This window comes from Rutidosis leptorrhynchoides, chromosome 4 (assembly GCF_046630445.1).
Source record: "Rutidosis leptorrhynchoides isolate AG116_Rl617_1_P2 chromosome 4, CSIRO_AGI_Rlap_v1, whole genome shotgun sequence".
Taxonomy (NCBI): domain Eukaryota; kingdom Viridiplantae; phylum Streptophyta; class Magnoliopsida; order Asterales; family Asteraceae; genus Rutidosis; species Rutidosis leptorrhynchoides.
Genome location: NC_092336.1, coordinates 57,548,770 through 57,620,858, shown reverse-complemented (window position 1 = coordinate 57,620,858; position 72,089 = coordinate 57,548,770). Strand labels below are relative to the sequence as shown.

Sequence of the window (72,089 nt, the reverse complement as noted above, 5' to 3'; positions counted from 1 at the left end):
AATATAAAATTAACAATACCTGAAGGAGGAAGTTGCTCTGAGTTGTGAGGTGAAGATTTCTCCGGAGCAGCTCCATCATTCGACGACGCGTAACCAGAATCAGGTGATACCATAGCGTTTGATTGCGTGTTTTACAGTTCTGGATGTAATAGATCAACAAACTGAGGATGATAATTATGTAGGAGTTTCAAATGAGCTCACTAATACAAACAAAGATAGATATATAGAGATATATAGATAGTGGAAGTAGTATTGTTGTTACCTGGCCTGAGGTCAGGCGCCGATGGAGTTTGGTGAACACAAGTTATAAAACCGTGAGAACCGCCTCTAGCACACGCTGGTAAAGATACATATATCTCCAACTACAAATATCATATATATACATCCAATCCAATTAACTTTAGAAGGTTAAAAAAAAAAATCCTTTCTAACTACGGGGATTGTAAATGGTCTTGTGGTCGGGTAAGGTTATGGGTCGGGTAAGGATGCTTGCTAGAAAAAGAGGGTCTTTTTTATGAGTTTAGAAAAGACGATTTGAATACCTTTTCGTCAGGCACTTTCATAGGTTACGAGTGCGTCCTTTTTGTTCAAGGCTAGTGCCGGAGATGGCGTCGACACCAACATCAGCAAGGAGGTCCATTTTTCATGTCCAAAGAGTGTGTTAAGGATGATGTTGTCGGTTAGTAGGGTTAGGTTTTGTTGGTGTGTATTGTGTCTTCTTTTATCATCTTTTTTGTGCTTGTTAGTCGTGCTAGCTAGTTGTTAGTATTGAGCGTGACTTGGGTTTGGTTAGTTTTTATTCCGGTTACGTCGTTAGGTTTAGTTATATGTTTTCGAGCCCTACTCGTAGTCTCTTTTTGTATCTTGCTTTTCTTTATCTCTTCCTGAGATAAAGCCTTTGTAATAAAGTTATCGTTTTTATCAGAAAAAAAAAAAAAACTATAACATAAAATAATGGAGCATAATACGGAGTATTATTTATTACAGTATTAACTAGTTATCGAACCCTCGGTTCGCGCCGGGGGTTCGATTTTCAATGTATTTTATTGTGTTTAGTTTGTAAAATTATTTCGTAGCTAACGATCATGTCATTGAAGCGCAACTCGAGTCGAACTAAAAGGTATAACCCGTCAAAGATTTAAATGTTATTTTACATCTCCGCGTTTCGATATGGAATTGTCGACTTTTAAAAATTTAACGCAAAATCAACGTGTATGAAAAGTACCTCAAATATTTATCTTTTTTAAAAAACGTCCGTTTTGCCTATAGTTAGTGACATTGTGTTCTTAAAATTATTTCGAGTTTAACGATGTTGTCGGAAAAATTTAACTCGTTGCGAGCGAGAAGATATGACCTGTTGAATATTTGGGCGGAGTTTAGTTAAGGTTTTCTATGAAAATAGTTATTTGACACTTTACCCCCTGTTTGGGGGGTCGGTTTTATTTTTTGAACAAAGTTGGGGGGCTTTATTTGGGAAAAGGAAGGAAAAAGGTTAAAAAATTTTGTGTAAGGACAAAAATGTCCCTGGTTACTGTTAACCTTTTTTGCCTAATAGTTAGTATACTAATAATACTAATTTTACATACATGATCGTTGTTATTATATTTATGATATGAAAAGAAATTTAAACAATCATTAACTTGTGCCTTTATGATATGGATGAACGAGGATATTCAAATCGGACCATAACCACACCGATATCATACCGAATTAGTACTGACTGAAAATGGTTTTTAACTATTTGTGAATTCAGTATTTTTTAATACGGTACCGGTATTTACCCAGTTTAGTACAGGAACCAAAAGCTTAAGAGTTTTTTTTCTTTAGGCCTTGTTTAATGCTAGTTATTTTTCAATTAAATTTAAGATATAATAATGACTAACAATTAAATTATTAATAATCAATATCCTTAAACTGACTCTTATTTATTTTTTAAAGAAATGAATCTTATACTAACAAATCCTATATAAGAATAAATCTTATGAACCGATGTGCAAAGAAAAACCTTGCAGTAGTTTTTCGAATGCAACAAATCCACTTTTTACTTGTAAAATACTGTGGTCGATTATATTTTCTGATTCATGAGATCCTCATTATCATATCATCTGAACATATCTCCCACGTATATAGAGCAACAGGTCTCGCATCTTCAAATCCATGCAAGCAATTAAAAACCCCATCTTGGCCACGAAGATTCACCCGCGATGACTCCGGGCTGCCCGCAAAGCGGGTAGTAGCCCTGGGATATAGTCGACTCGCATAGCGAGGAGAAAACCCAGGCTAATCAAAAAAAAAAAAAAAAAACAGGTCTCGCATCTTGTAAGTTGCAAGTGATCCCTCATCAAGAGTTCAGTCAACAAAAGTAAAAAGATACATGATACCTAATTACGGAGTAGTCAAATAACAACGCCTATAACACGACCAATATAAATATACACAAACTCAAGTTTGTTAGTCTATATACTTGATAGCTAGGACTCGGTTTAATACGGAGTAGTTGTCAATACAACATCTCAAGTCTAGAATAACAAGCCATTCTTTTTCAAAAACCTACTGAAAATCTAGGTAAATAAGCTTACACTGGTCAAGAACACTTTTTAGTTTTGTTGCTATAGTCAGATTTGATCATTCAGCTCATGAATGACCTAGAGCATACCAGACTCCCAATCTTGAAGCTCAAAGAAAGAACCAGAATCGACACAAACACACAGTAAAACCAACTTCGAGACCCCATTGGATTGGGCTTCACAACTTGATGTGAGGTAGCATAACTGACCTCCTGTTGACCCAATCCAAACGACAGAACTATATTGAGTTGAGTGTGCTTGCGCAGCGACAAGTCGACGGCACCACCATTGAAAGAGACATTCCCGGTACGGATCATACTAGACGTGACATTCAACAAATTTGAAGCTTGAAAAGCAGAATCAATGTATTTTGTAGGGAACTCGGATGCAAATGCGGGTGGGGCAGAAATGTTACCCAGCATGTAACTTGCCTTTTTGAGATACGAGTGTGCAGTATCTGTACACACAAGCAGAGAAAAAGGTTGAGTTTGACTTTGAGATGTACTTGAGCAAAAACCAATTCTGAAGAAAAATGACATTTTACCTGTTTTTTGATCTTGATTTCCTCGATTTGCAGCAGCCAAATTGTCGTTCTGTCTTTCAAATGGCTGGCTTGTATTGGTCAATTGATGGGTTCCACCATTCACGTTCTATCAGTAACAAAAAGAGCATATTGTTAGCGAGTCTGATATCTTAGAGGTGGCAATACGGGTGGGTTGGTCAACAGTTCATTACCAGGCAAAGACAGGTTAAGTTGACCACAAATTGTCTCCATTTTTTATATAAGCTAAATCAGGATTACAAGTAGAACTAAAACATTAATCTAAATCTTTGCATAAAAGACATGAATGGTAGTACACAGTAGTATGATCAGTTGCCCTACTAGCAAAAAATTTTAAACTTAACCCATTTGAATAAAAACACAACCCAAATAGTCCGACTCAGAATTATATGAGTCAAAATTGTGCCTTCTATTATCAAAGCAAGATATGGAAAGTATATTTCAAACAAGTTATCACCTCACGAGGTACGGATGAATCAGGGAGAGTGTTCTCGGTTCCGACCGGATCAAAATAGTTGTCAAAATCTGGATTCAAGAGCGAGGTATACTCATCAAGTATATCAAGGCCAGAATCTGTCTCCACAACATTTTTAAGGTTACCAGCTTGAAAACTTAAGCTTTCATCAAGTGAGAAGTCACCAGTAGCATCATAATATGGTTCATCAAACAAACAATCAACGTCAAAATTCATGTTATTGCTAGGTTCTTCCATAAATACACAGTTCACAGACTCGGTATCCAACCCAGTCTGCACAGGCAAATCAAGTGAGGTTGATCCATCATTTTGGTTAACCTGAGGTTCACATTCACTTGGACCCACCAAATAATTTAGAGGGTCACTAGTCACGATTGTTGATATATCAGCAGGGTTCATGTTAATACTGCAAACGATACTTGGAGGAAGAGGACCATCTTCTACTGCTGAGTAAAAATTCTGACAAAAAAAGAGGCAAAATAAAGACAAGAGAGCACCCTTATATTAAAATATATCACCATCAATAATAACATGTTAAACAAAAGAAATCATTTATAACATGACATTAGATAATTTCATCAAATCCAAAAAAATAAAAACATAAAATTAGGGAGACATCAAACAGTTGGGAAAAGCATAGATAGTAAATGGGTTGGTTTGAAAAAAAAAAGAAAGAAAAAAAAAAAAGAGAGAGAAGAATAATGGCTTGACTTGTGTAGCAAAAACAAGACAAACGTCGATAGGGGCATTACTAGTAAGTAAAAGGTAAAAGCTGAATGTATATCAGAAGTATAGTGGATCTATACCAATTTACAAAGATGTAAGTATAGAGATATAGTTTGTGTATGATAAATCATGTATAAATGTTGACCAAATTAGAAATTTCTCCCTAAAGCTTGATAGTCAACTAGGCAGTGATTATCGATACTAAAGCACAGAAAAAGTACAAACCTGCTCAACATCAAAAGGATCTGAACAAAAATCCATATCAATAGGTAATTCCTTAGCACAAACTTCGTGCTCGGGAACAAATACAGTCTCATCATCTTCCCACTCCTCATCGATAAATGGTGCCCCGTACTTTTCACCATTCATAGGTCCAGAACCACATTTTTGACAGATTCGACACAGGACAAATGTGTTCTGCCAACCCTAAGTCCAGTGTAAAAATTATAAACACCAAATCAAGATCATACAAAGTAAATCTAAACCAGATAAAAATCATAATATAACAACCAACTTGAAAGATGAAAGTATATACAAAACAATTAGATGACAAATCACATCCAGGAGTTCATGGCATCACATTCCACATCGATTGTAAGTCAGAATTGACTTTATATCATACGGGATTACGTTAATTTTCACTTGGGCCATGATCTCTACACTAGTAATTTTTATGCCGATGTGACATCCTCAAATACCTATGAGTCTTGAACATACATCGACACAAACAAATTTTTTATTTTTGATCTTACGACTTAGATACATATGAATTTCCACTAAATATATATTATTATATATTATATATACATATAATAATATCCTCCTCACCTGCACAACTCCAGAATTTTGGAGCTCATGATCAATGAGCCGATATTCATGCATAACCCAGTTTGTTTTCTCGCCTTTTGGGGCCCGGCCACTATGATAAACCAAAATTTTCTTCATCCCAATCTGTTGAGACCTATAGCATACAACTCGGACCTTTCCGGTAGTCTTCCAGTAACCCTTCTCAGTAGCCCGATTTGGCCGGGAACCATGCTTACTTTTCTTACCAAGCACACTAAAAAAGTACCATTCCAAGTCTCTACTTCTCAACCTTGACAAACCTATAGCAATGCAACAACTAATTTGTATACTTCGTTCACTATATAACCCTAAATAAGAACAACAAATATAATAAATTGAAAAACTAACAAAATGAAAACTAACCTGGAAGATCCCAGGGCTCAAATTTATATACATCAACATCAGCAATGGCATCGAATCGAAACGGTTTACCACAAACCTTACGCCTGAGATAGTACTGTACAAGCTCTTCATCGGTCGGATGAAACCTGAATCCAGGAGCAAGTGATGTAGGTGCTGGTGTCGGATCAATCAATGATGCCATAAAAGTATAATGAAGCTAGGTTTTTTGGTTGTAATTAAGAAAAAGTTGAAAATTTAGGTGACAAAAGGAGGGGAATTACGAATTAGGGTTGAGGTTTCAGTTAGGGTTTCGACATTGAGGTTGGAGTGCCATTAGGGGGAACTCTAGAATTTACAAATTTACAGAAAAAAATAAAGAAATGATCACTGGATTTTTTTTTTTTTTTTTTTTTGTTGTTGTTGTTGTTGTTGTTGTTGTTGTACTTGTAGACTGTAGATGTGTTTGGAAATATTTTGGGCTGGGTTAATTAAGTACTCGTAAATGCCATTTACACAGTTTGAGAAGGGAATGTGATATTTTCATTTTTCTTTTTCATTAATTCACCATCATTTTATGTTTGGGATTCTCTAATTTATGCTCTAAAGACATAAAATAAGAAACATTTATTGAATAAAACTTGTTATAAATATATTCATATAACAAGAACATTCATTGAATAAAACTTGTTATAAATATAAATAATATAATATGAATTATAAATTGATAAGTTTATTATATATATATATATATATATATATATATATATATATATATATATATATATATATATATATAGGGGCAGGATTAATGGGTAAGTAACCAATCGGGGGGAAGCGGGGGGAAGCAAATTTTTTTTTTTCGGCATCAAGATCACACGAAAATATGAACATTTAGAAGAGACACTTCGTGATGAATGTTATTATTTAGGCGGGAAAACGATCGACAAAAATAACATTCAAGATAATATTGTTCGTGAAGAATATGAACGTTTTTTTTTTTCCATGTTTTGTGAAGTAAAATTTAGCCCGATTTAGAGTTTAGCGTTTAGGGTTTAGAGTTTGGTGTTTTGGATTTATTCCATAAACCCAAAACACCAAACCCTAAACCCTAAACTCTAAACCGTTCTTGTTAAAAACTCAATCTAAATCCTAAATCTAAACCCTAAATCTAAACCCTAAACCCTAAACCCTAAATTTCTAAACCCTAATATCTAAACCCTATAAACCCTAATATCTAAACCCTAATATCTAAAACCTCAAAATACGCTCGAAAAACACGATAATTGTTATATATTACTTCTTCGAGCGTTTTTCCGCCAAAATAAAAAAATTTATCACAAAGTGTCTCTACTAAATGTTCATATTTTCATCTCATCTATAATGTTCGTGAACAAAGTTTTTTCAAAAAACGAAAAAAAAAAGTTTTTGCTTCCCCTCGTTTCCCCCCGAATGGTTACTTCCCTCTTGATCCTAACAATATATATATATATATATATATATATATATATATATATATATATATATATATATATATATATATATATATATATATATATATATATATATATATATATATATATATATATTTGAAAATTGATAAGTTTATTAATTGAATTTGTATATATATTAACTTTGAAAATTTTCAATATATTAACTACGCCTTATCTTATACCCTAAAGGCATAAGTTAGTCAATCCATTTATGTTTTTTTCAAAAACACCTTTCAAACAAATTCTAATAACAAAATTTGGGTAATACATCATATAAAGGTAATTTCGAAATTTTAAATAAATCTATTAAATTGAATATTAGAAATATCAATTTTCGTTTGACATCTGATTAAAACAACTTATGTGTGAAATCTAGTCATTATTGTTATAACAAAACTGACCACTAAATACTATCACACATTACAGGTAACTGGTCCTCATCAGAGTAATAATAGTAATTGGTAAGTGAAGTTCATTCCACATGGAGCAGGTAATTAAATAAATTAGCTATTAATAGTTAAACTAATATTTTTGAGGGTTTTAAGAAAGATTTTGAATTAATAAAATTATGAACTAAAAATAGAAAGATAAAGGAGTATTCAGTTGACTTCATTTATCCTAATCTGGATTGCGTTTTGAGACCCCTTTAATTACTGAGTTATAAGTGACCTAAGATAGTATATCGATTCTCTAAGTTCTTAATTAGATTACTAGGGTTGTCACAAACCTAGACACTAATTAATTCACTTGAATTAATAACCTAGGATTGTGTCCTTAACCAAAGTAACAAGATATTGATTCAGTTCTACTGTCGTAAAACCTAGGCAACATTGGTGTCCCAAACGTGCCACACAATGGTCAAGTTCTATAACTAATTTAAATCACCAATTATATCCTAGACGAGTGTCCCACATCTAAATAACAATTGTCTAAATTATTTACTATCATAACCAATTAAGCATAAAATATCTAACAACTGTCGTTAACCGCTCGCTAAATCATGTGAATCAAACTAACTATAAACCCTAACAATGGTGGATCTTTAATCAAGCATACAAGAATTAATTAAAACCTAACATACCACAATTGGGGTTAATCATCCAAGTGATACATAACAAATTAGCTACTCACAATTAAAACTAAACTAAAAATTAAACAAATGAAATATAAGTAATGAATCATGACGTTGAACAATAGATTAAATAGATTTATTGGAATAGTAATAATTGACATAGAGCAATAAGGTAAAGAATAGTCGGTGGTTGTTTCTTCCTTTCTGGAAATTCTGACGAGCTCTGATGAACAACAAGGCCGACGGCTAGTGAGACAGCCGGCGGCTAACTGGCCGGATCATGAGTTTGTCTTGACTTTTCTCATGCGTCATTTAACTTTCAATTTTTGACCGTTTTAGCTTCAAAAACAGAGTCCCATGAATATGTAGAATTTGTAGTTTATGTGATTTAAGAAAATGCTTACTGATATAAAGCAATAAACTTTGCATACATATGGTTCTGGTTTTAGTTCCTAGGTCATGTTACATTTATGTGAAGAACATGTTTTTTTTTTTTTTTTTTTTTTTTTTTTTTTTTTTTTTTCAATATAGCAATCTGAACTCATATACTTTGCATATTAGGGTAAACTTAGATAATGTGGAACCTCCTTTTCATATTTTATTATCTGCTATAATAGTTTTGATATATAATACTAATCATTAACATTAATCATTTAATATTTTTATTGATCTTAACAAAAACCCAAAGTATGTGATGAATTGTTCAAGATATTGATGAACTCTATTTTTGTTTCATTCAATAAAAAGACTGGATGCACATGTATTTTGGTAATGTATTTGAGTCATTTAATATGGTGAAACTTTAAACAAGAATTTTATTATTGAACATTTGTACTTAGGTTATACTCCATAATAAACCTTAATTTAGGCTTATTAATAAGAAATAATTTTGTATTTTGTATGTCATAATAGTTGTGCTACTATATTTTTTTATCAAACCCGCGTGTTCACATCATTAAAAGTACATCCACACTAATTTTTGAACCAGCTGATGATGCATCACGCTCGACAAAACTTCAGCCCACAAAACCGCCACAAAGGCCATTTTAGGCGTTGTAAACGACTCAATAACCGCAACAACATTCACTACTCAGAAACCATCTTTAATCTTCAAAGTTCTAAACATTGATATTGATATATTATTAGAAAGACAAAAAAAAAAAAAAAAACCAACTGAAATACAAGTCTGAACACAAGTTTATTTAACTAGACTCAGACACAAGCCATTATCAACAGCCAGGTCAACAGTTTCTCAACATTACAAGTTAACATGTTACAGACACAAAAAGAGCACCCCACATACCTACATTATTATCAGCCACCAGTCCTGAACTTATTGTTCTCTTTGGTCAAATCCTCAATCTGCGTCTGCAAAATATCGATCATGGCTTGGGCCCGCATCACTTCAATCTTCAACGTCTCTTTTTCCATTGATACATTAAGAAGCTCGTTTTCTAAGTTACTTATGAACTTCAAGTATCCAGGTGGAACAGACTTTTCGAGAGTTGCGGCATCGAAAGACGGCAAGATGATTTGCGGGTGACTTTCTTTGGCTTCGATTGACTCGAGTAGAGGGAATTCTAAAATTGCTCTGGGTGGATCTTGACTTGTGGTGGTTGACTCTTCTGAACCGTTTGCGTTGCTGGAGTTTGGATCAGTTACTTTTATTCTTTTGTTGTGAAAAAGTGAAAACGTTTCGAGTTCAGGTTCACAATTTAATGTACAATTTAATGTATCATCTTCTGTTCTTTCTCTCTTGCAAACAAATGGAATGGTTTGTGGTGGATCATCGGTTCGATCAAGGATCTGCTTGGCAGAAGTTTCCTGCAAAAATGAGTTGTTTGTCAACAATTAGGTGTGCACAATTTGTGACTTTAGGTGATACGAACCTAACCTTAGGAGGGTGAGCTTACATAGGAATTAGTAATTGAACCGCCCACAATGAACAAAAAAAACCTAGAAACTTTTTCAAAAACGCTCTTAGCATTTGTACTTATCCATTGTCGCGTATGATCATCTCCTTCATTGTCTTTACAAACCGTCAACAAATGATCCATTTCCAAAGGGCTTCAAGAGGTTGTGGGTTCAAGCCTCATTGGAGACACTTATATACATTTTTTTTTTCTTTTGAAAGGAAGGGTCTCAAAGTGTAGGTAGTGGGCATGTTTACTTATAGCTTAATTGGCTGGAGAGATTATTCGGTCAGCAATAGTGTATGTTTACATAGGACTTAATCAATAAGTTGAACTTAGCTAATGACATTTAGAGTCACCCACAAAAGCTATGACTTAATCAATAAGTTGAACTTAGCTAATGACATTTAGAGTCACCCACAAAAGCTACGTTGTCCCCATTAAGTCACTCCATATTCCAAGACTACCGTGTTGACTTTTTTTATTCACTCCCCTGTTTATACTAATAAATCTTGATGCTACTCAAATCACAAAATCAACATCTGAAAGTGTTGCTCCGATCTCATAATCAACCAAAATAAATTCGCTATTCAGATCTTGAACATTAAACACCACCATATGCTTCTCCGATCACGAAATCAATAACCATAACCAGATGTTTCAATCTCAAAATCAACCACGACAGATCTCGAAATCAACCACTACTACACGCCTCATCAACCCTCATTTGAAAAACAATAAATGGGAGGTATAGAATTAACCATTACAACCCCATGTTGTCAACCCCTATTCTTATCTATTTTATTACAGAGACGGAGTTACAAAATGAAGTTAATTTGCTAATTTGAAAAACAGAAATGAGAGGTATAAAATCAAGGTGTCAATGGAAGTGAAATCAAGACTTAAAAATTTATGGAACTGAAAACGAAGATGCGATAAAAAATTTTGGTAAAAAATGAAGAGTAATAGAGCTCGTTTCACCAATAACACACAACATGAAAGAATTTGATTGAATCCTTATATCTTTGAGTATTTATGAATTCTGAATTGTTCAAATCCTGCTTTTAAATCTGGTGTTGTTAAACTCAGTCGATTATTATTTTAATACTATTATTAATTAATTGTTTTAAATTTTATGTTTATTTTGGTAATGTTATTTCATCAAGGTTAAAGTAGTAATTAATTAAAATTAAGATATCTATTCACCATATATCACAAGTTGATCATTTATAACTAGCTGCATATAGCCTTCTATATCCCTATAGCCTTCTATATCCATATAAGACTTAAACAAAAATAAAAGCAAACAGACCCTATGTTAGGTTAGGTTAGATTGTAGGATCTCCTTTTTAAACAAAAGGACGCACAGAACTCATGATGCTTGTTCTAAAAGCGCATACTTTTTTCATAACACCGCATAATCACGTATAGCTTGTTTGTAATCCGAACTCACAGATGGTTTTTGTTACATCGAAAACCTATACTCGATAGTCAATAGACTAATTAAGTTGTACTTACAATAAAAAATATTCAGTTATTTAGCAAAAGCCCCTTTATATCAAACCATAGTCCACCAGCTAGGCTCAGTTCAGTTCTTAATTCATAAACCATTTGTATAAGTTAGTAGCAACAAATCAGATTAGCGTTCTAATTAAAACCAAACCCGCTCGAGTGCGTAAACTTTTAGGAAGCCATAATAAAACACATCTGAAAACAACTAAAATTAATAAAATATATCCTAAATAATACCTGCACAGTGTCGTTTCCTTCTGCACGCGTATCATCACCGTTGGTCAAATCATCATCTGCTTCCCCACCAGGCACCACCATTAAGGCTGCATCATCGGACCATTCTTCCTCAAGAAATGGTGCATAACGGTCCCCGTTTGGTGGCCCTAACCCACTCTTTTGAAATATCCTGCATAACACAAATGAATCCTTTTCCCCACCACCACACAACAACAACAACAATAATAAGCCAATTAGTTCAACATCCTGAAAATGGGCACGTTTTTAAATGACCAAGAATTCTTCAAACCTGTGATACTCCAACACGTAGAAGTTCATGATCCAAAAGGCGATACTCATGCATAACCCAATTAGTCCGTTTTCCATCAGGGGCTCGACCACTATGGAACACAAGTGTTTTCTTCATCCCTATGGTCTCCGATTTATGCCGTACAAATCGGTCCTTTCCAGTTGCCTTCCAATAGCCTTGGCCTGTAGCACGATTTAATCGGGAACCATTGCCATACTTCCTATCTACTGGGCTGAAAAAGTACCATTCTTGATCTCTCGTCTTCAATGATGAAAAGTCTACATTACCCCCATTAAAGGATCAATAACCTTTATCACTTCTCTTTTGATCATACAATATGTAAAATGTATAAACTTTTGCACCAGATGATAAGTTAAACAACTAATATACCCAAATTGACAATAAACCTACCACAAACTTTCATAAACAAATATAATCAAAAATCAGGAGAACCTAAAATCAAATGCATATAGGTATTTAATTTGCATTTTTAGTTCCTTCAAAATTTTTAATTGCTTTTAATTATATGTATTGTCACTGAAAAAAAAAAAATGAAGATTTGGGAACACCCAAAAATAAGTGTAATTAACAACTTTCTACAATTTTACGCTAATTTTTCTAAGCAAGTATGCATTTTTAGAAGACCCCTAATTCATCAAAAAATCAGAACTTTATCCTTCAAACAATTAAACATACAAAAGAACATACATAAAATCTCAATAAAACAAGTAATTTCAACAAAAATTGAAAATTAACCAAACCCCAATACGTATAATAAAGAAAAATTAAAACTTTATCATACCGGCAAGTTCCCATGGCTCAGATTTATAAACATCAATTTCAGTAACGGCTTGAAACCTAAAAGGCTTCCCACATGCTTTCCTTCTCAAATAATACATCACAAGTTCTTCATCGGTGGGATGAAATCGGAATCCAGGTGCAAGTGACGTCGGCGGCGGTGATGGTGCCGGAATAGCAGCCGTCGGAATAGCTGCCGCCGGAGATGTTACGGCCATAAGTTCATGACCCATCTTTCAATTTTTGCCGATCTAGAACAAAGAAAATCCAATTGAATTGAATTAAATTAAGATAAAGATTGTAGATGAAGCAAGTAACCTATCAGTGGATGCTTGGTGTACACGAAAATCGAAAACACAGCTAAAAAATGATAGATATTGTTACGATAATTAAAATAATAATGTATATATGGATAGTCAAATTTGTACAAACTTTTAATCAATTTTGTACCACTTGTATAGTATTTCTTAGTAGTATAAATACATTATGATGGTATGCTTATAAACTTGCACCATTTCATAGAATTATATGAAACACATACTTATTCTCTCTTTACTAATATTTCATAAACAAATATAATTGTATTTGGTAGTTATAAGTTCAGAATTATAACACGTTATCAGCACGAAGTGCTCCGTATAATCAAGGTTTATCTAAGCAAGCGCAAGTCACTAATCAAGGTAATAATAATAATAAAAAAAATTCTTTAACGATATCTTCTATTATTTATTAGTAAGGTAAATATTATTATCATCATAACTAGCATTTATATTTATGTTATATATGGTCAGTTATACCGCCTGAATCATATTTCTGTAATCTAACTCTTATTAACTTCACTAACATTTATATTTATGTTATATATGGTCGGTTATACCGCCTGAATTATATTTCTGTAATCTAACTTTTATTAACTTCACTAACATTTATATTTATGTTATATATGGTCGGTTATACCGCCTGAATCATATTTCTGTAATCTAACTCTTATTAACTTCACTAACATTTATATTTATGTTATCTAATATTTATGATTACTTATGCAATTAATTATTATTTATTTCATGCATACTAATGTTTATTCTTAAATTTATTATTTATGCATAATATGTTTATTCTATTAATCTTCATATTTATACTAAACGTATTTATACTAAATATATTTTATAGTAATCATATTTATACTAATAAAATTCTTTTATTAAAATTATTATTAATATAACGAGTATATAACAGTCGTTAACGTCAACTAACGACATTACAACGGTCATATATACATAACGGTTGTTAACGTCAACTGACGACGTTACAACGACTATATTTTTTCAAATATAAAATAAACATCCCCGTTTTCACATTTTCACAAATCAATCTTCATTTTCTCAGATTACCACTCTCAAAAAGTTTTTGTAAAGATGATTCACACAAGGATGATTTTTCCTATTGTATTGGTCATATTAACTATCATCATTATTGCTAATATATCACCGGGTGAACCTACATTCTATCCTGCCCTTGTGGTTTTATTATTTGTAATCATACTATTATTATGTTGTTTGCTACTTATGAATTTAAAATGATTCTAATTTCATGTTGTTAGAAATTGATTATGATTATAATTTATGTTGTTCATCTTTCTGAAAATAGAAAATGTCAAACTTATCAAAGCTTGAGTTTGATGCCCTAGACGTATTGGGAACAAACTACACATCATGGGTCATGGATGTAGAAATAAATCTTGGATCATTGGGTATTCTAGAAACTTTAAAAGAAAACAATACTTGTTCTGATCAAGATAAATTAAAATCAATTGCTTTTATTCGCAAACATATTGATATCACCTTAAAACATATGTATCTCACTATCAAAGATCCACATGTTTTATGGGAAAGTATCAAGAGTAGATTCGATAATCAAAAGGAAATATTACTCCCAGCTGCGAGGGAAGAATGGAGAAATCTAAGGTTCCAAGACTTTAAAAAGGTAAGCGAATACAGCTCGGCCATGTTCAAGATCCGTTCAAAGCTTCAATTATGTGGTCAAGAAATAAGTGATGCTGATATGATGGAGAAAACTTTCTCCACAATGCATTCTGCAAGCATTACTATACAAGAAAATTTAAGATTGCAGAATTACAAAACTTTTTTCAAACTTCAAACTTATCTCTTAGTTGCAGAAGTGAATAAAGAATTACTGATGAAGAATCAAGAGTCTCGTCCTACGGGTGCACTAGCATTCCCTGAAGCTAATGCTATTGATAATAACAATAATAAAAAAAGAAATGCACCTGGACGAGGACGTGGGCGAGATCGTGGTCATATTGGCCAAAACCATCATCATGGAAATTACCATAACAATAATAAAAATCATAACTATGTTCGAAATCACCCTTATGGTAATGGTTGTGGTGGTGGTCGTGGTCGTAATGGTTACGGTGGTCGTGGTCGTAGACAAAGAAATAATAATCCACAAAATTATAAATTTCAACCACCATACAATCCCACAAATCATAATGTTGAAGGAAGCTCTTCAAAGAATATTGAAGATTCTTGTTATCGATGTGGTAAAATTGGTCATTGGTCTAAAAACTGTCGAACAAATCAATATTCTGTTAATCAATATCAGGAATCCCTAAAAGGAAAAGGAAAAGGAAAAGAGGCAAACCTTGTGGATGACCTTGATACAAAAATCACTGAGCCAACAAGTGACTACTTTAATGAACAAATTTCCTATTATATGTCCATATCAAATAAATGGATGTAGATTTACGATCTATACCATATCTACTTTACTATATGTTTCCTTATTATGTACTTTCGTTTATAACATATTTCTGGATGTAATATATTGATGAATTATGTACTCATTATTTAATTCTCATATTTTGAAGTTCATGATGTACACTACTGGAGTGCAAAATCAGTCAAATGGTGGGGATCTTTATATTGCAGACAGTGGTACCACACACACTATACTCAAATCTAAAAAAAAAATTTTACTGATTTTAAAGCAACAGAAGGAACGGTACATACTATATCAGGTCCTGCGGATTTAATAAAAGGAATGGGAAAAGCAAAATTCATGTTACTAAATGGTACAAATTTTTTGATAAAAAATGCCTTATTTTCTCCCATGTCAAAGAGAAATTTGTTAAGCTTCTCTGACATATACTAAAATGGATATGATTATCAGTCGGTGACTACAGAAAATGATAAATATTTAAGTATCACTGACAAGAAGCATGTGATTGAAAAACTACCAAGACTTAGTTCTGGTTTACATTATACATATATAAATGTACCAGAAACACACATGGTAGTTAATGAAAAGGCATGTGATCCTGTAATGATCAATCTGTGGCATGGAAGATTAGGCCATACAGGATCAACAATGATGAAAAGAATAATTCAAAATACACATGGACATCCATTGACGGGTCAAAAGATCCCTCATGATGCAATTATTCCATGTACATCATGCTCACTTGGAAAATTGATAATAAGACCATCACCTCTTAAGGTTGAAAAAGAATCACCAATGTTTCTTGAAAGAATTCAAGGTGATATATGTGGATCAATTCATCCACCATGTGGACCATTTAGATATTTCATGGTCCTACTAGACGCATCTAGTAGATGGTCTCATGTTTGTCTATTATCAAGTCGAAACATGGCATTTGCAAAATTTCTTGCTCAAATTATTAAATTGAGAGCACATTTCCCTGATTATACTATTAAAAGGGTGAGATTGAATAATGCTGGTGAGTTTACATCTCAAGCATTTAATGATTTTTGCATGTCTATTGGGATTGTTGTTGAACATCCTGTTGCTCATGTGCATACACAAAATAGTTTAGCCGAATCACTAATTAAACGATTGCAGTTAATAGCTAGACTATTGATAATGAGAACAAAACTCCCAGTATCCGTATGGGGTCATGCAATTTTACATGCTGCATCATTAATTCGTATTAGACCAAGTGCAAGTCATACATATTCTCCCTTGCAACTTGCTTTTGGCCATCAGCCAAATATTTCCCACCTTAGAACATTTGGTTGTGCGGTTTATGTTCCTATCGCACCACCACAATGCACTAAAATGGGTCCTCAAAGAAGGATGGGAATATATGTTGGATATGAAACATCTTCAATCATAAGATATATTGAACCCATGACAGGTGATGTTTTTACAGCACGTTTTGCTGATTGTCACTTTAATGAAACATTGTTCCCTAGATTAGGGGGAGAAATAAAAAATAAAGAAAATGATGTTTCATGGTGTGAACCTCAATTAATGTATCTTGATCCTCGCACAAAAGAATGCGAGACCGAAGTTCAAAAAATAAAGCATATGCAAGAACTTGAGAATAAATTGCCTGATGCATTTACAGATACGAAAAGAGTGACTAAATCATATATACCAGCAGCAAATGCTCCAGCTCGAATTGAAATTCTAAAAGCTGGCAATAATGTCACTCTTGAGTCTTTACCACGCCAGAAACGTGGGAGACCAATTGGTTCCAAAGATAAAAATCCTCGAAAAAGAAAATTAGCTGATAATGAGGTAAAAGAAAGTGTTCAAGAAGAACGACAAATCAATACTCCTTCTGCAGAGGATATTGATGATGTCAATACGGAATTTTCAATCAATTATGCACATTCAAAAATATTATGGAACCGAAATGAAATGAAAAATCTTGATGAGATATTTTCATATAATGTTGCATATGACATCATGAATGATGATGATGATCCAGAACCAAAATCTGTCATGGAATGTCAAAATAGACATGATTGGGATCATTGGAAAGGAGCAATACGAGCCGAGTTTGAATCACTCAATAAAAGAAAAGTTTTCGGATCTATCATTCTCACACCTAAAGATGTGAAATATGTGGGATATAGATAGGTTTTTGTGCGAAAAAGAAATGAGAAAAATGAAGTTACGAGGTATAAAGCTAGACTTGTAGCTCAAGGTTTTTCTCAAAGACTAGGAATTGATTATGAGGAAACTTATTCACCTATCATGGATGCAATTACTTTTAGATACTTAATCAGTCTGGCAGTTTCTAAAAATTTAGAAATGCATCTCATGGATGTTGTGACTGCTTATCTATATGGATCACTTGATAGTGATATATATATGAAGATACCTGAAGGATTTAAGGTATCAGAAGCAACCAATGCAAAACCCAAAGAAATGTACTCAATCAAGTTACAAAGGTCTTTATATGGGTTGAAACAATCAGGTCGCATGTGGTATAAATGATTAAGTGATTACTTGATAAGCAAAGGGTATACCAATAATCTTATTTGCCCATGTGTATTCATTAAGAAAACAACATCTGAATATGTGATCATAGCCATTTATGTCGATGATCTTAACATCATAGGTACAAATAAAGAGATCCATGAAGCCATTCAACTTCTAAAGAAAGAATTTGAAATGAAAGATCTCGAAAAAACCAATTATTGCCTTGGTTTGCAGATTGAGCATATGCCTAATGGTTTACTTGTACATCAAACAACTTATACGGAAAAGATTTTAAAACAATTCAATATGGACAAGGCAAAACCATTAAGTATTCCTATGGTTGTTAGATCACTTAATGTTGACACTGATCCATTTCGTCCCTGTGAAGATCATGAAGATATCCTGGGACCAGAAGTACCATATCTTAGTGCAATTGGAGCTCTTATGTATCTTACAAATTGTACAAGACCTGACATTTCTTTTGCAGTTAATTTCTTGGCAAGGTTCAGCTCAGCTCCTACCAAAAGACACTGAAATGGGATCAAACACATATTTCGATACCTTCGAGGAACTACTGATTTAGGATTATTTTATTCTAACGAATCAAAACAAGATTTAGTTGGTTATGCAGATGCAGGTTATTTATCTGATCCACATAAAGCTAAATCTCAAAATGGATATGTATTCCTAAATGGAGGTACCGCAATATTATGGCGTTCTCAAAAACAAACACTTGTTGCAACATCATCAAATCATGCCGAAGTGATTGCATTACATGAAGCTACTCGGGAATGTTTTTGGTTGAGATCAATGACACAACTCATTACTGATTCTTGTGGACTAGAACGCGATAAAAGTCCAACAACTATCTATGAAGATAATGCAGTTTGCATAGCACAGATGAAAGAAGGGTATATCAAAAGTGACCGAACAAAATACATACTTCCTAGATTCTTCTCATACACTCAAGATCTCATTAAGAACAACCAGATTGAAATGAGATATGTTCAATCCAGCAAAAACTCTGCTGATCTTTTCACCAAAGTACTCTCAACTGCTATTTTCAGAACACACGTTCACAATATTGGAATGAGACATATTCAAAAGATGTAAAAGATCAACGATGTCTACTTGAGGGGGAGACAACTCTATACTGCACTCTTTTTCCCTTAGCTAAAGTTTTTTCCCACTGGGTTTTCTTTAGCAAAGGTTTTTAGCGAGACAGTAACTTATAGTTGATCTCCAAAACAAAATTTCTATCCAAGGGGGAGTGTTATGATAATTAAAATAATAATGTATATATGGATAGTCAAATTTGTACAAACTTTTAGTCAATTTTGTACCACTTGTATAGTATTTCTTAGTAGTATAAATACACCATGATGGTATGCTTGTAAACTTGCACCATTTCATAGAATTATATGAAACACATACTTATTCTCTCTTTACTAATATTTCATAAACAAATATAATTGTATTTGGTAGTTATAAGTTCAGAATTATAACAGATATAGATATATATAGTAATAATAATATTTTTATAAAATTAATTAATTAATAATAAGTACAAATAAAAAGTAAAGATATAGATATACATGTGTGTTTGGTTAGTTTGTGTTTTTATTGAGGTTTTGTAGTTTGGTTGGCCCCGATGCCTTTGTTTGTAATCTTGGTCCGAGGCTTCATTTTTTGATGAAGCTTCGTGGTTATATAAAAGTTACAGTTTTTTGCCAAAAAAAAAAAAAAAGATATACATGTGTGTGTGGTTATACATGTGTGTGTCATTTGGCTTTTACTTCTTTAGACTGATTTTAACGCGGCGTCAGAAAAGTACGCGTCAGACCAGCTGGAGCCATCTAACGCCCCTGACGCCATTAACGCGGCGTCAAAAACTGACGCTGGGGGGGGGGGGGGGGGGCGTCAGTTGGGAAATTGACTGAAAAAACGGGGCTTCAAGGTACGCGTGTCAGCCTCTGATTGGTTGGGGAATTATATCCGATACTCAACGAATATATACCCGTTTTTTCTATTTATTTTTTTATATCATTTTTTTACTCTTTTTACTCCTATTTAAACACCAAAAAATCATATACTTTTACACCTTTCATTCTTACTCTTTTTCTTTTCATATTTTTTTTATAAAACTTTACTATTTTATAAATGGGTTCGAGGTTACGGGGGTCTAATTCCGACTCCGAAGATTTACGGATTGTTCAATTAATTCAAGAAATAGAAGATGATGATTCCGAAGTCGAATTGGCACCGTCTATTCCGAGAGTTAGAGGTTACATTCTCAGGGAACGTGAGGTTGCTGCACAATGTTTGTGGGATGATTATTTTTGTGAGACGCTAAAATATCCACACACAAAAATTAAAAGGCGTTTTCGTATGCGAATACAATTATTTCTCCGGATAGTGCAAGGTATAATTACTTTCCAAAGTGATAATATGCCATAATATTTTAGTTACTTTTCTCAACGATTTGATGCTATAGGTGGGCCTACATTTACTACTTTACAAAAATGTATGTCGGCTATACGCCAAATGGCGTATGGTACCGCTCCCGATATGTGGGATGAATATTTGCAAATGAGTGAGCAAACATCAATACTATGTCTAGATTACTTTGTACAAAAGTGAATACATGCGATCTCCGAATGCACATGATGTTGCTAGATTATATAGTGCACACGAGGAGAGACATGGTTTTAGGGGTATGCTCGGGAGTATAGATTGTATGCACTGGGAGTGGAGGAATTGTCCTGTTGATTTAAAAGGACAATACACTCGGGGTGATCACAAGAAACTGACCCTTATGCTTGAAGCAGTTGCTTCATATGACTTGTGGATTTGACATGCTTTTTTTGGGATGGCGGGTTCCAACAATAATATTAACGTTTTGAAGCAATCACCCATATTTGATAAACTTAAGAATAGAACATTTCCATCTGCACCATTTGAGGTAAATGAGCATGAAAATAGCAAAGGATATTACCTTGCGGATGGTATATATCCCGATTTGGTAACTTTAGTTAAAGGATATTCATGTCCTACTGAAGAAACAACGATTAAGTTTACTAGATTTCATGCTAGTGCCCGAAAGGATATAGAGAGGGCATTTGGGGTTCTTCAAGGTCGTTTTCATATTATACTGTGACAACCCGGAAATTTCTGACCAAATTTAAACTTTATCTTTATATTATTCCGACACGATAAGCAAAGTTTGTTAAGATGAATCTCAAGGATTTTAAACTGTGTTCATACATTCATTTAACCACGACTAAATTTCGACGATTCACGAACGTCATAACTTGTGATAATTACATATATATATACGAAAACATGCGAATAATATTTATATACGATATGATAAAGATTTACTATTGAATGATGCAATTTCAAATTAAAAATTTTACGTATATAATCGTTTAATTTTTTATGATGTATTTTTTTTTTAAATTATAAGAAAAACGCAATTAAATCAAAGATGTACAAGTTATAAAGCACAACGTACAACAACGTAACTTAAATAGTTGAATTGAAATTAATTCATTTACTATTCATATGAATAGTAAATGAAACGAAATTAATTAATTTACTATTCACATGAAAGCGACATGATAGAAATTATTAATTATAAGTTACATAAAATACCCCTGAAGTATTTAAAAAATATGACTTTTAAAATTTATTTTGATTCAAATAATTATTATATTATATTTATATTATTATATTATATATTTTTGTCCAGTCAAAAACTAGGAAAACACATACTACGCGTACAAACTCTATATTACGAACCTTTTTACAACTAGTTTTATAAAGCTTAAGACCAAAACAAATATATGTATTCAAATATAAAATGTGGAATTTTATTCATATTTTTTTTACCCGTCAATTATTAGCAAAAGAGCACGAAATACCAGTTCGTGAAAACACGGAGTCGAAAAAAATGACAAAAGACAAGTGGGGCGGCTAGATGATCCACGTTTTCTATTAATATTATTATTAAATTATTATTATTATATTAATATTATTATATTATTATATTTATTTAAATTATTATATTATAATATTACTATATATATGGATCTATCGATCACTCATAACACACATATATTATTACTCTTTAAAATTTCTAGTTATATTTCCAAATTAGTATTAGTAGTATACATAAAATATTACGACAAGGTTATGCTCAAGTGATGTCAAAATGATTTTTCAAATGGGTTTTAGCTAAAGAAATTACGGGTTATAGCTATGGAGGTTATGGGTATGATTCGGGGGTATGCTTGTGAGGTCAATCTAGTGTTTATCATCTTCGTTGCGTCTACGTACTTTCCTACAATATTGAATCACAATATTGATACGTGAGCATTCACATCTTATCTTTTATATATTAATAGTGTATCCATGTCTAGTGCTCGAGTATATATGTTTATGCATGCTTGTATGCTTTAATTTTGTCGTTAGATAGTTTATGATGAATCACGAATTTGATACATATGCTACTGATATAAAGTATATGATATGCATATTTTTGGAAAGCTGGCAAAAAATTATTAACTTTTCATTTAGAAATCGCGTGATTTCGATGAACGGATTAAAAGATATGGTCAACTGAATTATGGTTAACGTTAATTGAAATTGTGTTTGAAACTGTAAATTAATATTTAAACAACTTGTCTATGAAATTGTCTATAATATTTATAAACACTATAATCTGATTTTACAAGTATTGAAAAGCTATGTGAAATAATAAAATATTTTCGATTGCCATGATAATTCAAATATAATATAGTTCCTGAAATAAATAATATTTGAGTTTGATAAACTATAAATTCGTTCAATTATCAAGACTTATACTATGATAATAAACATGTATAGATTTAAAGATCATATTAGGTCAGGTTGACTTTTGAGACGACTTTTATTAACTTTTGCATGTCGGTCTCGAGCATTAGGATTGTGATACACTATGACCCGACCTAGCTTGTTAAACATTTATTGACCAACATATATTCTCTAGGTTAAGATCTACGGTTATTTTACATTCCGAGTTTCGGTCACATTTCGGTGAATGACCTTATGTGCTGCTAAGGTGAGTTTATAGATCCCTTTTTAAGTGCTTTTGCAATATATATTTTTGGGCTGAGAATACATGCACTTTATTTTAAACGCAATGGATACAAGTACATACTAAATTCTACATTGACTTTGAACCGAAAATCCCTTAGCTTTGGTAACTAGTAACTGCTGGTTATAAGAACTGGTGGGCGCGAGTAGTTGTATATGGATCCATAGGGCTTGACATCCCCGTCTGTTCCAGGTATAGAAACCCTAGCCCGAACTATAAAACAGACGTATGCTATTTGAGATTAGTACACGTTGGATTGCGTGTATTGTACATGTTGGTTGCATGTATGTTAAAACAGGGGTACTTATTATAACGTTAAAGCTTAGTTACCAGGGTACTCAATCTTGTAGAATATTTTGATAAACGTTTCTGGATGAAACAACTGAAATCTTGTGATCCACCTTTATATACAGATTATGCGCAACATTAAAACTATGAACTCACAAACCTTTGTGTTGACACTTTTAAGCATGTTTATTCTCAGGTTCCTAGAAGTCTTCCGCTGTTTGCTTATATGTGATACAAGCTATGTGCATGGAGTCATACATGCTTTATTCGAGAAAACATTGCATTCACAAAATCAACACCATGTATCTTATTTAGACTGCATTATCAACGGATGTAGTATTGTAAACTATTAATTACGGTGATTGTCTATATGTATAAATCATTATACGTCAAAAACCTTGGAATTTGATATTCAATTATGGTGTGCCTTTTCAAAAGAATGCAATGTTTACAAAACGTATCATGTAGAGGTCAGTACCTCACTGTGAAATCGATGAATGATGTATTCGACCAAAGGGATTTAGAAGGATCATCACATATACGCATAACTTCACGAAGTATGTCAGTTAACAGGATGCGAAGAGTGATGGAATGTTGTCTCATATTACATAACATGATACTTGAAGATAACGACTTTGCACTTTCTAAATGGGAAGAAAGATTCACTACCGAAGAAATGGAAAATGGTATGGAACGTATACGGAACAGAGGATGAGATCGAGACATCATCAGAAGAGAAATAAAGGATTGAGACATGCACAACTAACTTACCGAGGATTTAGTTGAGCATATCTGGAACCTTCCACCAAATTTTCGCAATGTGAATTAGTTTTTTTATTGAATCTATGTAATCGTTAATTTATGTATTTTTAAATTCTTATGAAAAATTAATTTATGTATTTTTTTTATTTAATATGTAATTTATTTTATTTTATTGTATTTATTTACCATTTTAATTCATTTGGAAAAAAAAAATTACAGAACTGGTAGACCCTACTGAATTTGACACTTCCATTTGACATTTGGAGTTATTGGAGGGTCAAAATTTGACACTGTCATGTCACATGCAAATGCACTTTTTGAGCCAAAAAGTACAAATATGTATGTGATGTCACAGGCAGGGTTAGAACTAGTCTTAGTAGGTTTTACTTTTTCTCGCGTAAGTTCGAGTTTTTTTTAATTATTTTGAGAGATTTTGTAATAAACTTTTTTAACCAACTTAACCGTGATATAAGATCTTTACCGACGCTAGTGGTCAATCTCTTGTCATCGACTCTAACAAATTTTTAGCCTCAATGACACCACCTAGCCAATCTTTCGCCAATCTAACTACGTAAATGATTTTGTGAATGTTAAGCACAATAGAAGACGTGATATGTCTTATGTATATTTTTGCATATAAGCATTATTATTTGTATATTGGGTATGTGTGATGGTGAACAAATGTGTGATTGTCATAAGTGATTTGTGACGAGCTAGTGAAAAGAGTTGAATTATTATGTGACAATCTATGTATTTGAAGAATAATGTCATGATTGTGAGTGGTCTAAAAGTTTAATCTACTCGCGAGCAACACAAATTTGATTTGTTAAAAGTTCAATTCGAGTCCTGTCACAACTTAATGACTTATCCACCTCCGGTCCTAACTGGCATCCGCATCAAGTCATCACCAAATGTAAAAGTAAGTATTAAGCAAATACAAAAAAAATCTATATACCAATAGGCCGGAAGTGAATGACAGTGATGGATGGCAGAGGTGGATGACAGAGGTAGGGCGGTAATGATGGTGATCGGAGAAGAAAGTGTTAGAGATTTTATATTTAGGTGGAGAACATGGAGAGACAAGAGAGTTTTAGGGGAAAAGGAAGAGATTATAGAGTTTTATTGAAAAAACGAAATGATGGGAGAATTTTATGCAAAAATATAAATAAACATAATTTATATTATTTGTTGTGTTGATGTTGTACTATTGTTTGATTATTGTACGTGATTCAATGTTATTAGAATTCGATTCAAGGTATTATGTCAAATAGATCATTTAATATACTCAAATAGACTAGTTAGGGTCTACGTCATTTTACTTTATTACTCTTTGAATCACTTTGATTTATATGTATAATTTTTTTTGGTATATTTAGAACTTCTCTTGTAATTTTAGGTTAAGAAGGTTGATAAAAAGGATGAGAAAAGAAGTTTTGTTTATGGGTCAAGTATTTGACTATGCAAGTGGAAGACCTCATTTATTTACTTACAAAAACGCTTTCTTCAAACTCACACTTCTACACTTCACAAGATACATCACTTTCTCCCCATTTGTTTTCTTGTGGAACATTACTTGAATGATTGATTATCTGAACTTTAAAAATTCAAGGGTCAATAACATATTGTGACGACCCGGAAATTTCCGATCAAATTTAAACTTAACCTTTATATGTTTCCGACATGATAAGCAGAATTTGTAATGTTGAATCTCAAAAAGTTTGGAACTACATTCATGTAATCAATTACCCTTTGACCGTGTTCGACGATTCACGAACAATTATGAGTATATAGATATGTATATATAATATATAATATTAACTGAAAATATTAACAAAGTATTAGATATATGATACTTTACATGAACGTATTTGTTTCGATATATTTATCGACAGAATTAAGAGATAATATCAAATGATTGAATTATCAGATACATTATGATATGATTACAGGCCTATGTTATGAGGTCCACTGTGATTTAAGAAATCTATTCTTTTTGACAACATTCGGAAAATGGTAAAGTGATTTATAAATAAGAACAAATGTGTCAATTAACGGGAACTAGACAAGGGTTAGTGGAAATTCCTGTTTAATTTCCAAGGCATGTTTTATAATATTTTCCTCGTGACCTTGATAAGATAACTATGTTAACTTTCATTTTATTTAATATGAAAATAAGAACGTGGAGTGTAAATAACTTAGATGTTGGATATCGACAAGTTAAGTAACTCGACATTTTTCATTAAGATGATTTCATACGTTTACTTAACCTTTGGACTTTATCCCATGCTTCACCAACAGACTATAATTTAAAAACTTGAAACCTATTATGAATATATATAATTCTACTTTTCTAAAATATTTTATGATATAACGATTTCTATTATTTTAACCTTTTAACAAAATGATTCTTAAATATATTTAGTTTTGGAAAACAAAATTATCATATTTATTTGATTTAGTTTCAAAAGTACAAAAAACGTTTTCAGTTTAAAAATTATTAAAACGTATATATCTTTTATAAATATCTAAAATCACTTTTGACAACTCATTACTTAACCAGTATGATAATGATAACGATATTTATATTTTATTTTATTAAATATATATAACGATTTAAATTAATATTATATATATTTATACGCGTATTATACGTATATAGTTTTATACTTTTACTATACTTTAACTTTACATTTACTTTACTTTAACTTTAATAATTCATACTTTAATAATTCACTTTAATAATTCACTTTAATAATTTATACTTTAATAATTCACTTTAATAATTCACTTTAATAATTCATACTTTAATAATTCACTTTAATAATTCATACTTTAATAATTCACTTTAATAATTCAAAAATATATTATAAATAGAATTCAATAGGTTTCATTATTTCATAAAAACTTGAAAATATATTTCTCTAAACTCTCTCAATCGAATTACATATATATATATATTTTCTTTGTATTATTTCAAGATATTATTAGTATATATAAAATACTACGACGGAGTTATACTCAGACGATTTCAAAATAAGTTTTCAAACAGGATAGAGCTAAGGAAATTATGGGTTATAGCTATGGAGGTTATGGGTATTGATCGAGGGTATTGCTCGTGAGGTCAACCTAACGTTTATCATTTTCATTGCGTCTACGTACTTTCCTGCAATATTGAATCACAATATTGATACGTTCGTGAATCCGAGATAAACCCTGTACTTGTTCAGTGCCATCATATACATAATTGCTACGAAATACAGTATTGTGAGTTTCATTTACTCCCTTTTTAATTGCTTTTACAATATATATTTTTGGACTGAGAATACATGCGCTGTTTTATAAATGTTTTACGAAGTAGGCACAAGTACTAAAACTAATTTTATGTGGGTTTAAACCAGAAATATACCCTTAGCTTGGTAACATTAAACTACTTGTCTATGTACGGTAGGCGCGAATCCTAAAGATAGATCTATTGGGCCTGACAAACCCCATCCTGACTATGAGATGCTTTAGTACTTCGAGGTTATTTTAAAACACACCTGATCTGGTGTACTTCAGAGGGTAAAACATGAACGTTAAGTTTTGTTACCGGGTGCCTACAACTTATAGAATACTTTTAAACACTTGCGAGTGTACGGATATTTATGGAAACTGAAATCTTGTGGTCTATTACTATTACGGAAATGATTGATTATGATAAACTAATGAACTCACCAACCTTTTGGTTGACACTTTAAAGCATGTTTATTCTCAGGTATTAAAGAAATCTTCCGCTGTGCATTAGCTCATTTTAAGGATATTACCTGGAGTCATTCATGACATACTTTGAAAGACGTTGCATTCGAGTCGTTGAGTTCATCAAGATTAATATTAAGTCAATTATAGTTGGATGTAATATGAAATGGTATGCATGCCATCAATTTTTGATGTAAAGAAAGTTTGTCTTTTAAAAACGAATGCAATGTTTGTAAAACGTATCATATAGAGGTCAAATACCTCGCGATGTAATCAACTATTGTGAATCGTTTATAATGTATATGAACGGGTCCTTTCACATATATTCCCCTATTAAGTCACAAAATTACGTATATATCCAAGTAACATCTCAAATATCAAATATACCCGATTCACTAAAAAAATGTAAAACCAATTCAACATAATCTAAATTCAAGTTTTGCCCCTGATATTTTCTGGCGGATAACAACTAATTAATCTTATATACCATTTTCAAATAACTACGACATATCCTCTCACGGATCAACCTCTTCACCCCTTCTTGCTCGATTTCCTTCATATTTTTTATTTAAGACATCAAAATAATTCATCCATCTACTTCCTGTATGTGATAAATATTAACAATTAAATAAAAAAATATTAACAGGTATGTTAGAAGGGAAGGATGAATATAACTAGGTGTATAATTTCAAGGAAATTACATTAAAAGGCCGATGTGGACTTATTAAGTAGCACATTCGCAGAACACAACATGGTCTTTTAATTTGAATTAAACTATATTAATTCTAATAATTTATACAATGGAATATATATACTTTGATTAATAGGCCTACAACAACTCATTGAAGCTCATATATATATATATATATATATATATATATATATATATATATATATATATATATATATATATATATATATATATATAGAGAGAGAGAGAGAGAGAGAGAGAGAGAGAGAATTACTAACTTTTGAATGGGTGACAATTTCGGAGTACTATTACTTCATTCTCGCCCGCTTTCACGAGGAGTTGTATTCTGTCCAAGTCTCCTATAACAATGAACCCTTATTAGCATTAGATATAATTCGAGGATTAATATTTAGAAATGTAAATAAAAGAAACAAGAAATTGATACACCTTTTACTCGTTGATGGTTGATATGGATCAAAGCCTTCTTGGGGTGGATTTTTGCACGTCTTAACACAATGACCATATTGGCCACATCGCGCGCATCGTTGTCTTCTTTTAGGCTCGTTAGATGGCACAATTCTCTTCTTTTTTGATCTTCCAGGTGGTCGTTTAATTATTGGTGGGTATATCTTATCGTGTGTTACTTTGGGCACCCATTGATCTTATCCTGGCATCGAACTAATTTATAGAGCATAAGCCTCTTTGAATTTTCACTTGTAAAATAGGGATCAACATGTTTATCCCAATTATTATCCCCTATGACACTAATGAAAGCTCCCACATGTTTACATGGAAGACCTTTCACATGCCAAACTCGACAACTGCATGTTCGCTCATTTAATACAACCTCCCACCGTATCTCCTTGAATTTCACTTCAACTCGATTATCGCTACTTCTGAGAATCTCATATTCACCCAAGTTCTAAAAAAGGCAATTAAGCAATATACATAAAAATTTTCGTTTACACGTAATTGTAACACATGGACTGCATATTATTTACATTTCTCATAGTAATTAATTTACTTCGTATGACATTTGTGACCCATTTTACCATCGACAAATTGTAATGTGGGACTTTACTTGTTTTAGTAATATAATAATTAAAATTCAATCTACTTACTTTAGATATTGTTAATATATAGCTTTTAGCCTTCGGAACTAACGTGCCATTCCATTTTTCCACTTGAATAGGGCTAATTAAGCAAATCACATGTGAATAAAAAAAATTCATTTGATTATGACATAGAACATTAATTGCATGAATAAAACTTAGATAAAAATAAAAATTATTATTAAGAGGATACGAAAAGAATCTGTACATGACTTGCATTGAATTTTATAACATTTATTAAAAAATTTCAGTCCCACTTTCGGTTCATATAAATCCTATTCAGTCCCACTTGCATATGTTATAATATGAACGTACAAAAAGTCATATGGAGATATGGATGATAAATTTTGTAGTTGATATTGCTCCATTTAGACATATTTATTACACAATATCGACCTCATTTTATTCGGTTTTGATGATCGTTGGGACTTTAAAGTTGTTTTCCTGTGCCAAAGTGTCCACTCAAGGCAAAATGCCTAACTTAGTGTAAAATTGACCAATAAATGTTCAAAAAGTGCAAAGAAAATGACAAGTGCAGGAAACAGCATCAAGAGCGCCGCTCCTGATTAAGGAGCGCCGCACCTCATAGCCCAGAGCGCCGCACCTATGGTAAAAGCGGCGCAATCACCAACGTTTTGTCTCAATTTCTTCACAGTGAGCAGAAGCATCGCTCTTCAGAGGCAGAAGCGTCGTTCCTATAGCTCCAAGAGCGCCGCACCTAAGTCAACAGCGCCGCACCAGATGAAGTATAGAGCGCCGCACCTGAGTCTAAAGCGCCACACCAATTGAAGCCAAGAGCGCCACACCTATGTCAAGAGCGGCGCTCCTGACGCTGATTCAGCCCACTTTCCTCACCACTATAAATAGAATAAGATAGGTCATTTGGCAAGAGAGCTGCAGTTTTTACTCCGAATTACACACACAAAACCCTAATTTCATCATCCATTAGAGTTCTAAGGTGATTTGGAGGAAGCAAGCTCAAGTTTCATCTTCATTAGTGCTAGATCTTTCTTTTGTTATCAAATTGGGTTGTAATCTTAACTTTACTCTTTCTTATTTTGAATCAATTAGTTGTAGTCTTTACTTAATCTTCATCTAAGTTTAATCTTTACTTGCAATCTTTGTTTATCATCATTTATCTTTGAATCTTAGCTTGTAATCACTCAAAATGATGTTTATTGATGCTTTCATGATTATTGCTAATGTAATCTTTGCCATGAGTAGCTTGTGTTTGCTTATCTATGAATCTTTAATGCATGATGTGCCCTTAATCTATTGAATGAAAGTTGTTTTGAATGAAAATACATGAGCTAGTGTTATTGAGTTAGCCATGAGGTCCATTGCTATGTTTGATATTGGTTTTACTTTGATTACATGGATTGAGTAGCTCTTTAAGTGATTTTAGTAGTGAATCAATTTGTGCTTCAACACCTTTGGTGATCTAGACAACTAGAATAGAAATTTCAAGTGATTGTGTTTCTAGGCTAGGTTGGTTTTCAATTGACCTTTGTTCATCATAGTGGTGTTTGACTATCTTAGGTGACTTTGATGGTTAAATGGTTTTAAGTGATTTTAACCCGGGCATAATCTCAATAATCAACTCATACATTACTTGATCTAGTGTTGCTAAGCTTATGTGAATTTGCAAGGTAAAATTGCATTAAGAATATTTACTAGTTCAAACAACTTAAGTGATAACAATTTGGGGAAAACAAGGGCCATCTAAGCATAAATAGGATTAGATAAGTGAACACTCTTCATCATATTGATTACTTCTCATTTCTTGATTACTTGTTAAGTTTTAGTTTGTTTATCGCAAATTTAGTTGATTAGTCAAAATCTCTCGCAAACACCCCCCCCAGTCAAACAAAACCCCTAGGATAACTATTAGTTTCAAATACATAATCTACACCGCTCTCACGGGACGAACTTGATAAGAATACTTGCATTAAGTACTATAGCAACCGGGTTTTAAGTGCTCGATAGATTGTGCGTGCTTTTTGTGATATTTGAATCTTGTATAAATTTAGGGAGTTATGTATGGTATATCCACGCCACGTCACACTTTCTTGGCGTCGCCGCCGGGGAACGGTTAGCTAAGTTAGGTTGTGTATTTGGTACAAGCTTTTAGTTATTCGATCCTTTTGTAAGGATTCGTCCTTACAAAAGTTACTTTTATTGTCTTTTATGTATTATTTTGTATTGGATAATCACTTGTGTTTTTGTTGTCTTTGAAGGTTAGGTCTATTGGTGTATGATAAGAAGATCCCACAAGGATCAAGATTTCACACAACCATTTTCCGATCCGGAGAAACATATACATGGGATTTATAAGCGTAGAGAAGAACGGGAATTAAGGAAGAATTTTGAGGTTTTGCCATTTTGTTTGATAGAAATGGACGGAGAAGAAGAGGGTAATCCACATGGTAATCCTCCACCGGTTGTTAATGAAGTAGTTGAAAATGATCCAAATGACACTCCGATGTGGAATGTTAGAATGGTGGCACAAACGGTTGTTCCTCCGGCTATCACAAAACCACCAATCGAAGCAGAAAATTGGAAGATCGAGGGTAACTTTTTCACAATGTTCAAGGATAGACTTTTTCGCGGGCTTATAGATGAAAACCCTTTTGATCACAATCAATATTTTAATGATATTTGTGATATCTACAAGAACAAAGATGTCACCGAAGATGCTTTTAAGCTAAGGGCATTCCCATTCACGCTTGATGGAGAAGCTAAGGCTTGGTTAAGGAACTTGCCATCGGATTCGATTAGGTCTTTTCAAGATTTGAATGAAGCATTTATCAATCACTTTTTCCCACCTTCAAAGGTGGAGCGTTTAAGAATGGAAATTAATGGGTTCACGCAAAGAGGAGATGAGTCTTTGTATGATGCGCGTTTCAAGAAGCTATTAAGAGCTTGCCCACCGCATGGTCTAACCAAGAAGGAGTACATCAATACGTTCTACCGGGGTACCAATTTTCAAACTAAGCAATATCTTGATTCATCTTCGGGTGGAGTGTTTATGTACAACTCACCCAATGCGGCCAAAAAGTTACTAGAGGACATCGCGGTTAATACATATGAATGGGCACCTTCACCAAGAGATTTGATGAGAAAGAATGTAGCTCAAGTGGAGAGTGAAGATGGGCAAGTTACCTTGGCAAGCTTGAATAACCAATTTCAATTATATGGGAAAGAATTGAAAAAGATACAACAAACGCTAGTGGCTATGCAAGTCGGTTGTCAAAGGTGTGAAGGACCACACCTCACCAAAAATTGTCCCCAAGTCAATCAATGTACTCACATTGACTTGGATGACATTCCTATGAATTCGGAAGCTCATGTGAACTTTGTGAGCAACCAAAACTTTCAAAGAGGAGGAACTTCTAACCAAGGCAACAACTCTTTCCAATCGAACAATAGCTACTACAACCCTAACCAAAAGCAAGTGTCATTCAACACTCAATCCAACACACCTCCCGGATTCTCCAACCAAAACCAAAACCAAGGTTACAATTCCAACTATAACCAAAGCCGCCAAAATAACTTCCAATCCCACAACCAACAAAATTATAACAACTAATCTTACAACCACAAATCCAACCCAAATTACCAAGGAAACCAAAGTTATCAAAACCAAGGTTATAGTCAAACCCAAAACAACCAAGGTTACAATCAACAACGGCAACAAACTCAACCAAATAACCAACCTTCCCAATCTTCTAAAGGACTAGAAGAGCTTATGCAAACCTATATCAAAAAGGTAGAATCAACCGAAGCATTTTTGTTAAAGGAGAACGAGTTCTTGAAGCAACAACTTAAGCAACAACATACCTCATTCCAAACCTTAGAGAGCACCTTTGGGAGACTTTCAAGTTATGTTTCCGAAAGATCTCAAGGAACTTTACCACCCAACACTCAAGTTAACCCAAACACCTACAACAATAACCGTCAACAACACCAAAACCAAAACAACAACAACACCTAGGGTAATTCCTATTGAAGGCAACAACAATCAAAACCCTAGCTACCCAAAACCGAAATGAAAATGTCAATGCCATAACCACTCGTAGCGGTCTCACCACTCAAGGAGTTGAAGAACCACAACCATAAACCTTTATCACCCAAGAACCACTACCAAGCTTCATTTAGGAAGAAATCAAGGTTAGTAATGAGAAGGGTAAAGAAAAGGGTGATGCAACCGAGGTCAATGGTAATGATGCTGAGGGTGACAATGAAAAGGGTAAGGATAAGGGTAAAGAGTCTTCGAAGGTCACAAGGCCTGTTCCATATCCAAAAGCTTTAAGGAAGGACAAGTTGGCAGCTCAATATAAAAAGTTCCAAGACATGATGAAGAATGTGTCGGTCAACTTGCTTATTACCGATGTGCTCAAAGGAATGCCCAACTATGGACGCTTCATCAAAGAGTTAATCTCTCAAAAGGGTAAATATCATGAGGAAACGTCCTTCTTTATCAAAGAGGAGTGCAACAAGATACTTGCATCAAGGCCAAGGATCCCTAAAAAGTTAGGTGATCTGGGAAAATTTGTTTTCCCATGCAAGTTTGGTGAATCGGAAGTGTTCAATGCACTAGCAGACTTGGGAGCAAGCATTAACTTAATGCCCCACTCACTTTATGAAAGACTTGGCCTTGGACCTCTCAAACCAACCAAAATTCGTATAAGATTGGCCAACCATTCATTTGACACCGCAATTGGAATCACCGAGGACATCTTGGTTAGCATTGACTCCTTGGTGTTCTCGGTTGATTTTGTTATCATGGAGATGAAGGAGGACCTTCAAGTCCCCCTCATCTTAGGTAGACCATTTCTTGCCACCGCCGACACCATCATCTTAGTACAACGCAACCAACTCAACATTAGAGTTGGCGATGAGCGTGTGACCATAAACATTCGGGAAGCTATGAAGCAACCAAGCAACACCGATGATGACGAGTGTTATGCCCTAGACCATATAGACCTTTATGTGAATGAAGAGCTTGAAAAGCTCTTGGGGGTTGATACTTCGGGATTTAACCAAGTTTTTGAAAGTGATATTATGGACTTAGAAGCCGATTTTTAATGAATTGATGAATGTTAGTGTCGACGATAATGAGCTTGGAGGTGAAACAATTCGGGAAGAGTCATTTGAGGCTATTACTAATGAGGATAGATTTCGAATCAAATCCTCATGGGAAGAACCTCCCACTCTCGAGCTTAAAGAGCTCCCCGAGCATCTTGAGTATGCTTTTCTAAAAGAGTCAGGTCAACTACCGGTGATCATCTCTAAGAGACTCACCGTTGACCAAAAGTCAAAACTTGTTTCACTTCTCAAGTCTCACCATAAAGCAATTGCATGGAAAACCACAGATATCCCGGGGATAAATCCATCATATTGCACTCACAAAATCCTTATGGAAGAGAACTACAAATCGGTTGTCCAATGACAATGAAGGCTAAATCCTAATATGAAGGATGTTGTGAAAAAGGAGGTTATTAAGTTATTAGATGCGGGCCTAATTTACCCCATCTCGGACTCACCATGGGTGAGTCCCGTGCAAGTGGTTCCCAAAAAGGGTGGAACCAAAGTGATCGTTAACGACCAAAATGAACTTGTCCCAACCCGAACCATCACTGGATGGCGTGTGTGTATTGACTATAGGCGTTTAAACGACGCCACAAGGAAGGATCATTTCCCCCTCCCTTACATCCATCAAATGATAGAGCGTTTAAGCGGGAAGGAATTCTATTGTTTTCTCGATGGGTTTTCGGGGTACTTCCAAATCCCCATTGACCCCATGGATCAAGAAAAAACGACCTTTACATGCCCATATGGTACTTTTGCATATCGCCGAATGCCCTTCGAGTTATGTAACGCCCCGGGGACATTCCAAAGGTGTATGCTAGCGATTTTCTCGGATATGATTGAGGACTCCATGGAGGTTTTCATGGATGACTTCTCTGTTTTTGGAGACTCTTTCGACCATTGCCTCCACAACCTTGATAAAATATTGACACGATGTGAGAAGACTAATTTAGTGCTTAATTGGGAAAAATGCCATTTCATGGTAAATGAAGGGGTGGTTTTGGGACATAAAATTTCTAAAGCGGGAATCGAGGTCGATAAAGCCAAGGTTACCGCTATAAAAGACTTACCCATACCCTCGGATGTCAAGGCAATCCGAAGTTTTCTTGGACACGCGAGATTTTACCACCGATTTATAAAGGATTTTTCAAAAATCGCTCGACCCATGACCAAATTGCTAGAAAAGGACCAACCTTTCTTGTTTAACGATGCTTGTATCGAGGCTTTTAACTTGCTTAAGGGGAAGTTCATTAACCCTCCAATTCTAATCTCTCCCGATTGGGATAAAGATTTTGAATTGATGTGTGACGCGAGCGATTATGCGATCGGGGCGGTCCTTGGTCAAAGAGTTGACCAACATTTTCGACCGATTTATTATGCTAGTAAGATGTTGACCGGGGCACAATTAAACTACACTACTACCGAGAAAGAACTTCTCGCGGTAGTGTTTGCTTTTGACAAATTTCATTCCTACATTGTGCTTTCAAAAATGGTCGTATACACGGACCATTCAGCGTTGCGGTACCTCTTTCAAAAACAAGATTCAAAACATAGGTTGATTAGGTGGGTGTAGCGACCCCGACAAATCGTCAAGTGACGGCGTCGTCTACGTATGGTCCCATTACATGGTTATAAGTATTTATAACAAAGTTTGACCGAAAATATGTCGCATACATTTCATAAAGGATGTTTCAATGTTTACAAAAGTAATTCCCAAGACAAGTACATAACAAAAGTTATTGTTCATATGAAACACGTGCGACATAGTTTAAAATAGCCAAAAAGACGCTCCACGTATGCAAGTATACTCGACATCCAATGCAAGTATCAAAAAGTATGTGCGGAAGCATGTATCACCTAAGTTCAAGGACCTGAGAAAAACATAGAAAATCTGTCAACGAAAACGTTGGTGAAATCATAGGTTTAAATAAGTAAATGAGTAAAAGCAAGCTGAACCACAAGAGTTGCAATATTGATAAAGTCATAGTACATTCTAAAAGTTAATATTCACGAGCACCCAATTATCAAAGCTTAACATTCCGTCCGTTGAATACCCCATAAATTAGTGCTAGAACAACACTGTTTCCCGAAAATATATTTCATCCGTAGACGGTAGCGAACCGTCAAAGATGAGGGTTGTCAACCCATATGGCCATATAACATAAGTTCTCGCTTACACCATCTGATGTAACTAATGATAATCGGATTGAGGATTTTCGTTCTAAACTCGTATGTAGAATGTTTGTTTTCCCGTTCTTGTGTTCACTTAGTTCAAAAGAATCGTTTATGTTTTCTCATCCCAAAAGTAAGTTTAAAAGAGTAAAAGTGGGACTATGATCTCACCTTGTATGCACGAACCAAAAAGTACTTCGACAAGTAACGTGTGCAAAGAACAATGCTAGTCTTGACCTAAACAAATAGGTTGTATCAATAACGATAGTCACGAAGGGTAAAGATGTTCAATTAGTCCTATGGCTCGTTACGACTCGATTATATTAGCATGTGAATCAACTAGTCAAGTTTCATGCAAGATACAAGTAAATAATCATGTTAGAAAGGTTGTATAAGTATTTGGTTAAGTTTGACAAAAAGTCAAACTTGGTCGGGTCAAAGTCAACGGAAAAGTCAACATGGCCGGGTCGGGTCTCGGACAAATTTTCTATGCTAGTTATTCATATATAAGCATGTTAAAACAAGTTGCACGTGAATTTGAGGTCTAGAACATGCCAAACATTTTTCGTCAAAAGACTAAGCGAACAGCCAGTTTTAGGCCATTAGGACGGCGTCCCAGATGACTGGACGGCGTCCTATATTGAAGAGTGGGACGGCGTCCTGAGTACCTAGACGGCGTCCAGGTATTAGAAGTGGGACGGCGTCCTGAGTTTCTGGACGGCGTCCTGGTTGGTTTCCAGGCCCTGTTTGCTGCAACTCTAAGTGCACGAACCAACAATCAAACCAACCCAAATTACAAACCGCAAACAATTAGAACATGTATTTTATATCACCGGAAAGGTAATTTGACGAGGAAAACACCTAGACACATTTCATCAAGCAATTCAACACTTACACACCCTAAAACTGCATTTAAACGTCCATAATCAAAGTTCAAGTTCCAAATATGCATTTCATGATTCGGGCAACCGTTTTACATGTATGATATGCCGTTTCGAAGGTGATCAAACACACATTGCAACAAAACACTTAACAACAATATCTCATAGCATTTGATGCATCAAAAGTTCATGTAAAGCTTATCAAACCCTAATCCAAGTTCACAAAATCACTAATCATGTTCTTGGAGTTTCCTTAATCAACCTATACATCAAAACGAAGCTAATGATACTAGTAACACTTTTAAAACATGCACTTTAACAATCTAACAACATTTGATCATCCAAAATCAAGGATTTAGCAAGTAATTTTCATATTGAACTAGTTACACCAAAAACATCGAATCGAGCATACAAATTACATACACAACATCACAATGAGCCATAGACGCTAATTAACAACTTTATAAGTCAAGAACATGAATTTAAAGAAATCTAGTGTTTTAGAAATGTTACCCAAATGAGGTGAAGTTGGTACCAAAACGAAGAGGAAGTTGCAAGGAGCTCAAATATGTAATTTGTTTTGCAAAATACCCGCTAGATCATAAATGGATGATGAATCTTTGTGTTTGAATGTTGAGAGGATTTGAAAGTAGTAAAAAGAGGAAGAGGAGGTGAAATGAATGGATGAAAAGGGGTTGACTCTTTGACCTAGTCAAATGTTTCAACCTTTGGCAAGTTTGGTCCCTCAACTTTAAACCGGGTGCGGGAATTACCTAAACGAGATAATTCAACGCATAATAACGGGATGTGTTATAAACATATAACATAACTTAAATAGTTAAACGGAAAAGTAAACGGAAAAGGCGGGATGTTACATTACCTACACCTTAAAAGAAATTTCGTCCCGAAATTTAGGTAGGCGTAGTAGTCGTTGTTTCTTCCTCGGAATCTGACGTTTCCGGAACCGGGAATAGATGAGGGTGTTTCTTTCGCATTTGATCTTCTCTTTCCCAAGTAAACTCGGGTCCCCTTTTGGCGTTCCAACGGACCTTGACAATCGGGATCCGGCTTTGTTTCAATTCCTTCTCGACGTAGTCCACAATTTCAACCGGTTCCTCCACAAAATGAAGTTTGTCATTAATAGTAAGTTCCTCGAGAGGAACGACGATATCGGGCTCGGCAAGACATTTCTTCAAGTTAGATACATGAAAAGTAGGATGGACGGAGCTTAGTTGAGGCGGAAGATCCAAACGATACGCAACGGTTCCAACACGTTCTAAGATTTCGAAAGGACCAACGTACCGCGGATTTAGTTTCCCACGTTTCCCAAAACGGATGACACCTTTCCAAGGTGCGACTTTTAACATGACGCGGTCACCGACTTGAAATTCGAGGTCTTTGCGTCTTTTGTCGGTATAGCATTTTTGACGACTCCGGGCCGTCCGAAGCCTATCTCGGATTTGAAGAATCTTCTCGGTGGTTTCGTGAATGAGGTCGGGCCCGGAAATTTGCACGTCACCCACTTTGGCCCAACAAAGAGGAGAGCGACATTTTCGACCATATAACGCTTCAAAAGGTGCGGCCTTAATACTCGCGTGATAACTATTATTGTAAGAGAATTCGGCGAGAGGTAAGTGATTGTCCCAAGCTTTTCCAAAATCAACAACGCAGGCTCGTAACATATCCTCTAAGGTTTGTATTGTACGTTCACTTTGACCATCGGTTTGGGCATGATATGCGGTGCTCATGTCCAAACGCGTTCCCAACGCTTCTTGTAACGTACGCCAAAATCTAGAAACGAAACGACCATCTCGGTCGGAGATAATCGATAAAGGTACACCGTGTCGGGCTACAATCTCCTTAATGTATAGTTGTGCAAGTTTCTCCATTTTGTCGGTCTCTTTCATGGCGAGAAAGTGCGCGGATTTGGTGAGGCGATCGACAATGACCCAAATAGTATCATAACCGCCCGACGTTTTTGGTAGTTTGGTGATAAAATCCATCGTGATCCTTTCCCACTTCCATTGCGGGATCTCGGGTTGTTGAAGTAACCCGGACGGTCTTTGGTGTTCGGCTTTGACTTTAGCGCAAGTCAAACATTTGGCAACGTAAGTAGCGACTTCCTTTTTGATGTTCGGCCACCAATATCGTTCTTTAAGGTCGTGGTACATCTTATTGGCGCCGGGATGAATCGAGTATCGCGATTTGTGGGCTTCGTCTAGGATGAGGTTTCGTAAGTCGCCATATCTAGGCACCCAAATTCTTCCGGCGTAATATCGAAGTCCGGTCTCCTTAACTTCGAATCGGGAGACGAGAATGTTTAAAAGTTCACGCCCGATGTGGTTGTCTTTAAGAGCCTCCTCTTGAGCTACCCGAATTTGGCTATTAAGGTTGGAGTGGATGGTGATGTTTAATGCTCGGACGCGAAGAGGTACCGTTCTTTCCTTTCGACTTAAGGCATCGGCCACTACATTTGCCTTCCCGGGGTGGTAACGAAGCTCGCAATTATAATCGTTCAAGGTTTCAATCCACCTTCGTTGTCTCATGTTTAGTTGCTTTTGATCGAAGATGTGTTGGAGACTTTTGTGATCGGTAAAGATAGTACTTTTGGTACCAAGAAGATGATGTCTCCATAACTTAAGTGCAAAGATGACGGCACCGAGTTCAAGATCATGTGTCGTGTAGTTTCGTTCGTGGACTTTGAGTTGTCGAGAGGCATAAGCAATGACTTTCTTTCGTTGCATTAATACGCATCCATAACCGTTTTTCGAGGCATCACAATATACAACAAAATCATCATTGCCTTCGGGAAGTGACAAGATAGGAGCGGTGGTTAGCTTAGTTTTCAAGATTTGAAAAGCGGTTTCTTGTTCGGATGTCCAAACGAATTTTCGTTCCTTGTGAGTTAACGCGGTTAAAGGACGAGCGATTAGGGAGAAATCCTTGATGAATTTACGATAGTATCCGGCGAGACCCAAGAATTGACGAATTTGAGTAGGAGTAGTAGGAGTCTCCCATTTACTAATGGCTTCGATTTTTGCGGGATCGACTTTAATGCCTTGATCACTTACAACATGACCAAGAAATTGAACTTCCTTTAACCAAAATTCACACTTGGAGAACTTGGCATATAGTTGCTCTTTTCTCAAGAGCTCGAGCACGAGTCGGAGATGTTCTTTGTGTTCCTCTTCGTTTTTAGAATAGATCAAAATATCATCGATGAACACGATAACGAATTTGTCGAGGTAAGGTTTGCACACGCGGTTCATGAGATCCATGAACACCGCCGGTGCGTTAGTGAGACCGAAAGGCATGACAAGGAATTCATAACTACCATAACGAGTCCGGAAAGCGGTTTTGGAGACATCTTCCCCTTTAACCCTTAGCTGATGATAACCCGAACGGAGATCGATTTTTGAGTATACACGAGAACCTTGTAGTTGATCAAAAAGGTCATCAATGCGAGGAAGAGGATATCGGTTCTTAACCGTCAATTTGTTTAGTTCACGATAATCAATGCACATTCGTAGGGATCCGTCTTTCTTCTTGACGAACAAAATCGGAGCGCCCCATGGTGAATGGCTAGGTTGAATGAAACCACGGTCAAGTAACTCTTGGATTTGACTTTGTAATTCTTGTAATTCGGATGGAGCGAGTCTATACGGTGCACGCACTACGGGTGCGGCTCCTGGAATAAGATCGATTTGAAATTCAACCGGTCGATGAGGTGGAAGACCCGGTAATTCGTCGGGAAATACATCGGAAAAGTCACTAACAATTGGCACATCTTCGATACGCTTTTCGTCGGCCTCGACTTTCTTAACGTGAGCAAGAATCGCGAAACAACCCTTGCGAAGTAGCTTTCGAACTTTAAGGCACGAAACGAGATTGAGTCCGGTGCAATTTTTGTCGCCATAGACAATCAATGGTTCACCATTCTCGATAGGAATTCGGATTGCGTGAAGATCGCAAAGAATGTGAGATTTATTTTTGACCATCCAATTCATACCGATTATTACATCAAAACTCCCTAATTCCATGGGTATCAAGTCAATTTCAAATTCCTTACCCAAAATGTTCAAAGTACACCCCCGGTAATATGTGTCGGCACTTAAGAGTTTTCCGTCGGCCACTTCGATGGAATAAGTAGTATCTAAAGGGTGTGGTGGAGTGCAAAGGGTAGGAGCCAAAGTCTTAGACACAAAACATTTATCGGCACCCGAATCGAATAAGCAAGTAACATAAGAGTTGTTGAGAAGAAACGTACCCGTGACTAGTTCATTGTCATCTCGGGCTTCCTCGGTGTTGATGTTAAAGGCTCGGCCTCGGTTGTTGGGGTTGGCTTTCTTCTTCGGGCATTCGTTCTTATAATGGCCCGTTTGGCCACATTCATAACAAGTGACCGTCCTTGGAGGATTGGGCCCCTTTCGAGCGACGGGGGCGGTGCTTGTGCAATTGTTGACCCTATGACCAACTCCTTGGCAACGATGACAAATTAGCTTGTTACATTCGCCGTAATGATGTTTGTGGCACTTGTTGCACAAAGGTAAGTTTCCGACATAACCCTTCTTGCCGTCGTTGTTGAAGGGCTTTTTTTTGGTGAAGGTGTTGTTGTTGTAGTTAGTTGATGGAGTGGCTTCCCATTTCCTTTTGTTGCCACCCGACTTGTCCTCGGCCTTAGGAGCCGGTACTACGATTTCGTCAACCGTTTCAATTAATTGGCGAGCCATGTTCATAGCGGCTTGATGAGTAGTGGGTTTGGATGACATCACCCCTTGTTTTATGCTTTTTGGAAGACCGAGCATGTAGAGCTCAATCCTTTGAGATTCGGGGTTAACAAGATTAGGACACATCAAGGATAGTTCGGCGAAGCGTTGATTATAAGCTTTAAGATCGTTTCCGACCGCTTTCAAAGCTCTTAGTTCTTCCTCAAGCTTGCGGGTTTCTTCACGCGGAAAATATTCAACAATCATCTTTTCCTTTAGATCGGCCCAAGAGAGGGCATGAGCTTCATCTGTACCCACCGATTGAACATAGGTGTTCCACCATGTTAGAGCAATCCCGGAGAAAGTGTGGGTGGAGTATTTGACCTTGTCTTGATCCCGACAACCGCTTATGCTAAAGACGGCCTCAGTTTATTCAAACCAACGAGTAAGCACAACCGGTCCCCCGGTTCCATCATAAGTGTGAGGTTTGCACCCCATGAAAGCTTTGTAGGAGCACCCTTCGCTAGAGTTACCGGCTCCTTGGTTATTGTTATTGTGGTTGGTGTTATTGTTGTTGTTAGACGAGTGACCGGCCATGGCCGCATCTACGGCGGTAGCTATCATCCGTTCGAGAGCTTGTTCGGGAGTTTCATTGCGGCGTACACGACGAGGAGCCATTGTTCCTTTAAAACAAAAGAATACCGTTGGTTAGTATTCTAAATAATACTAACCGTGATATGGAATAAAGATAGAGAGAAAATTATCCTTGACCCGCCTTAAATTCTTTATGTCATAATGTCGGTATGTTCATATGAGTCACCGTAATATAATTTCCGGGATTTATATTACCCTAATTCATATGTGCATTCGACATTACATCATATAGTCAAGGTGGCGTGTCAATTAAATTATATAACGCAAGATTTAGATAGAATAAGAGTAGATATGAGTAGAAGAGTTAGAGTATAAATGCACAATTTGTCAAGTAATTCCTATGTCAAGTCTATATGCCGGTTGTAGTCTAGACTCACCAATGTACCCTATGACTCGGGGTTGACACCAATGAACTCTAAATCCCTACAACCAAAGCTCTGATACCACTTGTAGCGACCCCGACAAATCGTCAAGTGACGGCGTCGTCTACGTATGGTCCCATTACATGGTTATAAGTATTTATAACAAAGTTTGACCGAAAATATGTCGCATACATTTCATAAAGGATGTTTCAATGTTTACAAAAGTAATTCCCAAGACAAGTACATAACAAAAGTTATTGTTCATATGAAACACGTGCGACATAGTTTAAAATAGCCAAAAAGACGCTCCACGTATGCAAGTATACTCGACATCCAATGCAAGTATCAAAAAGTATGTACGGAAGCATGTATCACCTAAGTTCAAGGACCTGAGAAAAACATAGAAAATCTGTCAACGAAAACGTTGGTGAAATCATAGGTTTAAATAAGTAAATGAGTAAAAGCAAGCTGAACCACAAGAGTTGCAATATTGATAAAGTCATAGTACATTCTAAAAGTTAATATTCACGAGCACCCAATTATCAAAGCTTAACATTCCGTCCGTTGAATACCCCATAAATTAGTGCTAGAACAACACTGTTTCCCGAAAATATATTTCATCCGTAGACGGTAGCGAACCGTCAAAGATGAGGGTTGTCAACCCATATGGCCATATAACATAAGTTCTCGCTTACACCATCTGATGTAACTAATGATAATCGGATTGAGGATTTTCGTTCTAAACTCGTATGTAGAATGTTTGTTTTCCCGTTCTTGTGTTCACTTAGTTCAAAAGAATCGTTTATGTTTTCTCATCCCAAAAGTAAGTTTAAAAGAGTAAAAGTGGGACTATGATCTCACCTTGTATGCACGAACCAAAAAGTACTTCGACAAGTAACGTGTGCAAAGAACAATGCTAGTCTTGACCTAAACAAATAGGTTGTATCAATAACGATAGTCACGAAGGGTAAAGATGTTCAATTAGTCCTATGGCTCGTTACGACTCGATTATATTAGCATGTGAATCAACTAGTCAAGTTTCATGCAAGATACAAGTAAATAATCATGTTAGAAAGGTTGTATAAGTATTTGGTTAAGTTTGACAAAAAGTCAAACTTGGTCGGGTCAAAGTCAACGGAAAAGTCAACATGGTCGGGTCAGGTCTCGGACAAATTTTCTATGCTAGTTATTCATATATAAGCATGTTAAAACAAGTTGCACGTGAATTTGAGGTCTAGAACATGCCAAACATTTTTCGTCAAAAGACTAAGCGAACAGCCAGTTTTAGGCCATTAGGACGGCGTCCCAGATGACTGGACGGCGTCCTATATTGAAGAGTGGGACGGCGTCCTGAGTACCTAGACGGCGTCCAGGTATTAGAAGTGGGACGGCGTCCTGAGTTTCTGGACGGCGTCCTGGTTGGTTTCCAGGCCCTGTTTGCTGCAACTCTAAGTGCACGAACCAACAATCAAACCAACCCAAATTACAAACCGCAAACAATTAGAACATGTATTTTATATCACCGGAAAGGTAATTTGACGAGGAAAACACCTAGACACATTTCATCAAGCAATTCAACACTTACACACCCCAAAACCGCATTTAAACGTCCATAATCAAAGTTCAAGTTCCAAATATGCATTTCATGATTCGGGCAACCGTTTTACATGTATGATATGCCGTTTCGAAGGTGATCAAACACACATTGCAACAAAACACTTAACAACAATATCTCATAGCATTTGACGCATCAAAAGTTCATGTAAAGCTTATCAAACCCTAATCCAAGTTCACAAAATCACTAATCATGTTCTTGGAGTTTCCTTAATCAACCTATACATCAAAACGAAGCTAATGATACTAGTAACACTTTTAAAACATGCACTTTAACAATCTAACAACATTTGATCATCCAAAATCAAGGATTTAGCAAGTAATTTTCATATTGAACTAGTTACACCAAAAACATCGAATCGAGCATACAAATTACATACACGACATCACAATGAGCCATAGACGCTAATTAACAACTTTATAAGTCAAGAACATGAATTTAAAGAAATCTAGTGTTTTAGAAATGTTACCCAAATGAGGTGAAGTTGGTACCAAAACGAAGAGGAAGTTGCAAGGAGCTCAAATATGTAATTTGTTTTGCAAAATACCCGCTAGATCGTAAATGGATGATGAATCTTTGTGTTTGAATGTTGAGAGGATTTGAAAGTAGTAAAAAGAGGAAGAGGAGGTGAAATGAATGGATGAAAAGGGGTTGACTCTTTGACCTAGTCAAATGTTTCAACCTTTGGCAAGTTTGGTCCCTCAACTTTAAACCGGGTGCGGGAATTACCTAAACGAGATAATTCAACGCATAATAACGGGATGCGTTATAAACATATAACGGAACTTAAATAGTTAAACGGAAAAGTAAACGGAAAAGGCGGGATGTTACAGTGGGTTCTTCTCTTGCAAAAGTTTGACATAGAAATCAAAGATAAGAAGGGGGCCGAGAATGTGGCGGCCGATCATTTGTCTAGGTTAGACAATCTCAGGTCGCAACCCTTAGATGAGTCCAAAATTCGGGATACTTTCCCGGATGAACACTTGATGAGAATTGAGTTAGTAGATGAGATCCCATGGTTTGCCCCTTTTGTAAACTACTTAGCTTCAAATGTTTTGAGAAAAAGTCTTTCATATCAACAAAAGAATAAATTTTTCAATGACCTTAGGTATTATTTTTGAGATGACCCGGATTTGTTTCGCATTGGGGCGGATCAAGTAATTCGAAGGTGTGTGTATGGTCAAGAAGCCCGGGATATTTTGAAAAGTTGTCATAGTGGGCCCACGGGTGGCCATTTTGGACCGAATCACACCGCAAAAAAGGTGTTTGACTCGGGTTTCTATTGGCCCACTATATTTAAAGATGCCTACGATTTGGTAAAACATTGTGATTCATGTCAAAAGTCCGGTTCCATTTCAAAGAGGGATGAAATGCCTCAAACCGGGATTCAAATATGCGAGGTATTCGACGTGTGGGGCCTAGATTTCATGGGGCTATTTCCAAACTCGAATAAGTGCCTTTACATTTTGGTAGCGGTTGATTATGTTTCGAAATGGGCCGAGGCTAAAGCCTTGCCAACGAATGATGCAAGAGTTGTAGTGAAATTCTTAAAAAGCTTGTTTGCTAGGTTTGGTGTTCCAAAAGCATTGATCTCGGATCGAGGAACTCATTTCGCGAATCATCTCATGGAAAAATATGGTGTAGTGCATAGGTTCTCGACTCCTTACCATTCCCAAACTAGTGGTTAAGTAGAAAACACTAACCGAGCTTTGAAAAGGATTCTAGAAAAGACGGTTCAAAACAACCCAAAGATTTGGTCCACCAAGTTAGAAGATGCATTATGGGCATTTAGAACCACCTTTAAGACACCCATAGGAACGATACCATTTAGACTAGTGTATGGTAAAGCTTGTCACCTCCCGGTTGAGGTGGAACATAGGGCTTTTTGGGCAATAAAAGAAGTTAACCTAGATTTGGCCAAGTCAAAAGAGAAACGGGTCATGCAACTTCATGAATTAGAGGAACTAAGGTTAGATGCATACGAGAACTCGTTGTCATATAAGGAGAAAACAAAGAAGTGGCATGATGCCCGATTGAAAGGTCCTAAGGAATTTCACCCAAACGACAAAGTGCTTGTTTTTAACTCAAGGTTCAAATTCTCGACGGGAAAACTTAAATCTAGGTGGTCGGGTCCTTATGTGGTAAAGAGAGTGTATCCCACGGGCTATGTAGAATTGTATGGGAATGGAAACACCTTCAAGGTAAACAGTCATAGGCTAAAGATTTACAATGATGAAGTCAATGCTTTCGAGCTTGATGACATCAAGCTTTACCCCAAGTAACATCTTTGTGGCAAAACGGGTCTAGTGATGGACCCGTGATAAAAAAACTATCACATTTGTTTATATGTTCATTTTTAGCTTGCATTTCATTTAGGATTGTATGATATTCTTGTTTTGATAGTTGCATTTGCATTTAGCTGCATTTCGTGCATTTTGGAAAACTACAAAATGTTAAAAATGGCTTTTGAATGAGTTGGATTGTTTGGAAAAAATGCTCCAGGTAGAGGAGCGACGCTCTTGGTGTAAGAGCGACGCTTTTGGCAGCTCAGGAGCGGCGCACCTTCTCCAGGTGCGATGCTTTTGGTGGTAACTTTTGAACAAATTTGATCAGTAGCCAGAAGCGACGCTCCAATTCATTGAAAGTGGCGCTCTTTGTGCCCAGGTGCGGCGCACCTATATTAAGTGCGGCGCTCCTGTGCCTGGCACTTTAAAGGTCGTGTAAACTCAGCAAAATTCAAATTTTTCTTTCACCCATTTCATTTTTCTCTCTCTAAAACGGCTAAGCTCCCGAAAATTCGAACTTTTGCTCCAATCTAACATCTTTTGTGAAGATTTCTTGCACTTTTATCAACATTTAACATGAGTCAAGTAAGATCTATGCTTCATTAACACTTTTCTTTAGATTATTGCATGATTCTTGCTATGTTCTTATTTTTGCTTGTTGCTAGATCTCTGAACATTTGATGATGTCTATGATAAATTGATGATAGATTCTAGTTATTCTTGTGATTCCTAACATGATTTATGTGTTTGACTTCACAAATTGGGATCTTGAATTTCTAGGGTTCATCTCAATTTGGGGGTTTTTTTGAAATTAATGATTAATTGAGAGTTTAATGATGAAATTGGTTGCATTGCACTTCTATAACATGCTTAAATTGAAAAGAATCAAACTTTCATGCTTGTATGCTCCACAATTCGCATTAGGGTTCTTGATTTTTGCATGTTGACTTTGTTTGACCAAATTGGGTGACTTTATGACTTAAGCTTCTTATAATGTTGATGATTGATGTATTATGGCTAATTGTTTTGTGACTTGGCATGCTACTAGTCTTAATCTTAATTTGACTTTTGAATTTTGACTAAAAGTTGACTTTTACATGTGAGCAATCTTGACCATATTTGTTCTCTATGAAGCTTTTTTGTCTCAAACTAAATGTAGGGGGTGCATTACCCCATCGATTTTGAAGAGACACAACCACCTCACGCTAACGCCATAAGGTTGTTTGTGTATTCATTGTTTGATTGAGTGTGTTTCAGGGAAGTTCTTCAAATGGAGAAGGGTGTGAAAAGACCACCGATGCCCATGAATGGTTGCAAATGCTTTTGTCAGATGAAACAATTCAATTCAAGACGGTTAATAGGATTCACATGCCGGTAATCCCTGCCAAGTTCATCAATTGGACCGACTTTGATTTAGCGGGTTTAGGTCATCAAATTAGGGAAACGTTCACGGTTGAAGATGACAATAAGGTTAAGCGTCCATGGGAGATGCTACTTTACATGAAAGAAAGCATTTACCCATTGTTAACTCGTGAGTTCCTAGCAACTCTTAGGGTTGATTTCAAGGTCATCTCCCCATGGATTCGCAACTACCTTCGGTTTAGACTAGGTGGAATGGAGTGGCAAATGAGCATGGATCAATTCATAGAATGCTTAGGGCTCTACACCGACTCGGATCCCGCCTATACCTTTGAATACTTGGAAAAGTGTGAAACCTACAACCCAAATGAGTTCGATCCAAAGCAAGCATGGAGCGAAATTAGTTATGAAAAATTAACCCCTACAAATCAAGTTCCAGAAGCACTCAAAGGCCCCATGCTTCGTTGCATCCAAAGGTTCATTGTCAAATCGGTTTTCCACCGAACGGAGGGTGTCGATAAGATGACAATGTTTGATATCTGGTTGGTTCATGGTATCTACAAGAGAAAGCATCTTCACATTCCAAACCTCATCGCAAGTTATCTCTTTGACCCAAGTGGCGAGAAGTCGGAGCTTCCAAGTGTTGGTGGTCACTATGTGACTCAAATCGCTATGTTTTTGAAAGTCAATTTTAATGAGTTGGATGAGTTGCCAATGGAGCGATTGGGTTATCAAGAATGCATGAGTAAGCATCACATGGTGGCGTACAAACATTATGTGGAACTTCGGTAATCAATCTTCATCATGGTTTGTGAAACACTTTAATTAACGCACTAGCATGTAACTTAACTTTATTTAGCACTGTGTGTGTGGAACATGGAATTATTGATCCGTTGTGAGGTAGTAGGCTCATATTGCTACTCTCACACATGATCATTTCAAACTTTGTAATAATTCAACAATGCGCGTGCGTGGATAATCTTGTAGTTGTTTGTATGCTCTTGCTTGTTGTGGTTCTTAGTGGCAGGATTCACATTATTGATGATTGATCCAAGCCTGGCATTAAGTTCAGGCATCAAGCTCATCGACTTGAAAAAATTTGGTGACTAAGTTTCTTGAATGGTGACAACAAAGATCAATTGATCTACTCCAGTTTTTATTTTCTCTTCTCTTCTCTATTCTAATTCAAAATGTCCCTCAATTTTCAAAATATTCTTTCGTTTAATACAATGAGGGCATTGCATCAAACTAAATGTAGGGGGAGAGTAAATCTCGGGTCATTTTGAACCTTTTCGGGTTAAACTTATCACATACGCTCTATAAAGGCTAAAACTTGCATTGTTGATCAATTTTTGGAACAAGTTTTGAACCATTACATTAACTAACATCATAAACATCTAAAATGGTTAAAACTTGTGAAAATTTTCAAACTTTTTGGAAAAAGTAAAGTCTTTTTCCATTATGTTTCAAATTTTTGGGGAAGTAAAGTCTTACCTTATGTTGGCAATTGTAATACCAAGTGAAAGTTGTAGTGACCTGAACTTTTCCATGTTTATATATATTAATTGAGATTGATATTTACATGATTAAATGTTTCCAACATGTTAAGCAATCAAACTTGTTAAGACTTGATTAATTGAAATATGTTTCATATAGACAATTGACCACCCAAGTTGACCGGTGATTCACGAATGTTAAAACTTGTAAAAACTATATGATGACATATATATGGATATATATATAGTTAACATGATACTATGATAAGTAAAGATATCATTAAGTATATTAACAATGAACTACATATGTAAAAACAAGACTACTAACTTAATGATTTTTAAACGAGACATATATGTAACGATTATCGTTGTAAAGACATTTAATGTATATATATCATATTAAGAGATATTCATACATGATAATATCATGATAATATAATAATTTAAAATCTCATTTGATATTATAAACATTGGGTTAACAACATTTAACAAGATCGTTAACCTAAAGGTTTCAAAACAACACTTACATGTAACGACTAACGATGACTTAACGACTCAGTTAAAATGTATATACATGTAGTGTTTTAATATGTATTTATACACTTTTGAAAGAATTCAATACACTTATCAAAATACTTCTACTTAACAAAAATGCTTACAATTACATCCTCGTTCAGTTTCATCAACAATTCTACTCGTATGCACCCGTATTCGTACTCGTACAATACACAGCTTTTAGATGTATGTACTATTGGTATATACACTCCAATGATCAGCTCTTAGCAGCCCATGTGAGTCACCTAACACATGTGGGAACCATCATTTGGCAACTAGCATGAAATATCTCATAAAATTACAAAAATATGAGTAATCATTCATGATTTATTTACATAAAAACAAAATTACATATCCTTTATATCTAATCCATACACCAACGACCAAAAACACCTACAAACACTTTCATTCTTCAATTTTCTTCATCTAATTGATCTCTCTCAAGTTCTATCTTCAAGTTCTAAGTGTTCTTCATATATTCTACAAGTTCTAGTTACATAAAATCAAGAATACTTTCAAGTTTGCTAGCTCACTTTCAATCTTGTAAGGTGATCATCCAACCTCAAGAAATCTTTGTTTCTTACAGTAGGTTATCATTCTAATACAAGGTAATAATCATATTCAAACTTTGGTTCAATTTCTATAACTATAACAATCTTATTTCAAGTGATGATCTTACTTGAACTTGTTTTCGTGTCATGATTCTGCTTCAAGAACTTCGAGCCATCCAAGGATCCGTTGAAGCTAGATCCATTTTTCTCTTTTCAAGTAGGTTTATCCAAGGAACTTAAGGTAGTAATGATGTTCATAACATCATTCGATTCATACATATAAAGCTATCTTATTCGAAGGTTTAAACTTGTAATCACTAGAACATAGTTTAGTTAATTCTAAACTTGTTCACAAACAAAAGTTAATCCTTCTAACTTGACTTTTAAAATCAACTAAACACATGTTCTATATCTATATGATATGCTAACTTAATGATTTAAAACCTGGAAACATGAAAAACACCGTAAAACCGGATTTACGCCGTCGTAGTAACACCGCGGGCTGTTTTGGGTTAGTTAATTAAAAACTATGATAAACTTTGATTTAAAAGTTGTTATTCTGAGAAAATGATTTTTATTATGAACATGAAACTATATCCAAAAATTATGGTTAAACTCAAAGTGGAAGTATGTTTTCTAAAATGGTCATCTAGACGTCGTTCTTTCGACTGAAATGACTACCTTTACAAAAACGACTTGTAACTTATTTTTCAGACTATAAACCTATACTTTCTCTGTTTAGATTCATAAAATAGAGTTCAATATGAAACCATAGCAATTTGATTCACTCAAAACGGATTTAAAATGAAGAAGTTATGGGTAAAACAAGATTGGATAATTTTTCTCATTTCAGCTACGTGAAAATTGGTAACAAATCTATTCCAACCATAACTTAATCAACTTGTATTGTATATTATGTAATCTTGAGATACCATAGACACGTATACAATGTTTCGACCTATCATGTCGACACATCTATATATATTTCTGAACAACCATAGACACTCTATATGTGAATGTTGGAGTTAGCTATACAGGGTTGAGGTTGATTCCAAAATATATATAGTTTGAGTTGTGATCAATACTGAGATACGTATACACTGGGTCGTGGATTGATTCAAGATAATATTTATTGATTTATTTCTGTACATCTAACTGTGGACAACTAGTTGTAGGTTACTAACGAGGACAGCTGACCTAATAAACTTAAAACATCAAAATATATTAAAAGTGTTGTAAATATATTTTGAACATACTTTGATATATATGTATATATTGTTATAGGTTCGTGAATCAACCAGTGGCCAAGTCTTACTTCCCGACGAAGTAAAAATCTGTGAAAGTGAGTTATAGTCCCACTTTTAAAATCTAATATTTTTGGGATGAGAATACATGCAGGTTTTATAAATGATTTACAAAATAGACACAAGTACGTGAAACTACATTCTATGGTTAAATTAACGAAATCAAATATGCCCCTTTTTATTAAGTCTGGTAATCTAAGAATTAGGGAACAGACACCCTAATTGACGCGAATCCTAAAGATAGATCTATTGGGCTTAACAAACCTCATTCAAAGTACCGGATGCTTTAGTACTTTGAAATTTATATCATATCCGAAGGGTGTCCCGGAATGATGGGGATATTCTTATATATGCATCTTGTTAATGTCGGTTACCAGGTGTTCACCATATGAATGATTTTTATCTCTATGTATGGGATGTGTATTAAAATATGAAATCTTGTGGTCTATTGTTACGATTTGATATATATAGGTTAAACCTATAACTCACCAACATGTTTATTCTCAGGTGAATACTAAGAGCTTCCGCTGTTGCATACTAAAATAAGGACAAGATTTGGAGTCCATGTTTGTATGATATTGTGTAAAAACTGCATTCAAGAAACTGATTTGATGTAACATATTTGTATTGTAAACCATTATGTAATGGTCGTGTGTAAACAGGATATTTTAGATTATCATTATTTGATAATCTACGTAAAGCTTTTTAAACCTTTATTTATGAAATAAAGGTTATGGTTTGTTTTAAAAATGAATGCAGTCTTTGAAAAACGTCTCATATAGAGGTCAAAACCTCGCAACGAAATCAATTAATATGGAACGTTTTTAATCAATAAGAACGGGACATTTCAGTTGGTATCAGAGCGTTGGTCTTAGAGAACCAGAATTTTGCATTAATGTGTCTTATCGAGTTTGTTAGGATGCATTAGTGAGTCTGGACTTCGACCGTGTTTACTTGAAAAATGATTGCTTAACAAATTTTGTTGGAAACTATATATTTTTAACATGTGAATATTATGTGATATATTAATCTCTTAACGCGTTTGATATTATGTGATAGATGTCTACCTCTAGAACAAGTCTTATTGACTCACCTAATAATAATGAAGAGTCAAATGTAAATTGGAATGATTCGTGGACTGATTCACAAGTTCCCGAAGAGGAACCGGAAGAAGAGTCGGAACCGGAAGAAGAATCGGAACCGGAAGAAGAATCGGAACCGGATGAAAAAATAGAACCGGTGGGGGAAATAATAAAACGGTTAAGTAAAAGAAAATCCTCAACCAACCGACCAAGGTTAATTATGGTCAATGGTGTTTCCGCCAAGGAAGCAAAATATTGGGAGGATTACCAATTCTCCGATGAATCGGATTCCGACGAGAATTCCGATGATGTTATAGAAATTACCCCAACTGAATTTAAAAAGGTAAAAGAAAATAATAAGGGAAAGGGCATAAAAATAGAGAAATCTAATTCCAACCCCGATGAACTTTATATGTATCGTCAACCCCCGAAGCCCTTAAGTTGTAACAATGACCCGGGAACCTCTAAACCACCAGGTTTTTCTAAACCGTTGTGGAAAACGACAGCTAGTATTAGGGGAACATCATATATCCCTAGAAACTTGGCAAAACGAACCAAAACCGAAGAAGTAGAAACGAGCGAGTCGGAATAAGATAGTTGTATTCGTGTGGTGTAATATATGTAATATAGTGTGCTTATACTTTATGATATATGTAAAAATTGCTTGTATTAATAAGTATTTTTTTTATGAATCTAACTCTTGTCTATTTTACAGTATAAAAACACAAAATGGATAGACAACCCAATATTTTAAGAGACCTACCCGGCGACATGATTGATGAAATCTTGTCTAGAGTCGGTCAGAATTCTTCGGCACAACTATTTAAGGCGAGATCAGTTTGTAAGACATTCGAAGAACGTTCCAAGAATGCCTTGGTTTATAAAAGGCTTTCGTTCGAAAGATTGGGGATATCACATTGGGAAATCCATAAGTTACGATGTGTTTACTTTGATGCATATATTGCGGGGAACCCAAATGCTATTTTACGCAATGGGTTAAGAAATTATTTTGACTCAATATATCCGAATATTGGACTTCGTGATTTAGAAAAAGCGGCTAACATGCAACATAAAGAAGCATGTTATGCTTACGGATTAGTAATGTTCGCTTCTCACCAAAGTGAGAACAAGAACATTGGGCTACAACTATTAAACAAAACGTTTCCACAAGTGACGGAGTCGGTAATTGGGGTAAGAAATGAGGTTTTTAGATTGTTACGGGACTGTTGGACATTACGTAACCCTCATCCCTTTGACGACGTTACAACACGCTGTCTTATCAACGGCCATAACGGTTATGTTCTACAAGACCAAGGATGGGAAGTAATCCTAGTAAAACCAGAATGCATGACTTGTTTCTGGACGTATGAATTACGTGTCTTTATTGCCTTTGCTGAACGACTTGTGTACTAACTAGAATTATCTTCACAATCATCTTGTATCAAATTTATTGTGTGCTATATTTCATGCTATATGTAAAATAAGTGGTATTGTAAGTTTGTAAAATATTGTGTAAAAGTTTGAACGCGAAATATTATTATAATCAGTTTTTCATATAGAATTGTAGTAGTTGAATTGTATATTAGCTACTAAGTATGAACTTAACGGGTAGGTACTACCCGAATTTACACTTATAAAACGCTAATATGAAGAAAAAGCTTTTATAAATGAGTTCATATTATGCTACGAAATACTATTAACTACTCTTAATATTCTGTATGATTAACTTGTTCCATTTGACTATTTTGAAGGAAATGGCACCGACTACTCGACACACCGTGAATATGAATGAAGAGGAATTCCGTACTTTTCTAGCTTCAAACATAGCCGCAGTACAGGCTGCGCTACATACCAACAATAACCTTGGATCTAGCAGTACAGGAAATCGTGTATGATGCACCTACAAAGAATTCACTGCCTGCAAACCTTTGGAATTTGATGGAACCGAAGGACCGATCGGATTGAAACGGTGGACCGAGAAGGTCGAATCGGTGTTTGCCATAAGTAAGTGTACTGAAGAGGACAAAGTGAAGTACGCTACGCATACATTCACAGGTTCTGCGTTAACATGGTGGAATACCTATCTAGAGCAAGTGGGACAAGACGATGCGTACGCACTACCGTGGTCAGCAATCAAGCACTTGATGAACGAGAAGTACCGTTCCAGAACCGAGGTCAATAAGCTCAAGACAGAACTTAGAGGGTTACGAACCCAAGGATTTGATATTACCACGTACGAAAGACGATTCACAGAATTGTGCCTATTGTGTCCGGGAGCATTCGAAGATGAGGAAGAGAAGATCGACGCGTTTGTGAAAGGATTACCGGAAAGAATCCAAGAAGATATAAGTTCACACGAGCCCGCCTCCATACAACAGGCATGTAGAATGGCTCATAAACTAGTGAACCAGATTGAAGAAAGAATTAAAGAACAGACTGCTGAAGAGGCCAATGTGAAGCTAGTCAAAAGAAAGTGGGAGGAAAACGGTGATAAGAATCATCAATACAACAACAACAACAGCAATTACAACAATAATCGCAACAATTATCCCAACAATCGCAACATCAATCGCAACTACAACAAACGGCCCAACAACAACAACAACAACAACAACAACAGTAACTACAACAATCATCCCAACAACAATAATAACCGCAACAACAACAACAATCAGAAGCAGCTATGCCAAAGGTGTGAAAAGTATCACTCGGGGTTCTGCACCAAATTTTGCAACAAGTGTAAAAGAAATGGTCATAGCGCGGCGAAGTGTGAGGTCTACGGACCAGGGGTTAATAGAACAAAAGGAACAAATGGTGTCGGAACGAGTAATGGCGGAGCAAGTAGTGTTGAAGCAAGTTATGCCAATGTAGTTTGTTATAAATGTGGAAAACCGGGCCACATTATTAGAAATTGCCCGAACCAGGAGAACACGAATGGACAAGGCCGCGGAAGAGTTTTCAATATTAATGCGGCAGAGGCACAGGAAGACCCGGAGCTTGTTACAGGTACGTTTCTTATTGACAATAAATCTGCTTACGTTTTATTTGATTCGGGTGCGGATAGAAGCTATATGAGTAGAGATTTTTGTGCTAAATTAAGTTGTCCATTGACGCCTTTGGATAGTAAATTTTTACTCGAATTAGCAAATGGTAAATTAATTTCAGCAGATAATATATGTCGGAATCGAGAAATTAAACTGGTTAGCGAAACATTTAAGATTGATTTGATACCAGTAGAGTTAGGGAGTTTTGATGTGATAATCGGTATGGACTGGTTGAAAGAAGTGAAAGCAGAGATCGTTTGTTACAAAAATGCAATTCGCATTATACGAGAAAAAGGAAAACCCTTAATGGTGTACGGAGAAAAGGGCAACACGAAGCTACATCTTATTAGTAATTTGAAGGCACAAAAACTAATAAGAAAAGGTTGCTATGCTGTTCTAGCACACGTCGAGAAAGTACAAACTGAAGAAAAGAGCATCAATGATGTTCCCATTGCAAAAGAATTTCCCGATGTATTTCCGAAAGAATTACCGGGATTACCCCCACATCGATCCGTTGAATTTCAAATAGATCTTGTACCAGGAGCTGCACCAATAGCTCGTGCTCCTTACAGACTCGCACCCAGTAAGATGAAAGAACTGCAAAGCCAATTACAAGAACTTTTAGAGCGTGGTTTCATTCGACCAAGCACATCACCGTGAGGAGCTCCTGTTTTGTTTGTCAAGAAGAAAGATGGTACATTCAGGTTGTGTATCGACTACCGAGAGTTGAACAAACTTACCATCAAGAACCGCTACCCACTACCGAGAATCGACGACTTATTTGATCAACTACAAGGCTCGTCTATTTATTCAAAGATTGACTTACGTTCCGGGTATCATCAAATGCGGGTGAAAGAAGATGATATTCCAAAGACTGCTTTCAGAACACGTTACGGTCATTACGAGTTTATGGTCATGCCGTTTGGTTTAACTAATGCACCAGCTGTGTTCATGGACCTTATGAACCGAGTGTGTGGACCATACCTTGACAAGTTTGTCATTGTTTTCATTGATGACATACTTATTTACTCAAAGAATGACCAAGAACACGGTGAACATTTGAGAAAGGTGTTAGAAGTATTGAGGAAGAAAGAATTGTACGCTAAGTTTTCAAAGTGTGCATTTTGGTTGGAAGAAGTTCAATTCCTCGGTCACATAGTGAACAAAGAAGGTATTAAGGTGGATCCGGCAAAGATAGAAACTGTTGAAAAGTGGGAAACCCCAAAAACTCCGAAACACATACGCCAGTTTTTAGGACTAGCTGGTTACTACAGAAGGTTCATCCAAGACTTTTCCAGAATAGCAAAACCCTTGACTGCATTAACGCATAAAGGGAAGAAATTTGAACGGAATAATGAACAAGAGAAAGCGTTTCAGTTATTGAAGAAAAAGCTAACTACGGCACCTATATTGTCATTGCCTGAAGGGAATGATGATTTTGTGATTTATTGTGACGCATCAAAGCAAGGTCTCGGTTGTGTATTAATGCAACGAACGAAGGTGATTGCTTATGCGTCTAGATAATTGAAGATTCACGAACAAAATTATACGACGCATGATTTGGAATTAGGCGCGGTTGTTTTTGCATTAAAGACTTGGAGGCACTACTTATATGGGGTCAAAAGTATTATATATACCGACCACAAAAGTCTTCAACACATATTTAATCAGAAACAACTGAATATGAGGCAGCGTAGGTGGATTGAATTATTGAATTATTACGATTTTGAGATTCGTTACCACCCGGGGAAGGCAAATGTGGTAGCCGATGCCTTGAGCAGGAAGGACAGAGAACCCATTCGAGTAAAATCCATGAATATAATGATTCATAATAACCTTACTACTCAAATAAAGGAGGCGCAACAAGGAGTTTTAAAAGAGGGAAATTTAAAGGATGAAATACCCAAAGGATCGGAGAAGCATCTTAATATTCGCGAAGACGAAACCCGGTATAGGGCTGAAAGGATTTGGGTACCAAAATTTGGAGATATGAGAGAAATGGTACTTAGAGAAGCTCATAAAACCAGATACTCAATACATCCTGGAACAGGGAAGATGTACAAGGATCTCAAGAAACATTTTTGGTGGCCGGGTATGAAAGCCGATGTTGCTAAATACGTAGGAGAATTTTTGACGTGTTCTAAGGTCAAAGCTGAGCATCAGAAACCATCAGGTCTACTTCAACAACCCGAAATCCCGGAATGGAAATGGGAAAACATTACCATGGATTTCATCACGAAATTGCCAAGGACTGCAAGTGGTTTTGATACTATTTGGGTAATAGTTGATCGTCTCACCAAATCAGCACACTTCCTGCCAATAAGAGAAGATGACAAAATGGAGAAGTTAGCACGACCGTATTTGAAGGAAGTCGTCTCCAGACATGGAATACCAATCTCTATTATCTCTGATAGGGATGGCCGATTTATTTCAAGATTCTGGCAGACATTACAGCAAGCATTAGGAACTCGTCTAGACATGAGTACTGCCTATCATCCACAAACTGATGGGCAGAGCGAAAGGACGATACAAACACTTGAGGACATGCTACGAGCATGTGTTATAGATTTCGGAAACAGTTGGGATCGACATCTACCATTAGCAGAATTTTCCTACAACAACAGCTACCATTCAAGCATTGAGATGGCGCCGTTTGAAGCACTTTATGGTAGAAAGTGCAGGTCTCCGATTTGTTGGAGTGAAGTAGGGGATAGACAGATTACGGGTCCGGAGATTATACAAGAAACTACCGAGAAGATCATCCAAATTCAACAACGGTTGAAAACCGCCCAAAGTCGACAAAAGAGCTACGCTGACATTAAAAGAAAAGATATAGAATTTGAAATTGGAGAGATGGTCATGCTTAAAGTTGCACCTTGGAAAGGCGTTGTTCGATTTGGTAAACGAGGGAAATTAAATCCAAGGTATATTGGACCATTCAAGATTATTGATCGTGTCGGACCAGTAGCTTACCGACTTGAGTTACCTCAACAACTCGCGGCTGTACATAACACTTTCCATGTCTCGAATTTGAAGAAATGTTTTGCTAAAGAAGATGTCACTATTCCGTTAGATGAAATCCAAATCAACGAAAAACTTCAATTCATCGAAGAACCCGTCGAAATAATGGATCGTGGGGTTAAAAGACTTAAGCAAAACAAGATACCAATTGTTAAGGTTCGATGGAATGCTCGTAGAGGACCCAAGTTCACCTGGGAGCGTGAAGATCAGATGAAGAAGAAATAACCGCATCTATTTCCAGAAGATTCGTCAACACCTTCTACAGCTTAAAATTTCGGGACGAAATTTATTTAACGGGTAGGTACTGTAGTGACCCGAACTTTTCCATGTTTATATATATTAATTGAGATTGATATTTACATGATTAAAATTTTCCAACATGTTAAGCAATCAAACTTGTTAAGACTTGATTAATTGAAATATGTTTCATATAGACAATTGACCACCCAAGTTGACCGGTGATTCACGAATGTTAAAACTTGTAAAAACTATATGATGACATATATATGGATATATATATATAGTTAACATGATACTATGATAAGTAAAGATATCATTAAGTATATTAACAATGAACTACATATGTAAAAACAAGACTACTAACTTAATGATTTTTAAACGAGACATATATGTAACGATTATCGTTGTAAAGACATTTAATGTATATATATCATATTAAGAGATATTCATACATGATAATATCATGATAACATAATAATTTAAAATCTCATTTGATATTATAAACATTGGGTTAACAACATTTAACAAGATCGTTAACCTAAAGGTTTCAAAACAACACTTACATGTAACGACTAACGATGACTTAACGACTCAGTTAAAATGTATATACATGTAGTGTTTTAATATGTATTTATACACTTTTGAAAGACTTCAATACACTTATCAAAATACTTCTACTTAACAAAAATGCTTACAATTACATCCTCGTTCAGTTTCATCAACAATTCTACTCGTATGCACCCGTATTCGTACTCGTACAATACACAGCTTTTAGATGTATGTACTATTGGTATATACACTCCAATGATCAGCTCTTAGCAGCCCATGTGAGTCACCTAACACATGTGGGAACCATCATTTGGCAACTAGCATGAAATATCTCATAAAATTACAAAAATATGAGTAATCATTCATGACTTATTTACATAAAAACAAAATTACATATCCTTTATATCTCCATACACCAACGACCAAAAACACCTACAAACACTTTTATTCTTCAATTTTCTTCATCTAATTGATCTCTCTCAAGTTCTATCTTCAAGTTCTAAGTGTTCTTCATATATTCTACAAGTTCTAGTTACATAAAATCAAGAATACTTTCAAGTTTGCTAGCTCACTTTCAATCTTGTAAGGTGATCATCCAACCTCAAGAAATCTTTGTTTCTTACAGTAGGTTATCATTCTAATACAAGGTAATAATCATATTCAAACTTTGGTTCAATTTCTATAACTATAACAATCTTATTTCAAGTGATGATCTTACTTGAACTTGTTTTCGTGTCATGATTCTGCTTCAAGAACTTCGAGCCATCCAAGGATCCGTTGAAGCTAGATCTATTTTTCTCTTTTCCAGTAGGTTTATCCAAGGAACTTAAGGTAGTAATGATGTTCATAACATCATTCGATTCATACATATAAAGCAATCTTATTCGAAGGTTTAAACTTGTAATCACTAGAACATAGTTTAGTTAATTCTAAACTTGTTCGCAAACAAAAGTTAATCCTTCTAACTTGACTTTTAAAATCAACTAAACACATGTTCTATATCTATATGATATGCTAACTTAATGATTTAAAACCTGGAAACACGAAAAACACCGTAAAACCGGATTTACGCCGTCGTAGTAACACCGCGGGCTGTTTTGGGTTAGTTAATTAAAAACTATGATAAACTTTGATTTAAAAGTTGTTATTCTGAGAAAATGATTTTTATTATGAACATGAAACTATATCCAAAAATTATGGTTAAACTCAAAGTGGAAGTATGTTTTCTAAAATGGTCATCTAGACGTCGTTCTTTCGACTGAAATGACTACCTTTACAAAAACGACTTGTAACTTATTTTTCTGACTATAAACCTATACTTTCTCTGTTTAGATTCATAAAATAGAGTTCAATATGAAACCATAGCAATTTGATTCACTCAAAACGGATTTAAAATGAAGAAGTTATGGGTAAAACAAGATTGGATAATTTTTCTCATTTTAGCTACGTGAAAATTGGTAACAAATCTATTCCAACCATAACTTAATCAACTTGTATTGTATATTATGTAATCTTGAGATACCATAGACACGTATACAATGTTTCAACCTATCATGTCGACACATCTATATATATTTCGGAACAACCATAGACACTCTATATGTGAATGTTGGAGTTAGCTATACAGGGTTGAGGTTGATTCCAAAATATATATAGTTTGAGTTGTGATCAATACTGAGATACGTATACACTGGGTCCTGGATTGATTCAAGATAATATTTATCGATTTATTTCTGTACATCTAACTGTGGACAACTAGTTGTAGGTTACTAACGAGGACAGCTGACTTAATAAACTTAAAACATCAAAATATATTAAAAGTGTTGTAAATATATTTTGAACATACTTTGATATATATGTATATATTGTTATAGGTTCGTGAATCAACCAGTGGCCAAGTCTTACTTCCCGACGAAGTAAAAATCTGTGAAAGTGAGTTATAGTCCCACTTTTAAAATCTAATATTTTTGGGATGAGAATACATGCAGGTTTTATAAATGATTTACAAAATAGACACAAGTACGTGAAACTACATTCTATGGTTGAATTATCGAAATCGAATATGCCCCTTTTTATTAAGTCTGGTAATCTAAGAATTAGGGAACAGACACCCTAATTGACGCGAATCCTAAAGATAGATCTATTGGGCTTAACAAACCCCATCCAAAGTACCGGATGCTTTAGTACTTTGAAATTTATATCATATCCGAAGGGTGTCCCGGAATGATGGGGATATTCTTATATATGCATCTTGTTAATGTCGGTTACCAGGTGTTCACCATATGAATGATTTTTATCTCTATGTATGGGATGTGTATTGAAATATGAAATCTTGTGGTCTATTGTTACGATTTGATATATATAGGTTAAACCTATAACTCACCAACATTTTTTGTTGACGTTTAAAGCATGTTTATTCTCAGGTGAATACTAAGAGCTTCCGCTGTTGCATACTAAAATAAGGACAAGATTTGGAGTCCATGTTTGTATGATATTGTGTAAAAACTGCATTCAAGAAACTGATTTGATGTAACATATTTGTATTGTAAACCATTATGTAATGGTCGTGTGTAAACAGGATATTTTAGATTATCATTATTTGATAATCTACGTAAAGCTTTTTAAACCTTTATTTATGAAATAAAGGTTATGGTTTGTTTTAAAAATGAATGCAGTCTTTGAAAAACGTCTCATATAGAGGTCAAAACCTCGCAACGAAATCAATTAATATGGAACGTTTTTAATCAATAAGAACGGGACATTTCAGTTGGTATCAGAGCGTTGGTCTTAGAGAACCAGAATTTTGCATTAATGTGTCTTATCGAGTTTGTTAGGATGCATTAGTGAGTCTGGACTTCGACCGTGTTTACTTAAAAAATGATTGCTTAACAAATTTTGTTGGAAACTATATATTTTTAACATGTGAATATTATGTGATATATTAATCTCTTAACGCGTTTGATATTATGTGATAGATGTCTACCTCTAGAACAAGTCTCATTGACTCACCTAATAATAATGAAGAGTCAAATGTAAATTGGAATGATTCGTGGACTGATTCACAAGTTCCCGAAGAGGAACCGGAAGAAGAGTCGGAACCGGAAGAAGAATCGGAACCGGATGAAGAAATAGAACCGGTGGGGGAAATAATAAAACGGTTAAGTAAAAGAAAATCCTCAACCAACCGACCAAGGTTAATTATGGTCAATGGTGTTTCCGCCAAGGAAGCAAAATATTGGGAGGATTACCAATTCTCCGATGAATCGGATTCCGACGAGAATTCCGATGATGTTATAGAAATTACCCCAACTGAATTTAAAAAGGCAAAAGAAAATAATAAGGGAAAGGGCATAAAAATAGAGAAATCTAATTCCAACCCCGATGAACTTTATATGTATCGTCAACCCCCGAAGCCCTTAAGTTGTAACAATGACCCGGGAACCTCTAAACCACCAGGTTTTTCTAAACCGTTGTGGAAAACGACAGCTAGTATTAGGGGAACATCATATATCCCTAGAAACTTGGCAAAACGAACCAAAACCGAAGAAGAAGAAACGAGCGAGTCGGAATAAGATAGTTGTATTCGTGTGGTGTAATATATGTAATATAGTGTGCTTATGCTTTATGATATATGTAAAAATTGCTTGTATTAATAAGTATTTTTTTATGAATCTAACTCTTGTCTATTTTACAGTATAAAAACACAAAATGGATAGACAACCCAATATTTTAAGAGACCTACCCGGCGACATGATTGATGAAATCTTGTCTAGAGTCGGTCAGAATTCTTCGGCACAACTATTTAAGGCGAGATCAGTTTGTAAGACATTCGAAGAACGTTCCAAGAATGCCTTGGTTTATAAAAGGCTTTCGTTCGAAAGATGGGGGATATCACATTGGGAAATCCATAAGTTACGATGTGTTTACTTTGACGCATATATTGTGGGGAACCCAAATGCTATTTTACGCAATGGGTTAAGAAATTATTTTGACTCAATATATCCGAATATTGGACTTCGTGATTTAGAAAAAGCGGCTAACATGCAACATAAAGAAGCATGTTATGCTTACGGATTAGTAATGTTCGCTTCTCACCAAAGTGAGAACAAGAACATTGGGCTACAACTATTAAACAAAACGTTTCCACAAGTGACGGAGTCTGTAATTGGGGTAAGAAATGAGGTTTTTAGATTGTTACGGGACTGTTGGACATTACGTAACCCTCGTCCCTTTGACGACGTTACAACACGCTGTCTTATCAACGGCCATAACGGTTATGTTCTACAAGACCAAGGATGGGAAGTTATCCTAGTAAAACCAGAATGCATGACTTGTTTCTGGACGTATGAATTACGTGTCTTTATTGCCTTTGCTGAATGACTTGTGTACTAACTAGAATTATCTTCACAATCATCTTGTATCAAATTTATTGTGTGTTATATTTCATGCTATATGTAAAATAAGTGGTATTGTAAGTTTGTAAAATATTGTGTAAAAGTTTGAACGCGAAATATTATTATAATCAGTTTTTCATATAGAATTGTAGTAGTTGAATTGTATATTAGCTACTAAGTATGAACTTAACGGGTAGGTACTACCCGAATTTAAACTTATAAAACGCTAATATGAAGAAAAAACTTTTATAAATGAGTTCATATTATGCTACGAAATACTATTAACTACTCTTAATATTCTGTATGATTAACTTGTTCCATTTGACTATTTTGAAGGAAATGGCACCGACTACTCGACACACCGTGAATATGAATGAAGAGGAATTCCGTACTTTTCTAGCTTCAAACATAGCCGCAGTACAGGCTGCGCTACATACCAACAATAACCTTGGATCTAGCAGTACAGGAAATCGTGTAGGATGCACCTACAAAGAATTCACTGCCTGCAAACCTTTGGAATTTGATGGAACCGAAGGACCGATCGGATTGAAACGGTGGACCGAGAAGGTCGAATCGGTGTTTGCCATAAGTAAGTGTACTGAAGAGGACAAAGTGAAGTACGCTACGCATACATTCACAGGTTCTGCGTTAACATGGTGGAATACCTATCTAGAGCAAGTGGGACAAGACGATGCGTACGCACTACCGTGGTCAGCAATCAAGCACTTGATGAACGAGAAGTACCGTCCCAGAACCGAGGTCAATAAGCTCAAGACAGAACTTAGAGGGTTACGAACCCAAGTATTTGATATTACCACGTACGAAAGACGATTCACAGAATTGTGCCTATTGTGTCCGGGAGCATTCGAAGATGAGGAAGAGAAGATCGACGCGTTTGTGAAAGGATTACCGGAAAGAATCCAAGAAGATATAAGTTCACACGAGCCCGCCTCCATACAACAGGCATGTAGAATGGCTCATAAACTAGTGAACCAGATTGAAGAAAGAATTAAAGAACAGACTGCTGAAGAGGCCAATGTGAAGCTAGTCAAAAGAAAGTGGGAGGAAAACGGTGATAAGAATCATCAATACAACAACAACAGCAATTACAACAATAATCGCAACAATTATCCCAACAATCGCAACATCAATCGCAACTACAACAAACGGCCCAACAACAACAACAACAACAACAACAGTAACTACAACAATCATCCCAACAACAATAATAACCGCAACAACAACAACAATCAGAAGCAGCTATGCCAAAGGTGTGAAAAGTATCACTCGGGGTTCTGCACCAAATTTTGCAACAAGTGTAAAAGAAAAGGTCATAGCGCGGCGAAGTGTGAGGTCTACGGACCAGGGGTTAATAGAACGAAAGGAACAAATGGTATCGGAACGAGTAATGGCGGAGCAAGTAGTGTTGGAGCAAGTTATGCCAATGTAGTTTGTTATAAATGTGGAAAACCGGGCCACATTATTAGAAATTGCCCGAACCAGGAGAACACGAATGGACAAGGCCGCGGAAGATTTTTCAATATTAATGCGGCTGAGGCACAGGAAGACCCGGAGCTTGTTACAGGTACGTTTCTTATTGACAATAAATCTGCTTACGTTTTATTTGATTCGGGTGCGGATAGAAGCTATATGAGTAGAGATTTTTGTGCTAAATTAAGTTGTCCATTGACGCCTTTGGATAGTAAATTTTTACTCGAATTAGCAAATGGTAAATTAATTTCAGCAGATAATATATGTCGGAATCGAGAAATTAAACTGGTTAGCGAAACATTTAAGATTGGTTTGATACCAGTAGAGTTAGGGAGTTTTGATGTGATAATCGGTATGGACTGGTTGAAAGAAGTGAAAGCAGAGATCGTTTGTTACAAAAATGCAATTCGCATTATACGAGAAAAAGGAAAACCCTTAATGGTGTACGGAGAAAAGGGCAACACGAAGCTACATCTTATTAGTAATTTGAAGGCACAAAAACTAATAAGAAAAGGTTACTATGCTGTTCTAGCACACGTCGAGAAAGTACAAACTGAAGAAAAGAGCATCAATGATGTTCCCATTGCAAAAGAATTTCCCGATGTATTTCCGAAAGAATTACCGGGATTACCCCCACATCGATCCGTTGAATTTCAAATAGATCTTGTACCAGGAGCTGCACCAATAGCTCGTGCTCCTTACAGACTCGCACCCAGCAAGATGAAAGAACTGCAAAGCCAATTACAAGAACTTTTAGAGCGTGGTTTCATTCAACCAAGCACATCACCGTGAGGAGCTCCTGTTTTGTTTATCAAGAAGAAAGATGGTACATTCAGGTTATGTATCGACTACCGAGAGTTGAACAAACTTACCATCAAGAACCGCTACCCACTACCGAGAATCGACGACTTATTTGATCAACTACAAGGCTCGTCTATTTATTCAAAGATTGACTTACGTTCCGGGTATCATCAAATGCGGGTGAAAGAAGATGATATTCCAAAGACTGCTTTCAGAACACGTTACGGTCATTACGAGTTTATGGTCATGCCGTTTGGTTTAACTAATGCACCAGCTGTGTTCATGGACCTTCTGAACCAAGTGTGTGGACCATACCTTGACAAGTTTGTCATTGTTTTCATTGATGACATACTTATTTACTCAAAGAATGACCAAGAACACGGTGAACATTTGAGAAAGGTGTTAGAAGTATTGAGGAAGGAAGAATTGTACGCTAAGTTTTCAAAGTGTGCATTTTGGTTGGAAGAAGTTCAATTCCTCGGTCACATAGTGAACAAAGAAGGTATTAAGGTGGATCCGGCAAAGATAGAAACTGTTGAAAAGTGGGAAACCCCAAAAACTCCGAAACACATACGCCAGTTTTTAGGACTAGCTGGTTACTACAGAAGGTTCATCCAAGACTTTTCCAGAATAGCAAAACCCTTGACTGCATTAACGCATAAAGGGAAGAAATTTGAATGGAATGATGAACAAGAGAAAGCGTTTCAGTTATTGAAGAAAAAGCTAACTACGGCACCTATATTGTCATTGCCTGAAGGGAATGATGATTTTGTGATTTATTGTGACGCATCAAAGCAAGGTCTCGGTTGTGTATTAATGCAACGAACGAAGGTGATTGCTTATGCGTCTAGACAATTGAAGATTCACGAACAAAATTATACGACGCATGATTTGGAATTAGGCGTGGTTGTTTTTGCATTAAAGACTTGGAGGCACTACTTATATGGGGTCAAAAGTATTATATATACCGACCACAAAAGTCTTCAACACATATTTAATCAGAAACAACTGAATATGAGGCAGCGTAGGTGGATTGAATTATTGAATTATTACGACTTTGAGATTCGTTACCACCCGGGGAAGGCAAATGTGGTAGCCGATGCCTTGAGCAGGAAGGACAGAGAACCCATTCGAGTAAAATCCATGAATATAATGATTCATAATAACCTTACTACTCAAATAAAGGAGGCGCAACAAGGAGTTTTAAAAGAGGGAAATTTAAAGGATGAAATACCCAAAGGATCGGAGAAGCATCTTAATATTCGGGAAGACGGAACCCGGTATAGGGCTGAAAGGATTTGGGTACCAAAATTTGGAGATATGAGAGAAATGGTACTTAGAGAAGCTCACAAAACCAGATACTCAATACATCCTGGAACGGGGAAGATGTACAAGGATCTCAAGAAACATTTTTGGTGGCCGGGTATGAAAGCCGATGTTGCTAAATACGTAGGAGAATGTTTGACGTGTTCTAAGGTCAAAGCTGAGCATCAGAAACCATCAGGTCTACTTCAACAACCCGAAATCCCGGAATGGAAATGGGAAAACATTACCATGGATTTCATCACTAAATTGCCAATGACTGCAAGTGGTTTTGATACTATTTGGGTAATAGTTGATCGTCTCACCAAATCAGCACACTTCCTGCCAATAAGAGAAGATGACAAAATGGAGAAGTTAGCACGACTGTATTTGAAGGAAGTCATCTCCAGACATGGAATACCAATCTCTATTATCTCTGATAGGGATGGCCGATTTATTTCAAGATTCTGGCAGACATTACAGCAAGCATTATTAACTCGTCTAGACATGAGTACTGCCTATCATCCACAAACTGATGGGCAGAGCGAAAGGACGATACAAACGCTTGAATACATGCTACGAGCATGTGTTATAGATTTCGGAAACAGTTGGGATCGACATCTACCATTAGCAGAATTTTCCTACAACAACAGCTACCATTCAAGCATTGAGATGGCGCCGTTTGAAGCACTTTATGGTAGAAAGTGCAGGTCTCCGATTTGTTGGAGTGAAGTAGGGGATAGACAGATTACGGGTCCGGAGATTATACAAGAAACTACCGAGAAGATCATCCAAATTCAACAACGGTTGAAAACCGCCCAAAGTCGACAAAAGAGCTACGCTGACATTAAAAGAAAAGATATAGAATTTGAAATTGGAGAGATGGTCATGCTTAAAGTTGCACCTTGGAAAGGCGTTGTTCGATTTGGTAAACGAGGGAAATTAAATCCAAGGTATATTGGACCAATCAAGATTATTGATCGTGTCGGACCAGTAGCTTACCGACTTGAGTTACCTCAACAACTCGCGGCTGTACATAACACTTTCCATGTCTCGAATTTGAAGAAATGTTTTGCTAAAGAAGATCTCACTATTCCGTTAGATGAAATCCAAATCAACAAAAAACTTCAATTCATCGAAGAACCCGTCGAAATAATGGATCGTGGGGTTAAAAGACTTAAGCAAAACAAGATACCAATTGTTAAGGTTCGATGGAATGCTCGTAGAGGACCCGAGTTCACCTGGGAGCGTGAAGATCAGATGAAGAAGAAATAACCGCATCTATTTCCAGAAGATTCGTCAACACCTTCTACAGCTTAAAATTTCGGGACGAAATTTATTTAACGGGTAGGTACTGTAGTGACCCGAACTTTTCCATGTTTATATATATTAATTGAGATTGATATTTACATGATTAAATGTTTCCAACATGTTAAGCAATCAAACTTGTTGAGACTTGATTAATTGAAATATGTTTCATATAGACAATTGACCACCCAAGTTGACCGGTGATTCACGAATGTTAAAACTTGTAAAAACTATATGATGACATATATATGGATATATATATAGTTAACATGATACTATGATAAGTAAAGATATCATTAAGTATATTAACAATGAACTACATATGTAAAAACAAGACTACTAACTTAATAATTTTTAAACGAGACATATATGTAACGATTATCGTTGTAAAGACATTTAATGTATATATATCATATTAAGAGATATTCATACATGATAATATCATGATAATATAATAATTTAAAATCTCATTTGATATTATAAACATTGGGTTAACAACATTTAACAAGATCGTTAACCTAAAGGTTTCAAAACAACACTTACATGTAACGACTAACGATGACTTAACGACTCAGTTAAAATGTATATACATGTAGTGTTTTAATATGTATTTATACACTTTTGAAAGACTTCAATACACTTATCAAAATACTTCTACTTAACAAAAATGCTTACAATTACATCCTCGTTCAGTTTCATCAACAATTCTACTCGTATGCACCCGTATTCGTACTCGTACAATACACAGCTTTTAGATGTATGTACTATTGGTATATACACTCCAATGATCAGCTCTTAGCAGCCCATGTGAGTCACCTAACAGATGTGGGAACCATCATTTGGCAACTAGCATGAAATATCTCATAAAATTACAAAAATATGAGTAATCATTCATGACTTATTTACATAAAAACAAAATTACATATCCTTTATATCTAATCCATACACCAACGACCAAAAACACCTACAAACACTTTCATTCTTCAATTTTCTTCATCTAATTGATCTCTCTCAAATTCTATCTTCAAGTTCTAAGTGTTCTTCATATATTCTACAAGTTCTAGTTACATAAAATCAAGAATACTTTCAAGTTTGCTAGCTCACTTTCAATCTTGTAAGGTGATCATCCAACCTCAAGAAATCTTTGTTTCTTACAGTAGGTTATCATTCTAATACAAGGTAATAATCATATTCAAACTTTGGTTCAATTTCTATAACTATAACAATCTTATTTCAAGTGATGATCTTACTTGAACTTGTTTTCGTGTCATGATTCTGCTTCAAGAACTTCGAGCCATCCAAGGATCCGTTGAAGCTAGATCCATTTTTCTCTTTTCCAGTAGGTTTATCCAAGGAACTTAAGGTAGTAATGATGTTCATAACATCATTCGATTCATACATATAAAGCTATCTTATTCGAAGGTTTAAACTTGTAATCACTAGAACATAGTTTAGTTAATTCTAAACTTGTTCGCAAACAAAAGTTAATCCTTCTAACTTGACTTTTAAAATCAACTAAACACATGTTCTATATCTATATGATATGCTAACTTAATGATTTAAAACCTGGAAACACGAAAAACACCGTAAAACCGGATTTACGCCGTCGTAGTAACACCGCGGGCTGTTTTGGGTTAGTTAATTAAAAACTATGATAAACTTTGATTTAAAAGTTGTTATTCTGAGAAAATGATTTTTATTATGAACATGAAACTATATCCAAAAATTATGGTTAAACTCAAAGTGGAAGTATGTTTTCTAAAATGGTCATCTAGACGTCGTTCTTTCGACTGAAATGACTACCTTTACAAAAACGACTTGTAACTTATTTTTCTGACTATAAACCTATACTTTCTCTGTTTAGATTCATAAAATAGAGTTCAATATAAAACCATAGCAATTTGATTCACTCAAAACGGATTTAAAATGAAGAAGTTATGGGTAAAATAAGATTGGATAATTTTTCTCATTTTAGCTACGTGAAAATTGGTAACAAATCTATTCCAACCATAACTTAAT

The 72,089-nt window shown here is 35.5% G+C and overlaps 4 protein-coding genes across 5 annotated transcripts in view; 1 reads left to right on the top strand and 3 right to left on the bottom strand.

The window, feature by feature from the left end:
- Nucleotides 1-388, bottom strand: part of LOC139839981 (protein BTR1-like) — a 5,668-nt gene extending 5,280 nt beyond the window's left edge. Inside the window, exons 1-2 of one of the 2 annotated variants that reach the window (XM_071830201.1) lie at nt 263-388; nt 20-139 (exon numbers count right to left, since the gene is read on the bottom strand). In XM_071830201.1, coding sequence (XP_071686302.1) covers nt 20-113 — 94 coding nt within the window. In that variant the 5' untranslated portion in view covers nt 114-139; nt 263-388. Of the gene's footprint in view, nt 1-19; nt 162-262 lie in introns of both variants that reach the window. The other variant, XM_071830200.1, reaches the window with a different exon arrangement.
- Nucleotides 389-2,412: 2,024 nt separating this feature from the next.
- On the bottom strand, nt 2,413-5,845 carry LOC139841311 (NAC domain-containing protein 78-like). Its single transcript, XM_071831535.1, has 6 exons — nt 5,540-5,845; nt 5,159-5,436; nt 4,556-4,747; nt 3,587-4,063; nt 3,112-3,217; nt 2,413-3,024 (listed from the first exon to the last, which is right to left on the bottom strand). The coding sequence occupies exons 1-6, from the start codon at nt 5,718-5,720 to the stop codon at nt 2,630-2,632; spliced, it is 1,629 nt and encodes a 542-aa protein (XP_071687636.1). The 5' UTR covers nt 5,721-5,845; the 3' UTR covers nt 2,413-2,629.
- Nucleotides 5,846-9,217: 3,372 nt separating this feature from the next.
- Nucleotides 9,218-13,172, bottom strand: LOC139839598 (NAC domain containing protein 52-like). The gene is made up of 4 exons (XM_071829707.1): nt 12,834-13,172; nt 12,032-12,309; nt 11,743-11,931; nt 9,218-9,904 (listed from the first exon to the last, which is right to left on the bottom strand). The coding sequence occupies exons 1-4, from the start codon at nt 13,060-13,062 to the stop codon at nt 9,395-9,397; spliced, it is 1,206 nt and encodes a 401-aa protein (XP_071685808.1). The 5' UTR covers nt 13,063-13,172; the 3' UTR covers nt 9,218-9,394.
- Nucleotides 13,173-32,202: 19,030 nt separating this feature from the next.
- Nucleotides 32,203-34,895, top strand: LOC139840652 (uncharacterized). The gene is made up of 2 exons (XM_071830905.1): nt 32,203-33,261; nt 33,966-34,895. The coding sequence occupies exons 1-2, from the start codon at nt 32,203-32,205 to the stop codon at nt 34,893-34,895; spliced, it is 1,989 nt and encodes a 662-aa protein (XP_071687006.1).
- Nucleotides 34,896-72,089: the final 37,194 nt, after the last annotated feature.

What these genes read in the sequence shown, in the direction of transcription:
- LOC139841311 (XM_071831535.1), bottom strand. Translation starts at nt 5,720, where the DNA reads ATGGCATCATTGATTGATCCGACACCAGCACCTACATCACTTGCTCCT. An exon ending in AAAATTCTGGAGTTGTGCAG is followed by an intron (nt 4,748 to 5,158) that starts GTGAGGAGGATA and finishes TAGGGTTGGCAG; the next exon opens with AACACATTTGTCCTGTGTCG. An exon ending in ATTCATCCGTACCTCGTGAG is followed by an intron (nt 3,218 to 3,586) that starts GTGATAACTTGT and finishes TGTTACTGATAG; the next exon opens with AACGTGAATGGTGGAACCCA.
- LOC139839598 (XM_071829707.1), bottom strand. Translation starts at nt 13,062, where the DNA reads ATGGGTCATGAACTTATGGCCGTAACATCTCCGGCGGCAGCTATTCCG. An exon ending in TACGTGTTGGAGTATCACAG is followed by an intron (nt 11,932 to 12,031) that starts GTTTGAAGAATT and finishes GGTGGGGAAAAG; the next exon opens with GATTCATTTGTGTTATGCAG. An exon ending in AAGGAAACGACACTGTGCAG is followed by an intron (nt 9,905 to 11,742) that starts GTATTATTTAGG and finishes TCATTTTTGCAG; the next exon opens with GAAACTTCTGCCAAGCAGAT.
- LOC139840652 (XM_071830905.1), top strand. Translation starts at nt 32,203, where the DNA reads ATGGACGGAGAAGAAGAGGGTAATCCACATGGTAATCCTCCACCGGTT. An exon ending in ACAACCCTAACCAAAAGCAA is followed by an intron (nt 33,262 to 33,965) that starts GTGTCATTCAAC and finishes AGCTTCATTTAG; the next exon opens with GAAGAAATCAAGGTTAGTAA.